This window comes from Camellia sinensis, chromosome 10, assembly GCF_055761805.1.
Source record: "Camellia sinensis isolate YWXY chromosome 10, ASM5576180v1, whole genome shotgun sequence".
Taxonomy (NCBI): domain Eukaryota; kingdom Viridiplantae; phylum Streptophyta; class Magnoliopsida; order Ericales; family Theaceae; genus Camellia; species Camellia sinensis.
Window position 1 is genome coordinate 63,002,801 of NC_138970.1, and position 72,089 is coordinate 63,074,889.

Here is a 72,089-nt window from a genome sequence, read left to right on the forward strand (position 1 = left end):
AGCCTTGTAGGGTCTCGGCATAGTGATTCAGGTCTTCTTCTACCCTTAAAGGCTCATAATTTACCACCTCCTCAATTTCCTTACAATAGGATACCATACAAACATGGGGATATCCTCTGTAGTATTCTTCTCTTCTTTCTCCTAGATCGAAGGGACCTCTAATATGAGCCATAAAGACTCTGCCCTCTTGATCAAGAGCATCTCTATAATAGACTTGCTCACCCTCAGGTTCAAAGGTGCCATTGGGATAGCAATCATCGTCATCAAGATTTGTGATAGCTTCAATCATCAGGCCTTCATATGCTATCATAGCAATATTCTTGCCATTGTCTCGGTGTTGAGGATATGGTTACTCTCGGATGTCTTGAGTTCCTTGCTTTTTGAACCTCAATTTGTCCGCCTTAACTTTGTCCCTGAAAATCTTTCTAAGATTCCAACATTTCTCTGTTGAATGCTTCAATGTGCAATGATAGATGCAATACTCTCACGATCCTTCTTTGATAAGACTTTCTTAACATAAGGTAATTTTAGCTCTCTGTTGGCCACCCATTCTTTGACTAGAGTTTTTACCTCATCGATTCCACATGGATAAGAATCATTGTTTTTCTCACCTCCATATTGCTTTCTCTTCTGGCCTATATGCCCCTCCTTGTGACTTCCAGGTATCAGAGGTAGAGGCTGCAGCAACGATAGGAGCATGAGATTATTTGAAGCTAGTTTTGTAACTAGCCTTAAATTCAGACTCTTGAGCCTGAGGGGTGCTAATGTTCTGAACTGCTTCTACTAGTGCCGAGAAGGTGGGTAGTTTGTGATTAACTAGATATAATTTGTATTGGTTCAATGCCCCTTCTAGACAGATTTGAACTAGATAACTCTCCTCCATAGCTTCATGGTAATCTACAGCCTTGTCTAGGAATCTTTTGACATAGTCGAGGATGTCCTCACTTTTTCATTGCTTTTCTTTACACAAGGTAAGTTTGGTCACTTTCTCGGCCACTTGAAAGAATTTGGCGTGGAATTTGTTGACCATCTCCTCACAACTTCGGATAGAGTTTAGGGCCAAGTTAACGTACCAATTATACCCCTGGTCAGTGAGAGACTTAGAGAATTCTCTCAGCCGAAGGACATGATTTAAACCGAGAATCCCCAATGCTTTGATAAATTGGACAACAAGCTCTCGAGCATTTTTTGGTTTTCTATCAAACTTGATGACCTTCGACACCGTGTACCCCTTCGGGTATGGGTAGCTTAACATTTAGATAAGGTATGGCGGCTTGACATCCGGGTCGGGCAAAGAGAGTAGAGTCCGTTTGCCCTGTTCGAGATCGAACATGGCTTGCACATCGGTGAAGATGAGAAATTGTTGAGGGAGTGAACTTGATGGTGGTACTCCCGAAAGTTGGCTTATAGACTCGAAGATTGAGCCTGAGGCAACTTGGCTATTCAGGTGTTGAGAATTTCCCATCGGTGAAGGCACATAACGATATTGGCCATCGGCACTTATGGACAAGCCATTTGGTGCTGGAACGTTGAATTGAGTCCCATAAATTCCATTGTGCACCACGAATACACCGGGTTGGGCTTGCAATCCCGTTTTCAAAACTAAAGGAGATCCACTCAGTACGTGGGTAGCATGTACCATTGGTGGAACGATATTAGGTATGGGCGGAGCTCCATTTTGTACCAACATGCCTCTAGAATTTGCTTGAATACCAACCGCTGTCGGAGTGCCATTCATTACACCAGAACTTTCCCCGATCACCATTGGATCATGGCTTAGCCTACCATAGAGCTCGGGTGGGAGCAAGCTACTACCGGCTACTACGGCTTGAGCATGTCCCAGATGGCTGCCTGTCATAGCCTAAGCATGTGTTGCTGCTACTGCAGTGTGCAGCGTTGCCGCTACGTTTGTTGTGGCCTAGACATGGCTTGACGTCGCCACTATTGTTGTATGCTGTGAACCACAGCCTAGCTGTGGCCTACTTTTCCTTGGGCTACAACTTGGCTATGGTTGACTCTTCCGTGAGCTTGATTTTGGACCCCGGATAGAACAACTCCACTTCAAATTTGATTTCCATTCGGCACCAGTGCAAATGTAGAACTCATTACCAACATAGTGTGAGTGAGATTTCGAAGGGTAGTAAGGATTTTTGGGTGTTTTGAAGTCCCTGAATGGTTTTGAGTAAGAGTGGTTAATCTTAAGCCAAGGTCCTCTCATCACCACCGTTGGAGGATCCTGGTTGGTGAGCTTCTTCTTCTTTCACCATCTTTACGGAGTTTTGTGGGTTCCGGATCTCATTGAGACCATTAACCAATCTACCTCCCCAGTAGAGTTGTCAAATGTATGAAAGGGTCAGAGGATGTTGATGAAAAATTTGATAGCTCATCAAAAAATTTGAAAATCTTTGAAGACAGCCAAAAAACTCAATTTCTCTAGAAATAATGGAAGGCTTAGATTCTTTAACGGTTGCAACTAGAAACACAATAGCAAAAAGATGATGGAGATAAGAGATTGGGTGAAGAAGAAAACAAAGTAGCTAGAGAGAGAATAATGGCAAGGCTCTCCCATAGATCTTCCACTTTCACTCTCAAGGTAAATAATGGAGAAGGGAAATTAGTTCTCTCCCAAAAATTATCTTTCCAAAATCCCATCCTTGTAAAGCTATGGGTAGGTGTTATTTATAGAAATCTCATGATGTAGTATAAAGCCCATGTGCAAGGTACATAGGGAATATTTCCTCCAACCACTTTGTCCGAGGAGGTGACCTTTTCGAAGATAAGAAAAATCCCGAAAAGGAAATCAACCCCTCAACGAACCCTTCTTCTTAGCCATGCCTAACCAATGATCCCCAATCATCCCAAGGGGCCGGGGTAGTCCTAGGGAACTCCCGCCGCTAGCATTGTCGAGTCTCATGGACCCCCCGACGTTGTGCCATCTCGACGTGAGTATGGGCTAAATTAACCGACGAGTGAATTCATCTCCACTCACCGTCCTCGGGATTCAGGCCCTTTGTTCGGGCTCTAACCTCACTCATGATTTTGGTGGGTTAATCCTAGAGTGCTCCAAGTTTGCAAATGTTCTGGGACTTATCAATGGAGCAGCTTTTAGATTGTGATCGAATTTGTTTGAAGCCCGAGTGTCTCGGATCTCTAGGCTTGCTCAATACCCTTTCGAGTTTAGGCTCGAATGAGCCTCTAGGTTCATGGATCCAAACCCTCTCGAGGCTTAGAGCAATCCGGCCAGTTTGATGGCGATAAATCCAGGCCCTCCAATTTTAGACTTTTCGATTTGGCCTAATTAATTTTAATGGGCCCGACTTGACCCCTCATACAATTTTTAACAAAAATTAGTTTTAGGAGTAAATTGAGAAAAAATTTAGATATAAAAGGTTAAAGTGAGAAAAAAACAAAATTTAAGGGCCAAAGTAAGAAAGTGGCCAAACTTAAAGGGTAAAGTATCATTTATCAATTTTTATTTTTTATTTTTTTGTATCTATCTATTCTATCATATACAGGGAGGTCTTAAAAATATAAAATTGTATTATGAGATGACTAAGGTCTGATGAATATTCTTACCATTTGAACAATATGTTTTTATGCATCTTTTTTGATCATTATTGTTATAATATTACTAAATATAAATCATAATTTAAGATTTTGGATGTGTACCTAACTTTGGGTTGGTTTAGAATGAATTAGAAAAATTCAATTTATTAATTTGTTTATGTCACATTACTTCTCTACATTTTTACATTTTTTTTTTTAATTTTTATAATAAGTAAAAACTTTTTTTTTTTTTTTATAAAAAAAGCCTAAAATTTTTGGAGGCGACAGCCACTGATTGAGACCAATTTCTATTGCACAGAGAAATTTTCGTGCAATGAAGGGTCATTTTGACGTTGTTTTACCTAGGGAGAAATTCCAAAGTGGTTCAACTATCAAAGTAGGGGGTCTTCGACAACTTTTTAGTTGCCTCCACATTGGTTTAACAACAGGTTCTTGGGATTTGCTTACACCGTTGTTGGATTCAAGGAGGCTAAATCTGATTATTGCCATATTAAAATGAGCTTCAAGTTCCACGTTACTCAGAGGATCATCGAAGAATGGGGTAACCACAATCCAGAGGAGGACAATAGTCTGCACTGTTTGCGGCTCGTTCTCAGAGTTAGAGTCAACGAAGAAGGCAGCTGCCTACCTGTTATCAGTGTAGGTAGTTAGGGCACGTGAAGAGGTTTTGCTCTTTGTTGGGTGACACATCTGGTGCGTCTGGTTCGAGGTAAAGACTGAGCCATCAGCTTGCACCATCAGCACAAGCCTCGAGGGCCAATCAGGGAGCCTCTTTAGCTCAATCTGTGCATCGGACTTATGCTCTGAGGGGTGAGCAGGTGGAGCAGAGACCTACAAGGCATGTGTATGCTGTTACCACGCCAGAATTGTTGCCAACACCTTCGGTAGTGAGAGGTAACTTCTTGTTGTATAATTCTATTGCCAATGTGTTGACTGGTACTGGTGCATCACATTCTTTCATTTCGTCCGCATTCACATCAGCATTGGGGTTAGAAGTGGCTCAGTTAGCATCTCCACTCAGGGTAAAGTCACCTATTGGTGGTAAGGTTATTTGACCAGGGGTGTCGAGGTCGTGAGATAGAGGTTGCCAGTTGTCGACTTCTTTTTGCTTTTGTGTTGATTGACATGTCCAGTTTTGATGTTATTTTGGGCCTGGATTGGTTATCATCTTATCGGGCCATTATAGACTATTACTGTTGGAGGGTTACAGTGTGCACCTTGAGTGGTGATTGTTTTTATTTCCCGAGGGACCGAATTGAGAGAGCCTTGTTGCTAGTGTATGATTCACGTGGTCGAGGCGAGCTTAGTCTTCTTCTTGCTACATTCTTGGATGCTGAGAGCGATGTGATCTGAGTTAAGTTGCCAAGGGTAGTTTGTGAATACCCGAACGTTTTTCCCGAGGATCTCACTAGTTTACCACCTCACCATGAGATTGAGTTCTCTATTGACTTAGTGCTTGGCACAACACTGATTTCTATGGCACCATATAGATTTGCACCCACCGAGTTGAGTGAGTTGAAGATTCAACTCCAAGAACTGCTAGATAAGGGCTTTATTTTCCCTAGTACTTCACCTTGGGGAGCATCATCTCTCTTTACCTAGAAGAAGGATGGCACATTGCGACTTTGTGTTGATTACCGGAAGCTGAACTAGGTGACTATTAAGAACAAGTACCCACTGCCTGGTATAGATGACTTGTTTGATCAGTTGAAGGGGTCTTGTTATTTCTTTAAGATAGACTTGAGATCGAGTTATCACCAGTTGAGAGTGACGGAGGAGTGTATCTAGAAAACGTCATTCTGTATGCGGTATGGCCATTATGAGTTCCTAGTGATGCATTTTTGGTTAACCAACGCACCAGCTTTGTTTATGGATTTGATGAATCGGATCTTTCATGAATTCCTAGATTGTTTCGTAGTTGTCTTTGTTGATGACATTTTGATTTGCTCACCCTCTGAGGAGGACCATGAGGAACACTTGCGGGTTGTACTTGAGTTGCTTAGAGCCCAAAAATTGTATGCTAAGTTCGGGAAGTGTGAGTTCTGGTTGAAGAAAGTGAAATTCTTAGGTCATGTGATATCCGAAGAAGGGGTGAATGTATATTCTTCCAAGATAGAGGCATTGGAAGATTGGGAACAACCTAAGAATGCCTTTGAAATCCAAAGTTTCTTGGGGTTAGCCAGTTATTACCGTCGTTTTGTGAAGGATTTCTCTAGATTAGTCTCACCATTGACTAGACTGATGAGGAAGGGAACTAAGTTTGTATAGAGTGAGACTTGTGAGAAATCGTTACGAGAACTTAAGGTTAGACTTACCACTACTCCAATGTTGATTATTCCGGAGAGGGGTTTGGGCTATACAGCATATTGTGATGCGTTTCAGGAAGGTTTGGGTTGTGTCTTGATGCAAGAAGGGAAGGTAGTAGCATATGGCTCACGTCAATTGAAAACACACAAGAAAAACTGCCATACTCATGACTTAGAGCTATCAGTTGTGATCTTTGCCTTGAAGATTTTGAGACATTACTTGTATAATGAGAGGTTTGAGGAATTCTCTGATCACAAGAGTCTGAAGTATCTATTTTCACAGAAATATTTGAATCTGAGGCGAAGAAGGTGGATGGAGTTTATGGAAGATTACGACTTTGAGTTGTATTAGAATCCGGGGAAGCCAATGTAGTGGCCGATGCCTTAAGTAGAAAATTCATTAGTAGTGTAGCTAATATTTCCATCTGGGAATGGGAGATGTTGGGCGCTCTTGGTGAGTCTGTTGAGTCTGTAACTTTGTTTACCATGGTTACACAATCTACACTTGTGAGCCGATTTATAGAAGCACATCGGGGCGACCATGAAGTAGAAACCCTCCGAGAGAAGATATCTAGTGGTAAGGTAGAGAAGGGCTTGAATGTGTATTCTGACTCTAGTATTAGATATCTTGACCATCTTTTCGTGTTAGAGTCTTATAGGGAGGAGATACTTCGAGAGTTCCATCATTCACGCCTTACGGTATATCCGGGAAGTACCAAGATGTATCACGACCCTTGTCGCCAGTTTTAGTGAAGGGAGATGAAGAGAGACGTAGCCTTGTTTGTTTCAAGGTGCCTTACGTGTCAACAAGTGAAGGCCAAGCTTCGGAGACCAACGGGTTTGTTGCAACCCTTGCCTATAGTCGAGTGGATGTGAGAGCATGTCATAATGGATTTTGTTGTGGGCCTTCCAAGGACCCAACGGGGTAATGATGCGTTGTAGGTAATAGTCGACCAGTTAACTAAGTCATCACATTTTGTACCTATGCGCACGACTGACTCAGTAGATTACCTTGGCGACCTTTATGTTAGGGACATAGTGTGACTTCATGGGGTCCTTGTGAGTATTGTTTTGGATAGAGATCCGTGTTTCATGGCTCAGTTATGGCAGAGCCTACAGAATGCTTTGGGCACTAGATTGACATTTAACACCACTTATCATCTTCGGACGGACGGTCAGTCAAAGCATACCATTCAGATACTTGAGGATATGCTTCGGGATTGTGTTCTTGACTTTAAGGGGTCGTAGGAGAGAGACATGCCTTTAGTGGAGTTTGTCTACAACAATGGCTTTTACGCGAGTATTGTCATGGCATTGTTTGAGGCCTTGTATAGCTAATTGTGTAAATTTCCTATGTGTTGGGCTGAGGTGGGTGGCGCACCTATATTAGGTCCTGAATTAGTCCGGGAAACAACAAAGAATGTTGCACTTATCCGTAAGAGGTTGGTTTTGGCTCAGAGTTGTCAAAAGAGCTATGATGACCGTAGGAGGAGACCGTTATCATTTGAGGTAAGAGATCACGTCTTCTTGAAAATATCACCTAGACGGGGTTTGATGAGGTTTGGGAAAAGCGAGAAGTTGTCTCCTAGATTTATTAGGCCTTTTGAGATCTTAGAGCGCATTAGAGAGGTAGCTTATTGTAACAACCCTTACTTTGCTCTAGCCATGCTTGCATATATTACATGATCCTGTCTTGATATGTTGCATTTGTAAAACCTTAATTTTTCTTGCATAAGCGTTACTTGCATGCTTTGTTCCTTGTTTGGTGTGTGTGTGGTTAGCCTAGGTTAATCTAAGCCGAGGTCACCTTATGCTTAGAACCATCTTGGAACCACTTTGGTTGACCTCCACCTTCACCAAGGCATGTTGGCCGAGATGTCATCATCTAGGCCGAGGTGTTCATCACCAAGGCCGAGATGTGTATTATCTAGGCCGAGATGTTATCCTTGCGCCTAAGTGATATTGTTCCTGGATTGGTGCGACCTAGACCGAGGTGTGGCACATCTAGGCCGAGGTATGGCACAACTAGGTCAAGTGTTGTCCTTCCTAGCCGAGATTATTGTTCCCCTACTTGCCGATGCCTTGTTCTTAGCCGAGATCATTACCTGTCGGAGTGCCTATGCCATCTTGCTTGTTGAACACACTTTGTCATAGTCTTGTCTTTTCACTCAGCCACCTTTTTGAGGAGAACCAACCCGGTAGTGCCATGTGTCCCAGCTGAGTGTTAAGTCAGCCAGCAGACCTAGAAATGTATCATTTGCTATATGTCTTTGTTTGTGAGGAGAAAGAAGCTCTAGAAGAAGAAGAAGTTCTTAGAGGAGGAATAGATTTCCAGGCTTGATCCTTAGAGTTCAAACCGTTTGATTTGTGTTTTGAGGTTAGAATCTTAATCTACTCTTGTTGTTCTTATTGATCATCTAGCTGCATTGCATGATCGAACCTGATTTGCAAGCCATGCATCGATTTAAAGTTGGGTTTAGAAAGAGAAAGTGGTATTCATGTGTTCTTGAAGAAAAAGTCTTATTTGATCCGAAAGTTTGCATCAAGATTCATGTTTTTGTGTTTATTTTCATAAAGTCTTCGAGTATGGGTGCCCAGGTCCATGTTTTTGAATTCATAGCATAAAATCTCAGATTTTGTAATGACAAGTTATGATCATTGCATCCATGTTCTTCATGTTCTTCAAAGAATGGGAAACCCAGATTTTCCCGACTTCGTTTTCTTGAATGTGGCCATTGGGACCACACCTCGGCAAGGAGATGTGGGACCTCGGCCAAGACCTGGTTGGTGCCCAGCAAGTTTCCCCGAGATGAGAAACAGTGTTTTGTTTCGGCTCGACTTAGTTTTGAAGGAATACCGAGATCATTTGCATTCATGTAAAGCTTGTTTGAAAATGCATTCAATAGACTTTGCCATGTGTTTGTAGGACTTGGACTCTCGCTTGACCCCGACGTTTGAAGAACTATGTGAGTGGTATTTTTAATAAAGCTATGTTACAATGTTTTGATGAGCTTTACTTTGCTTGTTTTGAAAAGTATTTGTTAAGCATGAATGATTATCCATGTTTTGTGTATCAAGTGTTAGCCTTGTTTTGGACCCCAACCTTTGAAAGTCCGTACGTGCTAGGGGACTATAAGCATTTGTAGCACAACCTTTGAAAGTCCGTACGTGCTAGAGGACTATAAGCATTTGTAGCACAACCTTTGAAAGTCCGTACGTGCTAGGGGACTATAAGCATTTGTAGCACAACCTTTGAAAGTCTGTACGTGCTAGGGGACTATAAGCATTTGTAGCACAACCTTTGTTAATGTCATCCCTTGAAACTTGAAAGCCTTGAAAGACTTGTTAGATGAACTTACTTTGTCTATGACTTTGTGCAAGATATAATATGTGTCGCTTTGATAAAGATCTCAGATATTATTCATGCAAACCCTTTTATTATTTGTACCATTCACTGAGTATCCAAGCTCACCCTCTCTATATATATGTAGGTGATGAGCAGGACGGCGGTGACGCCTAGATGTGCTTTGCAACTTATTTTGAACTCGCATTTTGTAGCATCTTGAAGATCATGCTTCTTAGCTTGTAATTCATTGTGTTTTGTATATGATGGCTTGAGAAGCATTTTGGTCAAGATGTATTTTGTATTTCATTCTATTGTATCCAAGTTGTAAGACTTTGATAAGATATAAGATATTCCATTCGATCTATGCACAGCTCTCATGGACTAATTAGATTTAAAGTTATTGCTTCCGCACATGTTAGCCCCATATGTAATACTTTGATTGTGTGTGAATTTTGGAAGTTGGCCTTCGGTAATCTCAGATTACTGGCCATCACGACACCATTCTACTAGGGATGGAATGGGGTCGTGACACTTATCATTTGGCCTTATCGTCACAGCTTTCCGGGGTTCATGACGTGTTCTGTATCTGTATGCTCCGGATCTGTCACATGTGTTGGATTGGACCAAGTTGGAGGTAAACGATGATGTCTCGTATGAGCAGAGACCAATTAGAGTTTTAGATGCATGAGACCAAGTCTTGCAAGGCAAGATAACTCCATTGGTAAGTGTGTTGTAGAGACACCATGGTATTGAGGAGGCGACTTGGGAACGTGGGGCGGAAGTCTGTGAGAAGTATCTGGATCTTTTTGTCAATGTTTAAAATGTGTAATGAAAATCTTGTTATGTTGATTATATGCGAACATTATATATGTTTTGGAAAAAATGAATTGCATATTCAGTATTGAAAACTTGTTTATCATTATTATCAGAATGAATGACCGGTGGATGGGTCATGGTTATGAGGATGGTTGGATCTTTGTTGTGTTGATTTAAATAGAAGGGTTGTTGTGTTGATTTTAAAATTTTGGGGACAAAATTCCTTAAGGGGGGAGGTTATAGCAATGCTGGTTTAAACCTGACTCGTTCATTGTTTTGGATCCAGGTTTTCTCGTCTTGTTGATTGTTCATGTCTTCTTCCACCTTATTCCTTGCTGAGTTTGGCTATTGGAGTGTCTTGGTTGTGTTTGAAACAAGTTGGGAGTTAGTCATTTAAAAACTGTGCTGCCTAGATTTTGGCTTGTTCGCTCAAGCGAACTTTCTTATGCCTGAGCGAACTTTGAGAACTTCTAGTGCTTTTGCAGGTCTGCAAAACTACTGGGAGTATGGCATTCTTCGCTCGAGCGATATTTCTTGCGCTTGAGCGATCCTTTTTGCACTTGAGCGGACTTTTGGAACTCTCAGTACTTTTGCAGGCTTGCAAAATTACTGGGATGGTGGTGTTCTTCGCTCGAGTGGTCTCTCTTTTTGTATATGGTCACTCGAGCGACCATTCTTGCGCTCAAGCGGTCTGCGTGTATATCAGTCTGTAAAGTCACCTTTTTTAGTCACTTTTTTCATATCTCTCTATATCTAAACAACCCTAAACTCTAAATCTAGACACACTCTCTCTCTAGAACTCATTTTTTACCCTCAAATACACCTTGATCTAGTGGTTTCTCAACCTTGTTCTTTGGAGAAAAAGATAGAGCACGACGAGAGCTTCCATTTAATCGAAACAAAGTTTGTTTTCGGCTTCGTCAAGTTTTTTCTCTCCCCCCCCCCTCTTGCCTTCAATCTTTGAGGGTGAGATTTCTCCACACTTTGTATGCTTTTTAACTTAGTTATTTGATTTCTAAGCTATGTTGTGAAATGGGGATTTTTTTAAACAAAAATCTAAGGTTTTAGTTTAAAAATTCAAATGAGGGATTTTCAAAATGGGTTATTGTATATGATTGTGGCTTTGTAAAAATGGTTGGATTGTGATAAATGGTGGATTTTATCCATGGAGATTGATTTTTTTAAAGAAATTGAGTTTTTTGTCCTAAATTAAGAGAATTTGATTTTTGTAAAGAGGAAATGGAATTGATATTGGTTTTATGGAATTGGAACGACGATGATGATGGTGGATTTGGATATGAATTATCATTCATAATTGGAAATGTTGAAAAGTATATCTATGTTGAAAATTAATTATCTATTTAGTGATATCTCTTTTGGGCTATCGGTGGAGGATAGCTATGATTGTTGTAGAAATTGTATGAGAATTAGGTGAATTAAAACTAATTTCTTATCTATTACATTGAACATTATAACATATTTAACACCTTGAAAATGGTTATTGTTTTGAGAAAAATGGGTGAATACCTTAGTGAATCTGAGTAGAAGCATAGTTGTGGTATTATGTTCGCTCGTGTGTCCTTGGTGAAAGTTCAGAAACCTGTGCGGATAAGTGTCGAGCCTTCCAGTTAGTACTAGTAAAAATGACAAGTGATAGTGCTTGTAGCCTACTTGTAGACACATCCTAAAAATTCCCAGTGTTGTATCCACTGCCTTGTTTTCTATTGTAAAGGAAATGATTTCATGAATTGGGATATAAATTTGGCATTGCATGGTTTTGGAAAGAGATATGAAATGTTTTGACACAAGCATTGCATATGCATTCACCTTATAACTCTGTTAAGATTCATACACTGTGTTGGAGTTCCTTTACTGGACTTTGGCTCACTCTACGTGGAAAACCATTTTCAGGTACTGATGATATGCATCTGCCAAGGCAATGGCTTGGAAGGACTTGGAATCAAAAGCTTCTTTTTTGTTAATGTTGTAATTATTTTGGTACAAGCACAGGGATTTATTTGTATTGAATTTCAAACTCATTTTTGTTGTAACCAAGCATCAACTTGGAAAGTTGTAGCCATTAGGGAATTCATTGATTTGTTTAACTCTTATTTCATATCTTTTGCTATGACACATGCTATAGAGGGTTAGGACTTATGGATGTATTACTGCATGTGTTACACTTTTGTAAAGAGATGAAACCTTATGAATGAGAGAACATTATATTCAAACATCTGTTATTATTTAATATCTGTCATGGGATGATCTTATTGTAATTATTTTGGGGCGTTATATTTTTCAAACTTGGGAACGATTCAAGGCTTTATTAAACTCTTTCCCACATCATGGCTATGAAACTGGATGCATCATTGTTTTCTTTTATGAAGGGTTATGTTTTCAACTATTTCAGTTTGTAGCCAAGATGTGTAATGGTAAATTTTTTTGAAAAATATACAGAAGAGGCTTGGAATTATTTGGATTAATTGGCAAAAAAATCTCAAAATTGGAATCACAGTGAAATTTATGATGATAAAGTGGAGTTTAATGTCATAGAATTTAGGAACTTTGAATCACTCTTAATTAATGAAAAGGTGGACGATAAGTTGCAAATACCAACTAGTGAGACTGTGATATCGAGAAAACCTGAGAAGATATAGTAATTGAAGAGCTTAGTGTTAAAACAAGTGATCTTGGGTGGGATTTTATATTCTAGTTTGATCTTTTTGATCCCCCTCATAGAGTTTGTCTTCACACTTTATTCTTTATGCACATAATTTTCCTATATGCTGATTGTGCCCATATTTTAAGTTAGAATGTTCACTTGATCGTACCAAAAAAGCACAAATTTTTGGGTGGGTCAAGTATTTTTTGTTGGAATGATCCATATCTCATTAATCATAAAAAGAGGAAAAAGTGAGAATGAGAATTGTTGTATCACTTGTATTTCATTTTATTTTATTTTTACACTTTTGATTTTATTTTTTCTTAGTTTTAGATTTTATTTTATTTTATTTTTATTTTTTATTTTACTTCCCCTCTCTTGGATGTTGGGTACTAACTTTTTTTGCAAGTGCACACTATTCTTCAAGTTGGGGGAGTCTCTTTCACCTGCATTTCTATGCATCTGTTTATATATCAATGTGATATCTTTCATTCCCTTTATGTACTTGACTCAATTGTATACTTTGGTGTGTTCCATTGAGGACAATGCGATACAATGATATTTAAGTTGGGGGAATGATTTTGTTTAGATTGAAAGGGGAAAAAAATTAATATAAAAAATTTAGAAAATTTTCACTTTGAGATAGAGATGTGATACTTTTAAATTTTGAATTCTATAACGGTTCTGGTTTAAACCTGATCCATTTCTTGCTCTTGGATCTGGGAATTCATACCCTTAATTGTTGTTCATGCCATTTCTATCTTGTTACTAGTTGAGTTTGATTGTTTGGAAGTTATTGTTGTGTTTGAAACAGGATGGGAGTTAGTTTTCAAGAGTTGTTGTCCAGTTTTCTTCTTGTTCGCTCGAGTGGTGTTTTTGTCGCTCAAGCGGTCTTTGAGATCTCCCAGTATTTTGCAGGTCTGCAAAACTTTTGGGAGTGGTGTGATCTTCGCTTGAGCGGTCTTTCTTGCGCTCGAACGGTCTTCTGCAGTCTACAAAACTTTTGAGAGAGGGTCATTGTGTGCTTGAGCGGTGTTTTTGGTTGCTCAAGTGGTGTCATTTATTGTGTCTTACATTCGAGCGATGTTTCGGGTGCTTAAGTCGTTTGTGCATATCAGATTGAAAAAAAAAAGCATTTTAATCACCTTTTCATTCCCCCCTCTCTCTAAAACATTTCAAACCCTAATTTCTTCACTCTCTCTCTCTCTAGTTCTTGCCTTAAAACCTCAAATACACCCTTACCCATTGATTTCTCCACCATAGCTCTTTAGAGAAAAAGGTAGCGCTCATCTATTCTTCATTCTAATCAGAGAGAATCTTATTTTCCTTTTCTAATCTTGAGGTAGGGATTTCTTCAACCTTTGGTATGATTTTTACCCTAATTATTTGTTCATTGAAAGGATTTAGTAATTTCAGGATATTGGGTTAAACCTAGGGTTTGATTTTGAAATGTAAATGAGGGGTTTTCAAAAGGGTGCTTGAGGAAGCTTGTGGGGATGTGTTTAGGGTTGAGATATGTTGAAATGTTAGAATTTCTTTACTTAAATGTGATTTTGAAAGTAAAGAAGATTTTGTTCTAAAATCATTGACATTTTGTTTATGAAAGAAAAGGTTTCAATAAAAAAATCAAGAAAAAAAAAGGTTTAGAAAGCAGAGAAGCCCAAAAAACATAAAGCCAAATTACCCACATACTTTTGTCTTTGATTTTGAACAAAGACATCATCAGGAAAGAAAGAAAAAAAAGGTTTAGAAAACAGAGAAACCAAAAAAAACAAAGCCAACTACCCATCTACTTTTGTCTTTGATTTTTAACAAAAAAAAATCAAAAAAAAATCAAAAAAATAAACACTTTCCAGATGATTTTGAACCCAAAAAAAGAAAAAAGAAACACTTGGGATTGCAATATGTAGACACCCCATTTTTGACCACCCTCAAGACTTGGGCACCTCACGTTGAACACTCAATGATGAAATAATACGTTGTACAACCGTTCAATTTCTTCAGCAAAAAGGTTTGGTTTTGAGTTTAAGAACCTAAAACCTTGCACTCCTTTTGAACCAAAACCTAATTTTTTTCTAATTTGACTACCCAGAGGCCTGTTGGCCAACAGGTGGCCGGCATGCCAATTTTTATTGGCCGGCCGTCCTTCTCCATGGCCGGCAAGCCATGTTTCCTGGCAGGCAGATATTTTGCCGATATTTCCGACAGGAGAAGGAGTTTTTCTATAAATACTTGACCATCTCTCATGATTTTAGGTTAGAAAATTTTGCCAAGAGCCAAAGACTTGCCAAACACTCTTCCTCTCGCTCTTGTAATATACATACACTATACATACACTTCCTAAACAAAAAATTTAAGGCTTCTTGCTGAGATTGTTGAACTCAAATTTCAGCCCTTGAGAGTGATCACCTTGTGGTTTGTGAACTGAAGAACATCCTCTCTTCAAGGGGTGTAACTTTTTCCATCTTCTCCCTTGTTTAGACTACTCTTTCCTTCTCTTTTTCTTGCTATTTTTACACTGTTTTGGACTAGTTTTAAGTATTGAAACTTGTGATTTAAAAACTACCAAAGGTGGAGGGGTTAACCACCCCTTCTTGAATCTTATCCCATAGCTTATATCATTGTTCTACCCACTTGTTTCTTTGATTTTAGCTACTGATTTTCAGAATTTTCAGAGGCTAAAATATATGATTTAAAGGTCCAAAAAGTAGAGGGGTTGGCCACCCTTCCTTAGGCTTGCTTACTAGCTTTGTTCTCTTCCATTTTTGTTTACTTTTTCTAGCTTTTCAAAATGATTTCAGCACTGTTTTTTTTTTTTTTTTTAGTTTTTTGGGGCTATTTTAATTGTTTATTTAACTTATGCTTTGAAAACTGTGCTTATGTTGTTGTTAGTCCTCATAGATTTGGTTGTTTAGGCCATAGATACCAATCTATTTGAGTTAATAGCTTTCCTTACCCTTTTTTTTTTTAATATTATTTTTTATGTAAAGAGTCTCACTTTTGTAATCACCTTTGCATAATTATCTCTGCAACCTCCCTCCATTCTTTGTTCATTTTGATTAAAGAGTTGAATTTAACAAAAGATTGTTGTCTAAGCATAAGAAAGAGACTTTCCATGCTTAATAGTTTAATCTCTTCAGAGATTCATTACCAAGGCATTACATCTCTCTTATTCTAAGCGCAATCTCTCGCTTGATACCTCTCTTTACCACCGGTGCATTTACTTCTAATGGACTAACTTTCTAGTTAGACACTTGGAAATCACCAAGGAAAGTCTCATTATAGCTTATTATCAAGTTTGGATTTAGAGTCCTTATCGCTCATTTTGGGTTTGGCTATGTTATTATCGCTCTTTTAACTTTGACTAGTCATTATTGCTCATTTTGGGTTTCGCTATGTCATTATCGCTCTTTTAACTTTGACTAGTCATTATTGCTTGTAAATGAGTTTGATTCGTCCTTTATAATTTTTCCCGTAGAAAAGGGCTTGAAAGGTTCATTTCTCGGGTTAAATCAATGCTTGATATTCTTTATTGCGGTTGGACTTAGTGGACGTAATTATCACTTTTGGACAAAAATGATTAAGAAACGAAAAGGTAATGTAAAAAAGGCTAATAAAATTGGAGTAAAAAGAAGTAAAAAGGGTAATAAAATTGAGTTGGGTTCAGTTGAACGTTATATTGAACGTATTGCATCTCGAATCATTACATACTCTTAGTGATGTTCAATGATTCAAGAAGCAATGTCCACCCCTATCATGGAGTTGTTGGTCTTTTATTTCCATTTATTGAGCCTTTGTCTTATCGATCCATATATCATCATGCAATGACAATTGATAGTTTGTGAATCGAATCTACTCCTCCTCTGATCAACTTCATGATAGGGAGAGGCATAAAGGATAAACATCCCTTAGAAACACTCTATTTTTGCTCTGTTTCAATTCTGTAGCAGTAGGGCAGTACCCAAAAATAGTGGCCTATTGGCCACCTTTCTATCCGGTCGACCACTTTTCAAGGCCGGCCGGCCACCATTGTTTATGCAGGCAGTGGCATTTTTATGGAAAAACAGAGTAAAAGCTGGTGCAAAAACAGATTAATTTTCTAACTGCAAACATAACAATTTATGGCAGCAAAACAGAGAGGTTTCCGGGAGGATATTCTCGTTTGTGAATGTGCAAATCTTCACTTCCTGTGGTCCTTTAAATTAATGCTTTGATAGTAGTACAAGTAATTAATTAGATTCATTTGAATTTGTAATAATTAGTTAAATTAACCTATTAATTTAGCGTTGTAATAATTAGTTAAACATTCAGACATTCATTTGGATCCTCTTATGCGAGGGCCAATTTGTAACACTTGTAATATTTTGTATGTTTTTCAATCCCATTTTTTTCTCCCTTTTATTTATATGCTTATGGTGGTAGCATCATTTCTTTTCATTCTCATATCATTGCCATACTTAATATCCATATTCGCATGCATCGGGTTCGGTTCATCATACTAATATCATTGTTGTCATGACCTACTTACTTGAATACGTGCGCTACCGCATGCTTTGAGTTAATCCATATGTTATGTTAAGAAGCCGAATCCGATAGTTGTATTTTATATATGTTGCATTAGTCACTTGCATATTAGATCATGCATTTTTCTAACTATTTTCTTCTATTTTGGCTTGCCTCGGTTGAGTACTAGACGAGCATTTTTGCTTTAGCATATTGCATGGATGTTTGTGTTGTCATATTAAGCATATTACCATGAGGCTACTATAACGACCCCATCACGTATAATGACTAGTACTTGGGTAATTAAGAGGGTTTGAAATTTAAGTGCCGATTATTATAATTTAATCTGGGATTCACGAAAAGTATGGAGATTGATTCATTTAAGGTTCTATTAAGTGCTTATTTTGGGAATTGGAAATTAAGGGTTCAAATGGTTTAAAGAAGTGAAATTAAGAAGTTGAGTCAATTTAATCTTAATTATGGACCCATTTGGGAGTTTAATTAAATATTCGTTCCAGTTTAGTAAAATTAAGGTTCGATTAATTAGATCCAAATTGGAGTTAATTAAGCTAATTAAATTATGAAGATTGAGAATTGTGATTATTGCGAATTAAACTTATTTATGGGGTGTCCTATTTGAATATGTAATTTAATTGACGGAAACTTGGAGTCTGATTAGAAATTGAAGACCTAAATGATTTAAGAAACCAAAATTGAGGATGGAAATAAATTTAATTTAATAATTGGACCATTTTGGGATATGGATTAAAAATCTGATTCGGACTGATAAATTTAAATATATTTAATTAGGCTCTAATGGAAGTCAAATAGATTAATTAAATTATGAGAGATTTATGATTTGTTATAATTAATTTAATTATGTGTTAATCAATATTTATTTAGATTAAGTGTTGCCTAATTAAGTTAATTTTAATCATAAATTGAATGGTGTTAAATTTGAGGGTGTATGTGGGTGTGTGTACTAAGCAATCTGGGTGTGTGTGTGCGTGTGTGTGTGCATGTGAATGATGTGTTGGTATTCAAGGGTGAGTGCACGTGTGCAGTGTAAGGAATGGTGTGTGTGTATATGAGGAGAGAGTAGGCAACTCTTTCTTTTTTATTTATTACTTATTGGAAGCACTCTTGTGCTGGAGTGAGATTGAAATCAAGAGAGTGTAGCTTCATCTTTGTGTGGGCAACCCGTGAGAGAGAACCAAGAGAGAGAAGGGAGAAATTTCAGCTCAAGAAGAGGAGAAACTAAGGGAAGAGAAGCTAGGGAAAAGTAGAGAACTAAAGAAAAGTTCAAGAATTTGCCAAGAAATTCATCAATTTGAAGACTTAAGGTAAGAAATTGAGACTTAAATTTTGTAGATGATTTATTTACAAGCTGAAATTGAGGGGTAATTGGGTTTAATTTCATGACATGAGAAAAGAATGTAGAAGGTTTGGGTTAAGTTTGATAATTAAATAATTGATGTTGTGATTAAATATTTGAGTTTGATTTTCTTCATCCTTCACATATTTGAAGTTTATCATTACATGCATGGTAAGTTTTCAAGATTTTAGAATTTAATTCATATTTTAAAGTTTTTGAGCTTGAGATTAAATTGTGATATAAATTAAGAAGTCAAATTATAAATTGAGCTAGATGGTGTAAAATTGGTTGTATTTGATAAGTGTTTTATACATGCATTATGGATTTTGAGGAATTTAAGGTAAACAATTTCATGTTTTAAAGAGAAGAAGGAAATTTTTTTTTTAAGAAAAATCAAGTTTATGGAAAATTAAACATTGATTTAATTTTGAATATAGAAAATTAATTAGTTTTAATCTTAATGTCATACATGCAAATATTTTCCTAAGGGTCCTATAACTTCAATTTCATGTACATTAAAAGGAATTAGCAAAATGGTGTAGGAATTGAATTAGATTCAAAATCATAGAAGTTAATTTGAAAATAACCATTTTGGGTTTGAATTTATTTGTCTTATATAAAATTGAGTTTCAATCACACATGCATCATGCAATTTCAAGAATTGGAAAGCCTAATTTATATCTTAGAATTGTGGGTTGATATTAATAAGATGAATTAAAACTAAATTTGGGCAATTGGAACATCATTTTGAATGAATGTTTTCTAATTGGAAGTGTTTACTAAATCATACAGTAGTTCTCTATTTTTGTGTACCAAAAATACATGCTTTGAGGCTTTGATTACCAAAATTGAATTTAAATTGCAATTCTGGAATTTTTAAAATTTACGTTGTCCGCTCGAGCGACCAAAGTGGCGCTCGAGCGGAGACCCATTTTCAGCATATTTTGGAAAGTTGCATTTAGTTCACATTTTTATTCTCATCTCTTTCCAAAGCATTCTAGACATGATTTATGACTCAATAAAGATTAATAAGCTACCAATCAACATAAATTAGTTAGTTAAAGAATAAATCATTGATCTAGTGGTAATTATTTAAGAAGCCAAGTAAAAGATCAGTCTATTTGGAAAAGAAGGGCTTAGTAATGAAAGGATATATGAAATAAGAACCCGGTTTATTTGAATGAGAAAGAATGAGCGTAGTAGAACTTCTGACTATTTAGACGGAAAAAGACTAGAAAAGTCAAGTTTGATCAAAGGAGTAATATTGTATTTCAATGTGTATATGTTATGTACTTGTGTAGGTTACGCACCATTGTCTGCCTGATTTATCTGATATGTCCAGTCCATCTGATTTGCTTCTGCAGCTATCTATGAGTAATAACTTCGTAAAGTTATGTTCAATATTAAATATTTTCTGAACATTATGATATGAAATGATTAGTTTCTGAAATGCTACACTATGTTTGAAATGAATGAATGATTGTCCAAGATTCTAAAATGCATTCGTGGCATCCTTAGCATCATATGATATGCGTCCTTTTATGGGTCATCAAGTCTTTTTATGGGTCATCAGGTCCCTTCATGGGTCATCAGGTCCCCTTTTGGGTCATCAAGTCCCTTTATGGGTCATCAGAAACGTCTCTGTGCACATGAGTCATCGGAATGCCTTCAAGGCCGTCCCTTCATGGGCCATCGGATTTGTTAACGCTAATGGATGTACCACATATGATTATATGCAAAATCTAAATATGGAAATGATTATGAATATGTATATGAATCTGTTTCTGATTTGGAATCTAAATATGCATAAGAATCTGATTTCTGACTCTGTGATGGACATTATTCATTAAAACCCTTTACTCTGTTATTATTTACTGGGCTCTAGCTCACTGTATTATTTATGTATATAGGTGATCAAGCACGTGACCAAGCTTAGAGGCATCTTCCCAGAATCTGTTTTTTGTCAACCAGCATATGTGCCTCCCGTGGAGGTTCCAAATATGTCAAGTGATTATGGCCATATGATTTAAAGTTTAAGTTTTGTTTTCGTGTTTGGTTGAACAAGTCTTGTGTATTTTGTAAATAGGACTAAATCCTTTTTGTCTAATCTGTATATATATAATGACTTAAAGATGATGTGTGTATATATATATAAGTAGTTTAAAATTTTTCTGTCTCATATAAGTCTGCACAGCTCAACGGACGTTGTATATTGTTATTTGCTTCCGCTAGCCCCTAATATTATGTTAATCTGTCTCAGAGGCCTTCGGTAATCCCAGGATTACTGGTCGGTTACAATACTAAACCTATAGGGGCGGGTTTGGGTCGTGACAGCTACGTGCTTATTTGATATAACTCTTTGAAAGCCGGTGGGTGAAGGTTAATTTGCTTAAATTGGAATGCTTTTGATCAATGTATGTATGAGCTCACTTTTTCAAGTGACACATATTCAAAACACTTTTCAAACAAACATGAAATCAAAACGTTTCAAAGTGGATGAAATAGTCTATATTTGTGTGCCTCACATAGTAAAGTTAACATAATAATCAGAACATGAGTATATATTGTACATAAGATTCACATCATGATTAGTAAAGGTCAATCTTTGATCAAGTGAATGGGGTGCTCAATTCATGACTTTCCCCTTTCATACCTAAGTTCTCGAGCCAAGACACTTTGGTTATGACCGACAAGTGGCCTTTGGAACGAGTCACGGGTTTCCTAAATTTTTCAAAAATATTTAGATGGTGACTTTGAAATCTGGCAATGCAGTCCATTTGCGGCATCTCAGATGATAAATGGATTTTCTAAAAGATTTGCCGAATTCGAACTCATTTGTGTTTTTCTATTTTACATTGCATTTGTGAAATCAGATTCAGAACTACGGGAGCCCGAACTGTAAGGCTATCGTATCCGAGGAGACTAAACCCCTCCGAGTAGCACGAAAAGCAAGCTACACAATAATACAGTTCAATGTTAAAGTTGATACACAACATATATGTATGTACGTATACAATCTATGTATGTAGGTATAAGAATATTATTATATTGGACTAGGCAAACCAGTCTAAAAATATGCATATTCACTCCAAGAGCCGTGAACAAGTTGAAGGAAGCCATTGAACAGAAGAAAACCAGTCTAAAGGTTCAGAAAAGAAAAAATAAAAAATAAATTAGAAAGCAAACCCTTTTCTTCTTATTCCTATCAGAGGAAGCCATTGAACAAAGCTTCTGGTCTTGTTGAGGATCTTCAAGGCGAATGAGTGGCTAGAATCAAGGCGGGGGTTGCGCCAGTGGTGGTGGAACAATGGGATCGAGGCGACGAGAGGCCGGTCGGGTGTGAGAGAGAAGGGTTTGTAGAAACCCTCAAACAATAGAGAGAGAGAAAAGTGTACAGAGACAAGCAAGAAACACTACCAGTAGAGAGAGAGTTTACTGACTGATGGTAACCGGTTATTTTTTTTAAAAAAAAATTTAACTTGTTTTAGTTTTGGATGGCTGAGATTTAAAGATTCCAATCTAATTGTTCAAAATTATTTTCATGTATAGTACCCAAATACAACTTTTGTGTACCATAGTCGGACCTCTCTACCGTATTCACAGTTTTATTCTTGCTTAGCCATTAAATTAGTTCAACATTTCAGTTTCCTAGCCTATGCTTTACAAACACAAGGGCACTTTGCTCGACGCATTCAATTGGTTTATATAATTATTTCTAGTGATTGTGATAGATCAGTTCTTTTCAGTATAGTACAGTGGTAACATGTCATCAATTTGTAGCAATTCTAGGATACTGACATGGTTTTCAATATGCAAAGTTCTGTAACCTCTTTTATTGACTACTTTATTTGATTTCCACCAGATGTAATGCTAAAAATCTATATTGGTAGGTTGATTTATTGACATTTATGGGATTATTCTGTCCCTGGGGGTGTTGACCCTTCAGTAATTAACATCTTTTTCCTTCATTCTTTTCCACATATCGTTTTCTTCTTTCTCACAAAAGCTGAAGAACTCTAGAAGGCAATTGTTGTTCTTGTGCTGAACCTTCACATCATTCAAGGCTTAGATCTCAGATCTCCGATCTCCACTGAGGTTTGAAACTCATTCTATCTTTGATTTTATTTTCAGTTTATTTTTTATTTCGGTTTTGCTGTTCTGATATGAGGAATTTAGAAATTTCTTGTATGATATTGTTTCTCTTTCTCTATCATTATTTTTTTTCATTGTGATATATCTAAAATATTGATTTGATTGTAGTTAATTTGATCCAAATCTTTAGATTTTGGAGGTGTTTTGTCTATCCTCTTTTCTTTTCTTTTCTTTTTCTTTTTTTTTTCATTCGTTTTTTTTAATGGGTTCAAGTAAGATACTGAAAGTTTATGTTGTAAACTGTGCTAATTATTTTTTATATAAATAAGGGCGTAATAATGGCCCAGCCCAGCCCATTCGGGCTTTATGGGCTCACGTTTTTTTAGCTGGTCGGGCCGGGCCGGCCCATGGCCAAAAAGTGGAGCCCAAGCCCACTCATAATAGGGCCTAGGGTTTCGGCTCAGGCATTGGGCCACGGGCGGGGCCTAGTCGGGCTTTTTTTTTTTAAATATTAGAAATAAAAAAAAATTATACTAAAGTATTTTAATTACGATTAATGAGATATTTTGTTTGGTTATGTAATGTTTTATGGTGATATTTAAATTTAATTATATATGACTTATGTTTTTTTAATTATGAACTTATAACTAAACAAGTATGCAATTATGTAATTTTTTTTCTTTCGAAATGAATAATTTTATATATATGAAATTGAAACTTTCAATATTACAATATTAAATTATTTCTATAGCATTTATTGAATGAATAATTTTTATTTCAAAATGAAATAAAATATTACAAAAATTGATATTATTAAATAAATTAGGTGTAGATTACTGATGATGGTACAGCAATTGCATCACTATAAGTCAAGTACATCCCAACTAGGTTGGCACCTACTATCCTACCAATCATTTGCATTATACTCCACCTCAATAATCTAATACAAAAAAACAAAAACAAAAACCAAGAAAAAAACGAAATGAAATGAAATAGTAAAAAATAAATTGTTGATCAATCATTGAAGGAGACAGACATTTCAGTCGCGTTGCCCGATGATATGTCATCCAAATCATATTAAATTCGCTTCTTTTCACTAAAATTGTCTTCTTGTAAGCGCGTGCATATGATCTCTAGATATCATCAGTGCCTCAACCATTTCGGGTGAAAGCCTGCCCCTGTAGTCACTCAGCACCCGTCCACCTGCACTAAAAGCTATTTCCGAAGCAACTGTAGAAATAGGAACGGTTAATATATCACGGGTCATCTGTGAAACCACGGGCCACATAGATTCATTTTGTTTCCACCATTCCAAAATGTCAAAATTATCGAAATCATCCACTGACAGGCTTTCCAAATAACGTTGTAGTTTAGAATTACTTATACTTGTATGTTGAGATATTCTTCTACTTTTTATTGCTGTGAAAATACTTAATCTCCTGCCTCGAGATTGGACTGCTAGTGTAGTGTGTGTCGGTGCATTTACAGATGCAGCTGTCTTGTATTCTTGAAATAATCTGTTGCATGTTTGCATAATAGGAGCAAACTATATTTGATCAGTGAAAATACGGTCTAAAAATTCTTGTAAACCAACTTCTTTACACCTATGATCAATTATTATAGCTAAACCTAATAGATGAGGCAAAGGATGAAAATATTTATCAAATTTTTCTTTCATTGAAGTAATAATGGTTACATAAAGTTCATTACCTATATATTTTATGAAAACTTTAATTATTTATGCTAGCATATGTAAAACAAATGGTGAAGTAGGAATATATATATATATATATATAAGAAAATAATTTTGTTGAAGTATCGAAAACTTTTTAAAAATCTTTATACAAGGCTACTTGGCGCCAATTAAGTTCAGTGGGTGTCAGTACTCCTCCTATTGATGTTGTTGCAAAAAATAAATCTATTATTCTTCTTTATTTATAAGCTATTTTTAACATATTATATGTTGAATTCCACCTACTATCTACATCTAAAATTAATTTTCTAAATGACATATTTTCTTGTTGACAAATTTTTTTATATTTTGAAATTCGATTACCAAAAAACATAATAGTAACAATTGCATTTTTTATTACAAGTACAGAAGTTTCATATATATATATATATATACATAGTTTCTTTAACAATCAAATTTAAAATATGGATATAACAACAAACATGAAATAAATCACCATCAACAAGTAATTGTAAAGTTGATTTTAAATGGGTTACAGTTTGATTATAATATGATGCATTATTTAAACTAATCATAAATATTTTATTTGTAAAGCCTACTCATATAATACATTTCTTATTTGTACACCAAGCGAATGACCAGTGTATGGAAAGTCAACTAATTTAAATGAAATAATTCTTTTATTTAATTTTCAATCATTATCAATAAAATGTACAATGATACATTGATATTCAAAACCATTATTTGACCACAGATCAGATGTTAAACAAACTCTTCCATTCAAATTTTTACAGATATCAAATAATTCATTTTTAATACCTCAAATTTCTTTAAAATCCTGTTTCTAGTAGTATTTCTTGAAAAACTTTGATATTGCGGTGCAAAACTTTCGTAAATCATTTCGGTAAAATCAGGACATTCACTAGTACTAAAAGGTTGTTCTTTTTTAATAATATAATAAACTACAGAATTTTGTGCACGTATAGGATCCACTACAACAAAACTAACTATTCACGGCATCATGTTTACGACATGCATTAAATACATGTCGTAGTTAGTACATTCTATGGCATTTTTTTTTTTTACGAGCCGTTAATGTTTTGTCAATAACAGCATACATGCCATGTAAGTCGTTGATTCATATATTTATAGCATGCAAAAGTATGCCGTAAAAAATGTATGTTTTTACGACTTACAAAAATATGCCATAAAATATTTGCACTTAAGACGACATACATTTCATGTTATAAAATATTATAACTTTACACGGCATGCATTAACATGTTGTGAAAACTTTTGCAAAAAAAAAATCAATCTGAATTTTTTTTATGGCATGCAAAAGCATGCCATAAAAAATGTATATTTTCACGGCATATAAAAATATGTCATAAAATATTTGTACTTAAGATGACATATATTTCATGTTGTAAAATATTATAATTTTACACGGTATGCATTAGCATGTCGTGAAAACTTTTATTAAAAAAATTTCAATCCGATTTTTTTTTTAATTTAAAAAAGCTAACAATTTCCAACCAAGCTTCTCACCTTAAATTTTCCTAATTGAGAACAACATAAAAAATAATTTATACATTATTTTATAATTTAATGTCTCTTTTAAGGGATAATTGCACCCAGTGAGATTTTGGAAAAAAAAAAAATTACACATTCATGAAAACGTTTATAATTTTAATGATTAATATTTATATGGCTTCTCACTAATTTGTAATTATTATTTTTTTAAATTACCTTGATTTGATATTTTTCCTTCTTTTAATAATTTATTTTTTTTTTATTTTTTAGATGTGCCTAATCTGAACACAACTAAAAAATAAAATATTTGTAAAAAAAATTAAAATAAAATATATATAAAATGTATTAAATTTTATATTTTTTTGAATTTAGTGAATTTTTTTAAAAAAATTAAAAGTAAAACATTATTAAAATTAAAATTAAATATTTCTTTTAAGTATATATAAATTATTTGAATTTAAAAAGTAAAAAAAAATTATTTAAAATATTACAATAACTAAAACAAAAAAACTGAAAAACAATAAACATCTATCTCACTCTCTGGTCTCGATCTCTCTCTCTCTCTCTCTCTCTCAACCCTCTCTAAACCCTAATCTCTCTCAACCGATCGAATCAGCTTTCTTCAGCCCCGTTTGATCTAATCTCAGAGCGATTGGTGATTCATCTCAGATCCAATCTCAGAGCGATTGGCAATTTCGATTTTGAGGTTTCGAAGCTCCACTGCCTCCACCATCTGCACCGGCGAGGGAAGCAAGGACCATCGTCTACTAAGGTGAGCACCACCGTCTCTCTCTCTCTCTCTCTCTCTCTCTCTCTCTCTCTCTCTCTCAGTTTCATATTCTCTTTCTCTCTCCCTCAAGCTGTTCCCGTCGAGTTTGAGCAATTTGCTGTATAATAATTTGTTGATGGAATCTCAATTTGTATAGTAATGTATAATTTGTTTTTGTTTTGAGCAATTTGCTCTTTGATTTGATCAATTGTTTTTCAACTTGATTCAGATAGTCAGGCCTTGAACATAAATTTTAGGCCAATAATGCTATATACTTGTTATCTATTTATACCACATTTCAAATTACATAGTTTTCAACTTGATTCAACTCATAATATAATATTAGGAATACGATAGCAATCAATAAGAGTCTTTCAAATTCAGACATACATGAACATTCCCACCCAGAGGGCAGAACATATAACAGATAAATGGCTTTCCATATTTGCTTTCTGTAACCCTTGCAATTATACTCAAACCTTGTGATACTTGTACTTCTGCTCCAGATTAAATCTAGTAGTACTGTCGTTGAATCCATTGAGTACCAGATTCCTCACTGTATTTAATTTTGACATTAAGGGGATGAGGCAATGGGGGTGTCCATGTCCACATAACTAAGATAAGGAATGTTGTTCATTTCATATTTTTTTTCCCTCAATAACTGGTCAAAATAGATGAAGCAAAATTCTTTGAACTGATCAACTTTGACCTTTGATTTAGGCCTTCTTGATGACATGTAATATTGCAATAACAAATAAATTTGCAATATGCATGCTTATAGAATTTTGTTTCACATTGAAAATGTAAAATTATTTTCCATTAACCTAGTCCAAGTAAGATATGAATTTGCACAGGGACAAGACCACATAAATTATCTAAATCCCATAAGAAAAACAACTGAGAAATTATGTGTTTAATTCACATTCACATTCCATTCCAAGTTCATATATTTGCATCTCCTATTGTGGAAATGACTATTTAAAGACACGGATAAGTGTTGTGTGTTGAATGGATGCTTCAGAATGTTAACTTCAGCATTGCGAACATAATCATTATGATTTATCATTTGTAATAGAGGTATAAGTCAAGACTAGGAACCTGATAGTCATAATTAAATAAGGATTAAAACATAATGCAAACAAATTATAATAACAATAAAAGTACCTTTGTAGATTATGCCAATAGATCTGTGCGGTCACATATGTAGAAATACACCAGAATTGACCCAAACTCAGCCCTATAAAAGATATTGTCACTGCATATAAGAAGGAATAAACATTAGACAAGTATTTCTCATCATGACCAACACTATAAAACAGTATGACTTACATTGCTCTGAAAGTCGATCGGTTTTCTAGCAAAAAAGAGTCTTCCAAGGTTAAAAACCTAGATAATAAAGCGGTATGAAGGTAAGAAAGACTACAATACAAGCAACTACAGTGGGATGTCTACTGAAAGATTGTATACAAACATCAAGCTTGCCTAATTAAGTTTGCTTTAATGGAGGAAATATAAAACTTCGCTGAAGCTGATTTTGTGAGCCCTCCTTCCAGCAAAACAGCTCGATCATCTTCCTTGACAGTCTCATTTCCCAATTCAACCAAATTATTGTCTGAATGACTGCTGGCCAGAATAGTCAAGAAATCAGCATTGAGATATACAACATTTCTTTCCTTACTAATAAAAAAAACAAATCTTCACTTATCCCCATAAAAAAAAAAAAAAAAATCTTCAACTCTACTGAAAAATATATAGATTGTAACGCCCTCAAAATAATACAAGATAAACCCACATTCTTGACATGCATAGACATAAGAGGATAAAGCATATTTCTATTTATCAGAGTATTCATTACAAAAGTATGATATGTTGACATCAAAAGTAAATTGCCCTACGGGCTTACACCTTTCAAAGCCAACACTTGGTTACAAAGAAGAGAGTACTAACTCAAAACGCAAAATAAGCCCCTGGCTTGATTTACACACAAAATAATCACAAAAAGGAAGCCTTCAGCTTCGACAACCTCCCAAGCTACATCCTTGGAGGTGGCATATCACCTGGACCTGAAAATGATGTCCCATATAGGGTGAGCCAACGCCCAGTAAATATATGCTAAACATAATATGAGCAATAACTAAAACATTGGCATGTTGATAAATGTTTAACTCATATAAACCAACATACAGCACAATCCAAATCCATGACAAGTATGTCCATGATCCTTTCCAATATCAACAATTTAAATGAGATTATAACTCATAATAAAACACTTCCATACTTCACAATTCTCATGAGATAACAATTCATATTAAAACACTTCATACTTCATAAATGATACACAGATTTGCTGTATCAATGGAGTCCATCCCCTATCTCCTCCCAAATAAAATCCGATTTAGGAGTCCATCCCCTATCTCCTCCCAAACCGTGGAGTACATCACCTATCTTCTCCCACACAATACAATGCATATAAACAATTATCATATACACGATCAATCAATACACAAATTCGATGTATTATTCCAACCGTCATATTCAATGACATATTCAACCGATTAGTTTTATTTCACCTAATCATCATGCAGTGTCTACAACAATCAATAAGCTCATTTTAAGACCCAAGATATACATATATTGGTCAAAATAGCAAAACCTCTCTTTATTCAAGTTGAAACCCTAACACCCAAAATCACCAAACTTCAACATTAAATCAAAGTGACCAAAAGTTTATGTCAAAGATCATAAAAATGATTAGTTATCCCTACCTCAAATGGAGAGACCAAATGGAGAAGATTAAGGATTTCGAAGCCAATAATTTTCGAATCAAAATGAAGAGCAAGCCATCCCTTCCTCTTCCTTTCAAGATTTCTCTTTTGTTCTCCTTCCTCTCCTTTAGTCGAATGTGTGTGTGTGAGAGTGTTACTAGTGTTTGCCATGCTAGGGAATGGTGATATTTATAGGCAAACCTGGTGTAACATGGCATAGAAGCCCACCAGTTAGAATTGAAAAGTCAAGTTAGGATTTATTGGTTCATTAAAGCCCACTAATAAATACTAGTTGGATAATGGAAAGACACTAGTTGGATTATGAAAAGACACTAGTTGTCATTAAATAAATACTAGTTGGATTATGAAAAGACACTAGTTGTCATTAAATGAACATTAATAAGGATATTAAATGAACCACTAATAAGGATATTAAATGAACAAGTTTGTCATAAAAGCCTACTAATTGGAATTTGAAAGGACAAGTTTGAATATGAATGGACCATTATGAAAATTTAATGGACACTAACCCTTGGTTTCCAACCACAATCAACTTGTTTTCCCAAACACACCCAACCTATTCCAAACCTGCCCAACACGACCCAAGACTCATATACAAAGAGTAAAGGATGAAAACAGGCATACGACAACAACACATCCACGGAACCGAGTCCGAAATACAATTAAACAATGAAGGGAAAACTGGGATCGCTATAACCTCCCCCCCTTAAAGAATTTCGTCCCTGAAATTAGGTACAAGCTGTTTTTCAAAAACAAGTTTTCCTCAATTTTCAACAATGTTACATTTCAATATACAATAACTTGACCCATTACTGGTCATTCCATCTCTTTTCAAGAGGCATTTCACAATCTATAACAACATGCATTTCCTTGAAATTCAACAATTCCAATATACAAAATTCCCAATTCCATATCATACGTTCATGATACATTTCCATTTCTACAACACATCCAGCATTTATAATGTTATAATAAACGTCCATTTTAAGGCAAGTTCTACAATACTTCCATAAACCAAAACATATTCAATGTTTTACAACTTAAGACACGTTCAATGCTCTTAAAGTTTAACAATATAATAAAATATACAACATATGCTCAAACATCCACAAATAGATCCGGATATTTCTCTCGGACCTCCAACTCACGTTCCCAAGTGGCTTCCTCCACCCCGTGATATTTCCACAAAATTTTTACCAAGGGAATGGTCTTGCCTCGCAAGACTTGATCCCGCCTATCCAAAACCCGAACCGGTCTCTTCTCATATGAGGCATCCTCATCTACCTTTAAGTCGGTCCAATCCAATACATGCGATGGATCCGGCTCATACTTCCGAAGCATACTAACATGAAACATGTCATGTATCCCGAACAACTGCGGCGGTAAAGCTAAATGATAGGCAACCTCACCAATCCTCTCAAGGATCTCAAAAGGGCCTATAAACCGAGGGGACAACTTCCCTCTCTTACCAAATCTCATCAACCCCCGCCTAGGTGATATTTTCAGAAAAACGTGATCACCCACTTCAAATGCCAAAGGCCTCCTCCTACGGTCGGCATAACTCTTTTGGCGACTCTGGGCTGTAACAAGCCTCCTACGGATAAGCTCAACTTTCTCCGTCGTTTCCCTCACCAACTCCGGGCCCAACAAAGGTGTATCACCCACCTCGGCCCAACAAACTGGAGACCTACAAGGTTGGCCATACAAGGCCTTAAACGGTGCCATACCGATACTCGACTAAAAACTGTTGTTGTAGGCAAACTCCACAAAGGGAAAGTGCCTCTCCCACGACCCACTAAAGTCAAGAACACAACTTCGAAGCATATCCACTAGGATCTGAATAGTACGCTCGGACTGCCCGTCAGTCCGAGGATGATAAGCCGTACTAAAAGTCAACTTAGTCCCCAAGGCACTCTGCAAACTCTGCCACAACCTAGCAGTAAAACGAGGATCTCTATCTAAGACGATCGACACTGGGACTCCGTGCAACCTCACTATGTCCCGAATATACAAGTCGGCAAAATGATCGACTGAATCTCTCACGCGCATAGGAATGAAGTGCGCCGACTTAGTCAACCAGTCTACAACCACCCAAATAGCATCACTACCCTGCTGAGTCCTCGGAAGACCTACAACGAAGTCCATAGTGACATGCTCTCACTTCCACTCGGCAATAGGCAAAGGTTGCAACAAACCCGCTGGCCTCTGATGTTCGGCTTTCACTTGTTGACAAGGCACTTAGACACGAAAACTGCTACATCCTTCTTCATACCCCGCCACCAAAACTAGCGACCTAAATCACGATACATCTTGGTGCCTCCCGGATGCACCGCAAGGCGTGAATGGTGAAACTCTCGGAGTACTTCCTCTCGACAAGACTCCGGCACAAACAGATGGTCTCAGTATCTCACACTCAGGTCGGGATACACAATCAAACCCTTCTCAACCTTTCCACTAGAGATCTTCTTTCGGAGGCATTCTACCTCAAGGTCACCTCTCTGTGCCTCTAACACGCGACTCACAAGTGTAGGTTGCGCAACAACAGAAAACAAGGTCGCGGCCTCAATAGATTCGCCCAGAAGCAAATCAAACTTGCCAAGTGCACCCAACATCTCCCACTCCCGGATGGCTATACAAGCTACATCACTAATGGATTTCCTGCTAAGGGCATCGACCACAACATTGGCCTTCCCTGGATAGTAATGTAATTCAAAGTCGTAGTCCTCAAAAAACTCCATCCATCTCCTCTGCCTCAAGTTCAAGTCTTTCTGTGTAAACAGGTACTTTAGGCTCTTGTGATCTGAGAACACCTCAAATCTCTCACCATAAAGGTAGTGCCTCCAAATCTTCAAGGCAAAAATCACAGCTGCTAACTCTAGGTCATGTGTAGGGTAATTCTTCTCGTGTATTTTCAACTGACGTGAGCCATAGGCTACCACTTTCCCTTCTTGCATCAACACACAACCCAAACCCTCTTGTGAGGCATCACAATACACTGCATAACCCAAACCTCTCTCCGGAATAATCAAAATCGGAGCGATGGTAAGTCTAACTTTCAACTCTTGGAACGACTTTTCACAAGTCTCACTCCATACAAATTTGACCCCTTCCCGTGTCAATCTAGTCAAAGGTGAAGCTAGCCTGGAGAAATCCTTCACAAACTGGCGGTAATACCCAGCTAATCCCAGAAAACTGCGAATCTCAAAAACGCTCTTAGGTTGTGCCCAATCCTGCACTGCCTCAATCTTGGATGTATCAACAGACACCCCTTTCCCGGAGACTACATGGCCTAAAAACTTGACCTCTGCTAGCCAAAACTCACACTTTCCAAACTTAGCATATAGCTTGTGGGCTCTAAGCAACTCAAGCACCACTCTCAAGTGTTCCTCGTGCTCCTCCTCAGAAGGTGAATAAATCAGAATGTCATCCACGAAAACGACTACAAAACGATCTAAGAATTCCTGGAATATCCGGTTCATCAAATCCATAAACACTGCCGGTGTATTGGTGAGCCCAAAATGCATCACCAGAAACTCATAGTGGCCATACCGCGTACGGAATGCCGTCTTTGGAATATCCTCCTCCCTGACCCTCAACTGATGGTAACCCGATCTCAAGTCTATCTTAGAGAAACAACGAGACCCTTTCAACTGGTCAAATAAATCATCTATACGGGGCATAAGGTACTTGTTCTTAACCGTAGCCCAATGCAATTTTCAGTAATCTATACAAAGTCTCAAAGCACCATCTTTCTTTTTAGCAAAAAGGGCCGGTGCTCCCCACGGCGAAACACTAGGACGAATAAAGCCCTTATCTAGCAACTCTTGGAGTTGAATCTTCAACTCACTCAACTCGGCTGGGGCAAAACGGTAAGGTGCCATGGAAATTGGTGTCGTGCCAGGCACTAAGTCAATAAAGAACTTGATCTCTCGATGGCGTGGCAAACTAACAAGATCCTTGGGAAAGACGTCCGAGTACTCACAAACCACTCTCAGCAACTCAATCTGGATCTCATCACATTCACTACTCCTAAGGCTAGCGAGAAGACCACTAAGCTCACTCCGCCCTCGCGGATCATACACCGATGGCAATACACTACCAACCCGATCCCCCAAGAAATGGAAACAATCCCCGCTCAAGGTACATACTGTGACCCTCTAGCGGTAACAATCAATAACAGCCCGGTATGACGATAACCAGTCCATACCCGAAATTACATCAAAACCCGACATAGCCATAACTACAAAAGAAAATGGAAGCCTACGGTCGGTGACCTTTATATCACAGCCCCGACACCCCTGTTTCAAAATCAATTCACCCCCAACAGATCAGACAACACATATAGGAGATGCTAACTGTGCCAACTCCAACCCCAAAACAGATGCAAATGCAGCAGATAAAAAGGAATGAGATGCACCCATATCAATCAACACATTAGCAACCGAGTTGCAAAACAAGAAGGTACCTCTCAAAACAGACGGAGCCGATATAAGATCCTGCGCAGTAACAGCATACATACGCCCTGAAGGCCCCTGATCTACCTGCTCATCTCTCAGAGCAAAAGACTGCTACACCGACTGAGATGATGAGGCGCCCTGATTGGCCCTCGAGGCTTGAACTGACTATGCTTGGTTAAAACTTTGCGTCTGTCTCGAACCAGACGCACCCGATGTAACACTCAACTGCGGGCAGAACCTCTTCAGGTGCCCCGCCTGACCACACTGATAACATGAGGACTGGCCTCTGATCTGACTCTGGCTCTAAGGTCAAGCCAAAAATGAAGCTGTTCTCTGCCCTCCTCCCTTCTGCGAGCAAGCTGGAGACTTGTGGCCTAGTTGACCACGCTTGTAACATGTAACATCTCCCTGGCTGCCTTTCCCGGAGCCTGCACTCGGCACTGGAAAGGTCAATCTAAAAATGCCACCCTGAGACTACTGAGGATTAGGATCCCTCTATCTCCTGCCATCACCTTGGCCATCCTGACTCCTCTTGGAGCCCCTCAACCTCTCTTCCTCCTCACACATCATAATCTCTATATGGGCTGTAGCATCTACAAGATGCCCATACTCTCGGATCATAGAACCCCCAACTCTCATCTTGAGCCCATGCCTCAGCTTCTTCTCAAACTCGAGACAACGGCGTTCCTCAGACGCCACAAGCTCAGGTGCAAACCTGGACAAACTAGTAAACGCGGCCTCAAACTCGGCCACTGAAGAATTCAGCTGCAAAAGTTGGGAAAACTAATCTCTCAACTTCTCCCTAACAGCGGGAGACAGAAACTTCTCCTGGAAAGCATCCACAAAGGCCTCCCAAGTACCACCAATATGACCCCTCGTGAATTTCTACCACTGACCTGTATCTCCCTTAAGCTGGAAAGCTACCAAGGTCACCTTCAATACCCCGTCTTCGATGCCTAGCATCTCGAACGTCTTTGTCATCTGTTCCAGCCACTCATCAGCCTTAAGAGGCTCCTTCGGATCCCCCAGAAACTCGTCCAAGTTAGACCGGAAAAACTCCCTCTTCAGAAAAGAAGGCCCTGCATCAATAACCGGAGCTTGGACTTGATTCTCAGCTCTGAGAATGTCCATAGATGCTCTCAAAGCTCCTGCCATCTCGCGGGCTAAGGCACCTATGGCCTGCTGTCCTACTGGCTCGGCCATATTGGCCTGACCAACACCCTCCTGCTGCGCCAGAATTTCATCCGGTATAGGCATTTCCTGCCTACCACGCCTACCTGGCCTACCTCCACGTCCTCTTCCTGACATCCTAATAAAGGTAACAAAGAACGTTAGCACTTTCATAAATGTGCTAAAGCTATAACACTCACGTCCTAATACATGGACAATTGTAATTCACTCCACGTAAGCACATAATCACATAAGCACTTACGAATTTCATTTCTGGATAATGATAGTCCTGAGGCGTTGCTAGAGTTCCAGTTAGAAACAGCATTGATCAAGTGCTTTTCCAACAAGACTCATAGAAACCCAAAGATTCAATCAGCATCCTAGAAATCAAATCCCATACCCATATAGTCACATAAGCATGTTATCACATAAGCACATAACATCATACATCTAAGTCTATAACAAGCGAGACAAACCCATTGTGATACTAATCACTTCCCACGAACCCAAAGTATTCAAACCCGGTACGCTCTGATACCAAGTTGTAATGCCCTCAAAATAATACAAGATAAACCCACATTCTTGACATGCATAGACATAAGAGGATAAAGCATATTTCTATTTATCAGAGTATTCATTACAAAAGTATGATATGTTGACATCAAAAGTAAATTGCCCTACGGCCTTATACCTTTCCAAGCTAACACTTGGTTACAAAGAAGAGAGTACAAACTCAAAACGCAAATAAGCCCCTGACTTGATTTACACAGAAAATAATCACAAAAAGGAAGCCTTCAGCTTCAACAACCTCCCAAGCTACGTCCTTGGAGGTGGCATATCACCTGGACCTGAAAATGATGTCCCATATAGGGTGAGCCAACGCCCAGTAGAGATATGCTAAACATAATATGAGCAATAACTAAAACATTGGCATGTTGATAAATGTTTAACTCATATAAACCAACATACAGCACAATCCAAATCCATGACAAGTATGTCCATGATCCTTTCCAATATCAACAATTTAAATGAGATTATAACTCATAATAAAACACTTCCATACTTCACAATTCTCATAAGATAACAATTCATATTAAAACACTTCATACTTCATAAATGATACACAGATTTGCTGTATCAATGGAGTCCATCCCCTATCTCCTCCCAAATAAAAGCCGGTTTAGAAGTCCATCCCCTATCTCCTCCCAAACCGTGGAGTACATCCCCTATCTCCTCTCATACAATACAATGTATATAAACAATTATCATATACACGATCAATCAATACACAAATTCGATGTATTATTCCAACCGTCATATTCAATGACATATTCAACCGATTAGTTTTATTTCACCTAATCATCATGCAGTGTCTACAACAATCAATAAGCTCATTTTAAAACCCAAGATATACATATATTGGTCAAAATTGCAAAACCTCTCTTTATTCAAGTTGAAACCCTAACACCCAAAATCACCCAACTTCAACATTAAATCAAAATGACCAAAAGTTTATGTCAAAGATCATAAAAATGATTAGTTATCCCTACCTCAAATGGAGAGACCAAATGGAGAAGATGAAGGATTTCGAAGCCAATAATTTTCGAATCAAAATGAAGAGCAAGCCATCCATTCCTCTTCCTCTCAAGATTTCTCTTTTGTTCTCCTTCCTCTCCTTTAGTCGAATGTGTGTGTGTGTGAGTGTTACTAGTGTTTGCCATGCTAGGGAATGGTGATATTTATAGGCAAACCTGGTGTAACATGGCATAGAAGCCCACTAGTTAGAATTGAAAAGTCAAGTTAGGATTTATTGGTTCATTAAAGCCCACTAATAAATACTAGTTTGATTATGGAAAGACACTAGTTGGATTATGAAAAGACACTAGTTGTCATTAAATAAATACTAGTTGGATTATGAAAAGACACTAGTTGTCATTAAATGAACATTAATAAGGATATTAAATGAACTACTAATAAGGATATTAAATGAACAAGTTTGTCATAAAAGCCTACTAATTGGAATTTGAAAGGACAAGTTTGAATATGAATGGACCATTATGAAAATTTAATGGACACTAACCCTTGGTTTCCAACCACAATCAACTTGTTTTCCCAAACACACCCAACCTGTTTCAAACCTGCCCAACACGACCCAAGACTCATATACAAAGAGTAAAGGATGAAAACAGTAATAAAACAACAACACATCCATGGAACCGAGTCTGAAATACAATTAAACAATGAAGGGAAAACCGGGATCGCTATATAGATTGGACAAGAATGATTGGAAAAACAAGAAATGATAATATATTTTATCAAATAAGATTTAATAGAGAAAATTATTTAGATGGTGCTTTCTGTAACCCTTGCAATTATACCCATATTTGCTTTCTGTAACCCTTGCAATTATACTCAAACCTTGTGATACTTGTACTTCTGCTCCAGATTAAATCTAGTAGTACTGCCGTTGAATCCATTGAGTACCAGATTCCTCACTGCATCAACCCCTTGTCAAAATTAAAGACACAGTATGGTATAAAAGCATAAACTCTTATGAACTAAATTGGTATGCCCAACCAATAGTAGTGACTAACATCAATTCCTATTAACATAAACTCCTAGTAGACATATGTATGGTTTATATAATTTAATTTATTTGTTTGGTTGACAAGAAATAGAATTGTAGTGCCCTTACTTTAAATTTTTGCTTCCCTCTTCTTTCATTAGAAATGGACTCATTTACTTGGGTTTGGATCCAGAGATTACATGTAGCTTTAAGCACAATCGTATCCAAGAGATTACCTGGGTCTACATGGATAAATCTTGGGTGCATCTTTCAAGGTTTTTTTTCTCAAACACAATAACTTTTAAGCTTTTATATGGTCATTTTATTGGAATAATAAAGTTTGATGTAAAATTATCAGAGTGTCGAAGGATTATCTGGATGGAGCACGCAAATTCGTAGATATAGCTAAGGCGAATGTAAGGAATCCCGAAATGATCATTTGCCCTTGTAGAAATTGTCGAAATCTATCTCACCAATTTTGCGAGATTGTGTACGAGCACTTGGTCATGGAAGGGATGGATCCTAAGTATACTTCTTGGTTCCTTCACGGGGAACAACTAATTGCATCATCACATCAGGAAGATATTGAAATTTCAGATACATATAAGATGTTCAGAGACGTGCATTTTAAAGATGATGATTTTGCAGAGTCTACAAGTGAAAGTAGAGAGAGAGAATTAACACAATCATTAGAAGATATTGACACTCCTTTATATCCAGGGTGTACAAAGTACACTAAATTCTCAGCAATTGTTGCTTTATACAAGCATAAAGCTGCACATGATCTTTCTGATGAAAGCTTTGATGAACTTCTTCGAATAGTGTCTGATATGCTACCAGAAGATAACAAGCTTGTCAAATCTATATATTCAACAAAAAAGATGCTCAAAGCCTTTGATCTAGGATATAAGAAAATCCATGCTTGTGTGAATGATTGCTGTTTGTTTAGAAAAGATTTAGAGCTTAAGGAGACGTGTCCGAAATGCAATTATTCATGTTGGAAAGTGGATAAACGCACTAAGATGATTAAAAAGGGGGTTCCTGCGAAGGTGTTGCGATTTTTTCCAATAATACCAAGATTTAAAAGGATGTTCAAGTCGTCACAAGAGAGGGCAAAGCAATTAACGTGGCACTCCTCTCACAAAAGCCAAGATGGCAAGATAAGACATCCAGTTGACTCATTGGCATGGGAATCAATCAATCAAAAGTGGCCTTCTTTTGCATCAGATCCACGAAACCTTAGACTTGGTCTTTCAACAGATGGGTTTAATCCTTTTGCCAATCTTAGCTCAAAGTATAGTTGCTGGCCAGTGATATTAGTTACATATAACCTTCCCCCATGGTTATGCATGGCAAAGGAAAATATCATGTTGACATTACTAATTCCAGGGCCAAAGCAACCAGGCAACAACATAGATGTTTATCTAGAGCTGCTTGTGGAAGACCTAATAGAATTATGGACTAATGGTGTCAGGGCTTATGATGCAGCCAACAACTCCATGTTTAATTTGAAGATTATTTTGATGTGGACAATAAATGATTTTCCAGCTTATGGAAACTTAGCTGGATACACCATAAAGGGAAAAGTTTCTTGTCCAATATGTAGTACTGACACATGTTCACAATGGTTGATTAATAGTAAAAAGACTGTGTACATGGGCCACAGGCGATTTCTTGCACCTGACCATCCATTTCGGATGAAAAGAAGTTGGTTTGATGGAAAGCAAGAACTTCGAGGGAAGCCTAAACCATTAAATAGTTCTGATGTTTTCAGTGTAGTTAAAGACATTGAAAATAATTAGGGAAAAGCAACAAAGGAGAGAAAAAGGAAAAAGTCCCAGACCATCAAAGAAAAAGAGCCAGTTTGTGTTCAACCATGGAAGAAGAAGTCCATATTTTTCAATTTACCATATTGGGATGTAAGTCTAAAGAAAGTAGAATTCCTATTTTCAAAATTAGTTGAATTTGTTATTCTTATTTTTTATAGAATGAATATTTGATTGATGTTACAGGCATTACTTTTGCGTCATAACTTGGATGTAATGCACATTGAGAAGAATGTTTGCGAAAGTATCATTGGCACACTATTGAATGTGAAGGGGAAATCAAAGAATGGCCTTAAAGCTCGTAAAGATTTGGAAGAAATGGGCATTAGACAAAAATTGCATGTGGAGAACAGAGGGACTCATTTTTATTTGCCACCGGCATCACATACACTTTCAAAAGTCGAGAAGCAGATCTTTTGTTCTAGGTTACTTGATTTAAAGTTGCCTGATGGTTATAGCTCCAATATTGCTAATTGTGTTTCATTAGAAGAGTGCAAGCTGATAGGCCTCAAGTCACATGATTGTCACGTCTTGATGCAACAGTTGTTGTCAGTAGCATTGAGAGGACTTTTACCAGAGGGACCAAGGAATGCAATATTTCGATTGTGCACTTTTTTCAATCAAATATGTCAAAGAGTGATTGATAGGAATAAATTAGAACTACTCGAAGAAGATGTTGCTGAGACTTTATGTATGTTGGAAAGGTTCTTCCCTCCATCATTTTTTGATATTATGGTTCACTTGACAATCCATCTAGGACGAGAAGCTCACATATGTGGACCAGGGCAATTTCGTTAGATGTACTCATTTGAAATGTGAGGTGTATATCACTTTTTATTATGTATATATCTATTGATGTATTTGTCAAAAAAGCTATTAACCTGAATATTAATTATATTATGGTCTAGATATATGAAGATACTTAAGGGATATGTTAGGAATCGTGCAAGACCCGAGGGATGCATAGCAGAATGCTATATAGCTGAAGAGTGCATGCAATTTTGTAGTGGGTACATGAAGCAAGCAACTGAAATAGGTGCTCGACATAACCGCAATGAAGAATTTGAAAATGAAACAATACTAGAAGGACGTCCGATTACGTTGGGGAATTCAATCATGATACCTGATGATATGTTACAAATTGCTCATTGTTGTGTGTTGATAAACAGTTCTGAAGTCCAACCATATTTAGAGTAAGTATGATAACATAAACATCTATTACTAATTGAGTGTTTATATGATATATTTATCTCACAATTTGCCTTCCTTATTAGAATGCATGCAGAGGAGCTTAAGCTTTTGGACAGACATTTCTTGAGGGATGCCGCTCTACTACATTCTAGACAAATGGACACTTTTTCTAAGTGGTTGAAAGCAAAGATTGAATCATGTGGTAATGAGGTTTCAGATAGATTGAAATGGCTTGCAGCTGGCCCAAGAAAACATGTAATGTCTTATTTGGGCTATGTCATTAATGGGCATCGCTTTCATACAAGTGATGTCCAAAGGTCCACACAAAATAGTGGTGTTTCCATTGAAACAGAAACTATTTGTCGATCTAGTAAAAAAGACATTGCACAAGTTATTGAAAAAATCTGTTTCTATGGGGTTATCAGAGACATAATTTTGTTGGATTACTACAAATTTCAAGTTCCTCTATTTAAATGTGACTGGGCAACTACTGGAAACAATGTCAAAGTTGAAGATGGATTTACTTTGGTCAACATCCAACAAGGACGAAATCCATTTGAGAGAGATCCATTCATTCTAGCATCACATGCAAAACAAGTGTTCTATTTGAGGGATAATGATACATCTAGTTGGGAAGTTGTACTTAAAGCACCTTCAAGAGGCTTTCATGATTTGGATATGTATGATGAAGATGCCTATATGCCATCTGCACCTTTAGATGCATCTAGACTTGGTGCAAATACTAATGATGACGATGAGCACTACGTGAGGATGGATTGTGAGGGTGTGGAAGTGTTGCATGATTAATGAGAAGTAGGAACATTTGATTTTCATATAACTGAATGCTTATTGGGCTTGACTATATGCCATCTACACCTTTAGATGCACCTTTAGATGCATTTATTTTTTCAATATTATAAAGAATTTATTGTTTGGCTTATAAAGAATTATTGTTTGGCTTGTAAAGTTGTATGTATTGATGTTTGATTTGAAATTTATGGTTTTTTTAAATTTTATATTGGCCATACCGTTTGTGACCTGTGGACGGATTGTCTTGTGCTTATCATTAGGAAATGTGTCTCTTATAATTTCTCGTAATGTTTTAATTTTAATGTCTACTAAGCTTTCAGTATGCTATTTAGGGAAATGAGAATGAGACACATGAGTATATAATTAGATCTTATATTTTTGATAAATGAAATGGTATTACCATGAGCTGATACATTTATATTCTTAGGTTGAACCATCTGCCCAAGAGAAAAAATTCCCATTTTTGGTTCACAAACATTGTGTTTAGATTTTGTATTTAGCTTTTGTTCACAAATAGAAATCAAAGTTCAGAGGTGGCTGATATTGATTATTATTTTGTTTGCATGTTTTGGCAACTTCTGTTTTGGATAATCAGGATGTAGCCTTTCTATCACCTGCCCTGTTGTCTTGCAGATTATCTCCATTGTTGTGTGTTGTGAGTGTTTAAATGCCAAAAAACAAGTTTTATGTGCCAAGGGTCTGGTTGATTCACTGTTGGAAAAGGAAAAGAAAAAAGAGGCACCAAAAAAGCATTGCTGGTGCAATTTTTCAGAAAAATAAATTGAAATTAAAGGTCGCAAAAAACCACAGGAAAAAAAAAAGAAAAATTCTTACAAAAAAATGGAAGAGATTAATATCTTCTTTGTATATATGCTTTTGAGGCCATTAAAGGAAAAGGTAGCATTTTGGCATTTGAGAGGATATGTTACTTAATATATAATTGTCAGTTTATTTGTGTCTATATTTTTATATTTGGTGATTTAATTTTAATTTCATTTATATAGGAAGGTGTTGTAGAGGGAAAGACTGATGATGCAGATATCAAGTCTGAAAAGGTAACCGAGAATGCAAAAGATAAAGAACAAGCATTCATTTTACCTTATTTATTTATATAGTAAATATAGTAAGACTAAAACACTAAATTATTACACCAAACATTCATTTTACCTTATTTATTTATCATTGTCTTTAACTATCATTTATAAAACATTATCCATAATATATCAAATCATATTGCATTTTTATTAATACCATTATTCCAAAAGTTCAAAATTAACCAAAACTTGGCCCACCCGGCCCCATCCTGTTGAACTAATTTATTGTTGTTGATCTAATCGTTATTGTGAATGCCCATGTTCTTATTAACAGTTGAATCTTGAAATTGTCAACTAGCAAGATGATTGGAGAGGTATTTTATTTCTCATTTAACATAAAATTGAATTTATAATCAATTGTTGTCCACATTATTTCTTATTTTTCCTTATGTATTGCACAGAGTTCAAAAAAAGCTGAGAAAAGAATTAGAAAGGAGCGTGAAGCTATAATTGCTGCGACAATGGATGAAAGAAGAAGTGCATCATTCAGAATTTTAGATGAATGTTCTACTTCTCCACATGTTGAATCACATGATATGGAAGGAGTTGTAGACTCCACTCAAGTACCAAAGAAGAAAACTAGGGGGGCATCAAAGTTAAAGATGCATGACAAAGGAAAACAAAAGTGTGATGAAATTGACTTCAATGAAAGGAATCAGCCTGTGGGACCTGAGTCAGTTAAACTATCGACTTTAGAAGGGATCTTGGCACGAGAGATGGTGCCAATAACCATAGAGAGATGTCCTGATATTCCAGAAGAGGTTAAAGACAAGCTATGGGCTTGTGTGAAGGTAACATATATTTATTTAATTCATTATTATACTATCAACTCAAGTGTTTTTCCTAATCACTAAATTTTTGTTTAAATGCAAATGCAGCTTAGATTCAAAATACATGATTGCAATAGGAAACACATCATGCAAAAGTTTGGCAGATTATGGCGCTCACACAAATCTAAACTATCACGAAAAATAAAACCTCTTGGTAATAGTGCTAAGCTAGCACACAAAATTGTCCTCACCAAACCTGATAATGTAGAAATGGTTGAATGGAAAGCATTTGTGAAACAACGAACTTCCAAAGAATTTAAGGTAAGTTTCCTCATAGAAATTTTCTAACTTTATGAACTAATTAGACCAACAAATTTTCTCATAGTGATTCAATTATGAATTATTAATCATATAAATTATGACATTCTTCTTTTGTATATGTAGGCAAAGAGTAAAAGATTTAGGGCAATGAGAAAAAAGCAAACCCTCTTTCACACCATGAGTCATAAAGGTTATGCACGATTAATTAGAGGATGAAATGGTAAATTTAAGAGTGATTCAAGTAATTTTGTAAATTGGGTATGAAGTATGGTTACTTTGAGATTGTTTTAATCATGTTGATTTTCATTTTCTATTTTATTTTCTAGAGAAGAGAAAGTCGAGCACCATCATCCATATCAAGAGTTGATTTTTGGATTAAAGGGCATACGAGGAAGGAAGGAAAATCCATGAATGAAGTGCTTGATGCAAATGTGGTACCAATATCACTTCATTTTTTATTTTTATTTTTTGGTATTATAATTTGCATTCACATCAATTTATTAAGACATGCTTTATATTTTTAGAAAAATGTTCAAGAACTTCATAAGGCTTCTACTGATGAGGGTCCAAAATCTATAAAAGATGATGCGTTTTTTCATACTTTTGGTCCCGAGCATCGTGGGAGTGTACGAGGGCTGGGATTTGGGGCATTACCATCTAAGGTTGATGCACAAGTACACCAAAATGAGCACGTGAGAAAACTTGAAAGCAAGGTGCTGGACTTAGAACAACAACTCGATGAGATAAGAGCCATGCTTATCAAAGAAAGAAGGCAAAATGATGTAAGAGGAAAAGCTAAACATGATAATATAATGTCATGGCACATAATTTGTTTGTCTTTAATTGGTTATTTTATATTTAAATCACTTGCATGTTTATCTTTGATTGTAGGGTACCAATCCCTCCCAAAGAGGCTCCAATCTACTCCAATCTACTCCTCATGACAACCTTCCAACTTCAGTGAGTGAAAATGATATTTTCAAAACATTTTTATCTACTTTTCATGTCTTTAATTGTTGGAATTATGTGGTAGCTATATGCTTAATGAAGTGTTTTTTTATGGTTTTTTAGATGAATGAAGTTGGTTCTATTACTGAAAGCATTGAAGCTATGAAATTATCTAAACGTGGTGGTTCTTCAATTGCAAACCTTCCAATTGGTTTAGATATGGTAAGTTATGCTGTTTTTAGAAGTGCCTTTTCTTTCTTTCTTCAAAGTCCATTTGCAGTTTACTACTGGTCTTGTAGTGCAGTCTTTCCTGAACTAATCAAAATTATGGGTCCTATGTTACTTGGCTCAAGGCTTGCAAGGGCTTGATCCTGATGTTAACCCCAAGGATTTAATGACACACTAGTTAACAACTCATATAGTCTGTAGATAAAGGTTAGGCATTGGAAATTTAAATATATTCTAGCCAGATGATGCTTGACCAGAATTAGATTTTGGAGCACAAGTTTTTACTACTCACACTCAAAGCCAACATGCTGACACTCTGAATGTAATACTCCCTAAGCCTATTTTTTTTAGGGTATTCAATGCATTCAATGACATTGACATTTATTTATCGACACTTTCCATGAGAAACAAATATAGAATGAACTCACTTTGTGGGACAGATAGAGTATGATGAATGGTTGTACTTCAAAAAGAAGAAAAAAAGATCACAATGGACTGAACTGTTTTCCCCTCTTCAAAAAGGTCACATTGTATTTGGCTTGACTAGCTTCTTCGTCTTTTCTTTTGTTACGAGACAAAGAGGAGTTAAGATATGTTTGTTGCATTAACATACCAAGCCAATATTATTAATCTAGTGGGTGTATGTTCTGTGTTGTAGATAATTTATTCACAGAACAAGAACCTCATGCCTTCTGGTGTTATTTAGATGAATTTGTTACGAATATAGATCCATTGCTCTCGAGTAAGGATACACATGTGTGTTTACTGGTTAACAACAGCCATGCACCTTCCATAGCCAACCAAGGTTTTAAATGGGATAATTTCCCACAATTTCTTTTACAAAAACACATCAGAGATGTGTCTAACCTTAACTGTTTTGGGGTAGTTAACTAAAATCAAGGATTAGAAAGTATCCGCATTTTTCACTTGGGCTAAGTTTGTTTAGGATGAAAGTGAGGGAAAGAGAAAAAAAATTTAGCTTTTTATGAGTTTGCTTAGCATGAATGTGGTGGAAATTAGAAGAAGGTTAATTTTATTATACAACCCGTATTAGCATTGTTACTACCTTTTTAATTTCCTGCACAAAACACAATAAAATTTGAATGTGTCTATATAAAAAGTTATCTATAACTAATATTTCAAAGTTCTCTATATTTTTCTTGCAAAATTTTCATCATAATCAAATGCTTGCAAGAAAATATATTTTCTATCTTTTCTTTCACTTCATTTTCTCACTTTCACATTGCACAAATTTTTCTATATAGTTGTATTACACTACACTTTTGTTTCATACAAATTTTACATCAATAAAGATGAGACCAACAAGAAAGAGGGAGGGTGCTATATGATGGTGGGCTTCTATATAGTTGTATGAATATCTATGATGTCTCATACACAGACAAATGAATGGATTTTATTTCCATCATCTTCTTTGCATCAGTGACTTGGCAACCCCTTCTTTCCATCCTCTCTAACGAGTCCTTGATTCCCACATCGCAGTCAGTCTCTTTTGTGCCAACAAAACTGCTTCTGCTTTTTCCCTTGCCTCTTCACAAGTTTCCATCCCTGAATTGCACTTGTCTGCCTCCTTTTGATATTGGAATGTAATCTTCGTGGCCTCAAGCAGTGCCATGTCGGCACGCTGCTGACTTTCCAAAGCTTCAGTTTCCCGTAGCTTCAGCTCCTCGGACAAAAGCTTTGCAAAGTTCTTTTCTATGTCTTCACTCACTTCAGGATCATGCTTCGCACAATCTGTATGAAAATATGGCCAAACATAACAAAGAAATGACGAAATTCTTAAAAGTCAAACACCTGTATTACACTGCACTTTTGTTTCATACACAGATTCATGATAGTTGTGAGTCCTAGATCTCAGAACAAGCAAGTTGGAAAATTGGGCAGAGATGTAACTGAAGAAATTGATATGATCTAGGATTACTCACATCAAATTGTAAAAGCATAACATAATGTAAACCTTGTAAGAGCTAGGTATGCATAATGATGAAGAAACCACATTCTTAAATAGGGAAAGCCATGTCCCAAATGTCCCCAACTTTTTGCACATTGTTTGCCAGTAATTCTACATTTAAAAGAAATGAACTAATTTAAATTCTCACAAAGAAAGTAAATTAATCAATTTTTTAATTGTCATCTTTACAGTGCAACACATGTACTTATCTAATTTGTTAATGAGCTAATCCTAAAGTGATCCACTGAAGATTGTGTTGTGGTTGAGGTGACAATAACGTTGTGATCCACTGAAGATTACACAGTTGAGATTTAGAATTTAAAAGCAAGAGAAATTGGTTGGGTTGAGAAATAGAGAAGATTAAATTTGATTAGTAGAGATGCATAGAAAAGTATAGCGATCCCGGGTTTACCCTTGTTGAACAGTGATCCGGACATGTGTCCGTGGATGTTGGTAGTTGTTTATTATCTTGTTTGCATCCTTTTTACTTCGTATTTGAGTTATAGGATGTGTTGGGCAGGTTTATTACAGGTTGGTTGTGTTTGGGAGCCTAGTGTTGCTGCCCAGATTTTTGGACCTTCGCTCGAGCTAGGAGATGGTCGCTCGAGCGAGAGTTGAGTTTGTGTCTGGTGGGTCGAGCCAGAGTGGCTTCGCTCGAGCGAGCGATGGCGTCTGGTTCTGGACCTGAGAGTTGCGTTTCTTGGCTCGAGCGAGATTTTCTTGGCTCGAGCGGTCTGGTTTGTTCTTCGCTCGAGCGAGAGGTCGGTCGCTCGAGCGTGTTTCTGGTTGCAGACCTGAGGGTTTGAGTTGTTGGCTCGAGCGAGGACTTCTTGGCTCGAGCGAGAGTTTTCTGTGTCTGGTCGCTCGAGCGACCAAGTCTTCGCTCGAGCGAGCGTGTTTTATATCAGCGGACAGTAGCGTTTTGAACATCACTTTTTCACTTTCTTTTTTTGATCAAACCCTAGATCCGAGACCCTCTCTCTCTAAACTTATATTCTCTCTAAGAATTGATCTCCCTAGAGTGTGAATCTAGCCTAGGGCCTTTGTTAAAAAGATAGAGGGCGTTGAGAGCTTTGTTTTAATCTGAAAAAGTTGGGATTTGGAACACGTTGATCTTCGAGTCTTCATCTCCTTTTTGGCTCAAACTTCGAGGTAGGGATATCCTACTCCTCTCTATGGATTTTGTCTTTAAATTTTGGTATTTTGAGACGTTGGGGTTGGTTTGGTAATTTTGTGAAAGTTTGGGACTTTTGTGCAATTTTACAAAAGTTGGGGTTTTATTCATAATAAGCCTAGATGCATGTTTGGCATAGAGAAATGGAATAAATGTTGAATCATTGATGAAAATGGGACCTAAGGGTTAAAATGTTAATTATGGAAATTGGCCTAATTACATTGTTTAATTAATTGGGATAATTAATTGAGAAGAATGAGGAAATGAAATGTTGATTGAATATCCATTGTGCATTTATTTTCTGTTTAGAAATAACTGCTTTGGGCTATCGGTGGAGGATAGTCGTGATTGTTGTAGACAATGCATGATGATTAGGCAAACGGAAACTAATCAATGGAATGTATCATGGAATTTGACGGTTGATAGAATACATTAACTGTATGTATTGAGTGATTGTATATAGAACCAATGTGTTTGTATACATTATGTGTAGAGGAGAAGATGGGGGATGTACTCCGCGGTTTAGGGGAAGATAGGGGATGTACCTCTAAACCGGATAGTGTTGGGAGAAGATAGGGGATGAACTCCGTAGATACAGCTCATATGCTTGTCTAGAGAAGTGAAGATAGAGCTCATATGCTTATCTTTGTGAAGTGTGGATATAGCTTATATGCTTATCTGTGGATATTGTTGTTATACATATCTGTTGTAGAATGTGGATATAGCTTAATTGCTTATCTGAGAATGTGGATATTGTTGTTATACATATCTGTTGAGAATGTGGGTAGTGCTTATATGCCTATCTGTCGAAAAAGGGAAAATGAAAAGTAATTTGGACTCATAAGTCGTATGACATAAATATGTGATTTATGTGATTGTATCAGTGTTGGCCATCTATCAATTGCTAATCTTTTAGTCATTGTTCATGGTTGGTTTAGTATATTTCTACTGGGCTGTGGCTCACCCTATATGGGAATATCATTTTCAGGTACAGGAAGCATGCCACCTCCAAGGACATAGCTTGGGAGGCTAGAGGCGGACATACTTTTTGTCGTTTTACCTTTTTGATGTATTACATGTAAATTCAAGCCAAGGGCTTAATGTGTATGAGTTAGTACTCTTTTTGTTGTAACCAAGTGTTAACTTGGAAAGTTGTAAGCCCGTAGGGCATTTGCTTTTGTTGTTAACATGTAATACTTATGTAATGGAATTCTGATAAATGTAAGAATGTGGAACTTTTACATATCAACGCATGTCTTATTTGTTGGGTTTAATGTTATTATTTTGAGGGCGTTACAACTTGGTATCAGAGCGTACCGGGTTCGAATACTTTGGGTACGTGGGAAGTGATTAGGATCACAATGGGTTTGTCTCGCTTGATAGAGACTTAGCTGTAGTATCATATGCTATGTGCTTAATTAATAACATGTTTATGTGACTATGTGGGTATGGGATTTAGTTTCTAGAATGTTGATTGGATCCTTGGGTTTCTGGGAGTCTTGTTGGAAAAGCACTTGATCAATGCTATTTCTAACCGGAACTCTAGTAACGACTCGGGACTATCATTATCCGGAAATGAAATTCGTAAGTGCTTATGTGTTTATGTGCTTATGTGGAGTGAATTACAGTTGTCCATGCATTAGGACGTGAGTGTTTAGTTTCGGCACATTTATGAATGTGCTAATGTTCTGTGTTACCTTTATTAGGATGTCAGGACGAGGAAAAGGTGCTAGGCGTGGTAGACCTGTGAGGCAGGAAGTACCGTTACAGGGTGAGATTCCGGCAGTGCAGGAGGGAGTTGGCCAGGCCAATGTGGCCGAGCCAGTGGGTCAGCAGGCTATGGGTGCCTTGGCCAGAGAGATAGCAGGAGCTTTGGGTATTCTTAGAGCTGGGAATCAGGCCGCTGAGGCAGGGCCTTCTTTCTTGAAGAGGGAGTTCTTCCGGTCTAATCCGGATGAGTTTATCGGGGATCCAAAGGAGCCACTGAAGGCTGATGAGTGGCTAGAGCAAATGAGTAAGACGTTTGAGATGCTTGGCATCGAAGACGGAGCACTGAAAGTGACCTTGGCATCCTTCCAACTGAAGGGAGATGCGGGTCAATGGTGGAAGTACGAGAAGGCTCGTGTTGGTGGTACTTGGGAGGCATTTGTGAATGCTTTTCAGGAGAGGTTTTTGTCTGCAGCAGCTAGGGAGAAGCTGAGGGATCAGTTTAGCCGGCTTAATCAGCAGGGCTTGTCAGTGGCCGAGTTTGAGGCTACCTTTACTAGTCTGTCCAGGTTTGCACCTGAACTGGTGGCGTCTGAGGAACGCCGTTGCTATGAGTTTGAGCGGAAGTTAAGGCGGGGCCTCAAGTTGAGGGTTGGTGGGTCTTACATCCGAGAGTATAGACACCTAGTGGACGCTGCAACTCATATGGAGCTCATGATACAGGAGGAGGATGAGGGGCAGAGAGGCTCCAAGAGGAGCCAAGATGGCCAGGGTGATGGCAAGAGGCAGAGGGGTTCTAACCCTCAGCAGTCGCAGGGTGGTGTTGCTAGATCGACCTTCCCAGTGCCGAGTGCAGGCTCCGGGAGAGGTGGTCAGAGGGAATTCACCTGTTACAAGTGTGGCCAGCTGGGTCACAAGGTTTCTGTTTGCCCGCAGAAGGGTGGGGGTCAGAGAGCTGCTTCTTCTTCAGCTAGACCGTAGAGTCAGAGTTTGGGCAGGGGGCAGCCCTTGTCTTGTTATCAGTGTGGACAGCCTGGGCACCTGAAGAGGTTTTGCCCGCAGTTGAGTGCCACTTCGGGGGCGTCTGGTTCTAGGCAGACGCAGGGTTTTCAGCCAGCTCAGTCTGTGCAGGCCTCGAGGGCCAATCCGGGAGCTTCGTCATCCCAGTCTGTGCAGCAGTCTTTTGCTCCGAGAGGTGAGCAGGTAGACCAGGGGCCTACGGGGCGCGTGTATGCTGTTACCGCGCAAGATTTAGTACCAGCTCCATCAGTAGTGAGAGGTACTTTTCTGTTTTGCAACTCGGTTGCTAATGTGTTGATAGACACGGGTGCATCTCATTCTTTTGTATCTGCTGCAATTGCATCTGTTTTGGAATTGGAGTTAGCACAGTTAGCATCTCCTATTTGTGTGGTATCGCCTTTGGGTGGTGAGTTGATCCTGAAACAGGGTGTTAGAGGATGTGATATAGAGGTCGCCGACTATAGGCTTCCTTTTCCGTTTGTTGTCATGCCTATGAAGGGTTTTGATGTTATTTTGGGTATGGACTGGCTATCGTCATACCGGGCTGTTATCGATTGCTACCGCCAGAGGGTCACGTTATGTACCTTGAGCGGGGAGTGGTTCCATTTCTTGGGAGACCGGGTTGGTAGTGTTTTGCCACCGGGGTATGATTCGCGAGGGCGAAGTGAGCTTAGTGGTCTACTTGCTAGCTTTGAGAGTAGTGAGTGTGATGAGACCCAGGTTGTGTTGCCGAGGGTGCTTTGTGAGTATTCGGATGTCTTTCCCGAAGATCTTGTTAGTTTGCCACCTCACCGAGAGATAGAGTTCTCTATTGATTTAGTGCCCGGCACGGCGCCGATTTCTATGGCACCTTATCGTTTTGCTCCAGCAGAGTTGGTTGAGTTGAAAGTTCAGCTCCAGGAATTGCTAGATAAGGGTTTTGTTCGCCCTTGTGCTTCGCCGTGGGGAGCACCGACCTTCTTTGTTAAAAAGAAAGATGGTGCCTTAAGATTGTGTATTGATTACCGGAAGTTGAATCGGGCTACGGTTAAGAATAAGTATCCTATGCCCCGTATAGATGATTTGTTTGACCAGTTGAAGGGTTCCCGTTGTTTCTCTAAGATAGACTTGAGATCGGGTTACCACCAGTTGAGGGTCAGGGAGGAGGATATTCCGAAAACGGCTTTCCGTACGCGGTATGGCCATTATGAGTTTCTGGTAATGCCATTTGGGCTTACCAATGCACCGGCAGTCTTTATGGACTTGATGAACCGGATTTTCCGGGAGTTCTTAGACCGATTTGTGGTCGTCTTCGTGGACGACATCCTTATCTATTCGCCTTCAGAGGAGGAGCACGAGGAACACTTGAGAGTGGTGCTTGAGTTGCTTAGAGCCCATAGGCTGTATGCCAAGTTTGGGAAGTGTGAGTTCTGGCTGAGAGAAGTCAAATTCTTAGGCCATGTGGTATCCGGAAAAGAGGTGTCTGTTGATACAGCCAAGGTTGAGGCAGTGCAAGATTGGGCACAGCCTAAGAGTGTGTTCGAGATCCGCAGTTTTCTGGGATTAGCTGGGTATTACCGTCGGTTTGTGAAAGATTTCTCCAGGTTAGCGTCACCGTTGACTAGACTGACTCGGAAGGGAGTCAAGTTTGTGTGGAGTGAGACTTGTGAAAAGTCGTTCCAAGAGCTGAAAGTTAGATTGACCACCGCTCCGGTGTTGATTATTCCGGAGAGAGGGTTAGGTTATGCGGTTTATTGTGATGCCTCACGAGAGGGTTTGGGTTGTGTGTTGATGCAAGAAGGAAAAGTGGTAGCTTATGGCTCACGTCAGTTGAAAATACACGAGAAGAATTACCCCACACACGACCTAGAGTTAGCAGCAGTGATCTTTGCCTTGAAAATCTGGAGGCACTACCTTTATGGTGAGAGGTTCGAGGTGTTCTCGGACCACAAGAGTTTGAAGTATCTGTTTACCCAGAGAGACTTGAATCTGAGGCAGAGGAGGTGGATGGAGTTCATCGAGGATTATGATTTTGAATTGCATTATCATCCGGGAAAGGCCAATGTTGTGGCCGATGCCCTTAGTAGGAAATCCATTAGTGATGTAGCTTGTATAGCCATCCGGGAATGGGAGATGTTGGGTGCACTTGGCGAGTTTGATTTGCTATTGGGCGAATCTGTTGAGGCTGCGGCCTTGTTTTCGGTTGTTGCGCAACCTACACTTGTGACTAGAGTGTTAGAGGCACAGAGAGGTGACCTAGAGGTAGAATCCCTCCGTGAGAAGATCTCCAGTGGGAAGGTTGAGAAGGGTTTGACGGTGTATCCCGACCTGAGTGTGAGATACCGAGACCGTTTGTTTGTGCCGGAGTCTTTCCGTGAGGAAGTACTCCGAGAGTTTCACCATTCGCGCCTTGCGGTGCATCCAGGAGGTACTAAGATGTATCAGGATTTGGGTCGCCAGTTTTGGTGGCGGGGTATGAAGAGAGATGTGGCTATTTTCGTATCGAAGTGCCTTACTTGCCAGCAAGTGAAGGCCGAACATCAGAGGCCAGCGGGTTTGTTGCAACCCTTGCCTATTGCCGAGTAGAAGTGGGAGCATGTCACTATGGACTTCGTTGTAGGTCTTCCGAGGACTCAGCGGGGTAGTGATGCTATTTGGGTGGTTGTAGACAGGTTGACTAAGTCGGCGCACTTCATTTCTATGCGCGTGAGAGATTCGGTGGATCATCTTGCCGACTTGTATATTCGGGACATAGTGAGATTGCACGGGGTCCCAGTGACGATCGTCTCAGATAGAGATCCTCGTTTTACTGCTAGGTTGTGGCAGAGTTTGCAGAGTGCCTTGGGCACTAAGTTGACCTTTAGTACGGCTTATCATCCTCAGACTGACGGGCAGTCCGAGCGTACTATCCAGATCCTCGAGGATATGCTTCGGGGTTGTGTCCTGGACTTCAGTGGGACGTGGGAGAGGCACTTGCCCTTGGTAGAATTTGCCTACAACAACAGTTTTCAGTCTAGCATCGGTATGGCACCGTTTGAGGCCTTGTATGGCCGACCGTGTAGGTCTCCAGTTTGTTGGGCCGAGGTGGGTGATGCACCTTTGTTGGGTCCGGAGTTGGTTAGGGAGACGACGGAGAAAGTTGAGCTTATCCGTAGGAGGCTTGTTACAGCCCAGAGTCGACAAAAGAGTTATGCCAACCGTAGGAGGAGACCTTTGGCGTTTGAGATAGGTGATCATGTCTTTTTGAAGATATCACCTAGGCAAGGTCTGATGAGGTTTGGGAAGAGTGGGAAGTTATCCCCTCGGTTTATTGGTCCTTTTGAGATCCTTGAGAGGATTGGCGAGGTTGCTTATCGGTTAGCCTTACCGCCGTAGTTGTCCGGAGTGCATGACGTGTTTCATGTGAGTATGCTTCGGAAATATGAGCCAGATCCATCACATGTGTTGGATTGGACCGATTTAGAGGTAGATGAGGATGCCTCGTATGAGGAGAGACCGGTTCGGGTCTTGGATAGGCGGGATCAGGTCCTGCGTGGCAAGACCATTCCTTTGGTGAAAGTCTTGTGGAAACATCACGGAGTGGAGGAGGCCACTTGGGAACGTGAGTTGGAAGTCCGTGAAAAATATCCGGACTTGTTTGTAGATATGTAATCTTGTATTTAAATTTTGAACAATTGTTGAACTTAAGAGCTTTCATATATGTCTTAAGTTGTGAAACATTTAAAATGTTTTGGTTATTTGGAAGTATGTTTTGGAACTTGCCTCATATGGAAGTTGAATGTGACACTATATGTGTTGAATGTATTGTTGAAATTGGAAAGATAATGCGTAATGTTAATGCATGTTGAAAGTACATATGTTGTTTACATATTGTGAGATACCTCTTGTTAAATGGAGGGGATGACCGGTAATGGGTCGAATTAATTGAATGTTAAAATGTAACATTGTTTAAAATGGAGGAAAACTTGTTTTTGAAAACTTGTGCTTAATTTCGGGGACGAAATTCTTTAAGGGAGGGAGGTTATAGCGATCCCGGGTTTACCTTTGTTGAACAGTGATCCGGACATGTGTCCATGGATGTTGGTAGTTGTTTATTATCTTATTTGCATCCTTTTTACTTCGTATTTGAGTTATAGGATGTGTTGGGCAGGTTTATTACAAGTTGGTTGTGTTTGGGAGCCTAGTGTTGCTGCCCAGATTTTTGGACCTTCGCTCGAGCTAGGAGATGGTCGCTCGAGCGAGAGTTGAGTTTGTGTCTGGTGGGTCGAGCCAGAGTGGCTTCGCTCGAGCGAGCGATGGCGTCTGGTTCTGGACTTGAGAGTTGCGTTTCTTGGCTCGAGCGAGATTTTCTTGGCTCGAGCGGTCTGGTTTGTTCTTCGCTCGAGCGAGAGGTCTGTCGCTCGAGCGTGTTTCTGGTTGCAGACCTGAGGGTTTGAGTTGTTGGCTCGAGCGAGCATTCTTTCGCTCGAGCGCACTTTTGAGTTTTTGGCTCGAGCGAGGACTTCTTGGCTCGAGCGAGAGTTTTCTGTGTCTGGTCGCTCGAGCGACCAAGTCTTCGCTCGAGCGAGCGTGTTTTATATCAGCGGACAGTAGCGTTTTGAACATCACTTTTTCACTTTCTTTTTTTGATCAAACCCTAGATCCGAGACCCTCTCTCTCTAAACTTATATTCTCTCTAAGAATTGATCTCCCTAGAGTGTGAATCTAGCCTAGGGCCTTTGTTAAAAAGATAGAGGGCGTTGAGAGCTTTGTTTTAATCTGAAAAAGTTGGGATTTGGAACACGTTGATCTTTGAGTCTTCATCTCATTTTTGGCTCAAACTTCGAGGTAGGGATATCCTACTCCTCTCTATGGATTTTGTCTTTAAATTTTGGTATTTTGAGACGTTGGGGTTGGTTTGGTAATTTTGTGAAAGTTTGGGACTTTTGTGCAATTTTACAAAAGTTGGGGTTTTATTCATAATAAGCCTAGATGCATGTTTGGCATAGAGAAATGGAATAAATGTTGAATCATTGATGAAAATGGGACCTAAGGGTTGAAATGTTAATTATGGAAATTGGCCTAATTACATTGTTTAATTAATTGGGATAATTAATTGAGAAGAATGAGGAAATGAAATGTTGATTGAATATCCATTGTGCATTTATTTTCTGTTTAGAAATAACTGCTTTGGGCTATCGGTGGAGGATAGTCGTGATTGTTGTAGACAATGCATGATGATTAGGCAAACGGAAACTAATCAATGGAATGTGTCATGGAATTTGACGGTTGATAGAATACATTAACTGTATGTATTGAGTGATTGTATATAGAACCAATGTGTTTGTATACGTTATGTGTAGAGGAGAAGATGGGGGATGTACTCCGCGGTTTAGGGGAAGATAGGGGATGTACCTCTAAACCGGATAGTGTTGGGAGAAGATAGGGGATGAACTCCGTAGATACAGCTCATATGCTTGTCTAGAGAAGTGAAGATAGAGCTCATATGCTTATCTTTGTGAAGTGTGGATATAGCTTATATGCTTATCTGTGGATATTGTTGTTATACATATCTGTTGTAGAATGTGGATATAGCTTATTTGCTTATCTGAGAATGTGGATATTGTTGTTATACATATCTGTTGAGAATGTGGGTAGTGCTTATATGCCTATCTGTCGAAAAAGGGAAAATGAAAAGTAATTTGGACTCATAAGTCGTATGACATAAATATGTGATTTATGTGATTGTATCAGTGTTGGCCATCTATCAATTGCTAATCTTTTAGTCATTGTTTATGGTTGGTTTAGTATATTTCTACTGGGCTGTGGCTCACCCTATATGGGAAAATCATTTTCAGGTACAGGAAGCATGCCACCTCCAAGGACATAGCGTGGGAGGCTAGAGGCGGACATACTTTTTGTCGTTTTACCTTTTTGATGTATTACATGTAAATTCAAGCCAAGGGCTTAATGTGTATGAGTTAGTACTCTTTTTGTTGTAACCAAGTGTTAACTTGGAAAGCTGTAAGCCCGTAGGGCATTTGCTTTTGTTGTTAACATGTAATACTTATGTAATGGAATTCTGATAAATGTAAGAATGTGGAACTTTTACATATCAACGCATGTCTTATTTGTTGGGTTTAATGTTATTATTTTGAGGGCGTTACAAAAAGAGAGTCTAATTCCCAAACTTGTATTTGTATTGGGTAGCAAGATGGTTAAGAACCGGAGCTTCATTTGATTTGCCAATTCACAATTTGAATGATATGATAGTTCCGATAGAATAGAAACCCCCAAAAGAAAAATAATAAAGGAAGAAAAATTCAGTTGGAGTGTGAAAAAGGAAGAAATGAAGACATTATTATTGTGAGAGTGAAGATAATCCATAGAATAAAATAGAGCAGAGCAGAGCAAAGCAGAGCATAGCAATGAAACCCAGACAGACAGAAGCGATGATCAGAAGAGAAGAAGCCAATAATAAGTAGGTAAATTAAACAAAACCAATAACATGAACAGGGGCGGTCTACTTGAAGGAATCAAATCAATCATGAAAGAAAGAAAGTCCTATTGGGTTGGGTTGGGTTGGGGTTGCAGATGTAGCCTGGAAGAGGAAGGTGAATAGTTTTTGAGAGAGAAAGAGAGAGAGAGAGAGAAAGAGATGAGAAGGTTAATTTATTATTAATTTTAAAATATATTTGGGGTATTTGGTTGTTGTTGGGTAGGTTGTAAAGTCAGTATAAGAGAGGGAGTGGAAGAGAGGAGAGAGAGAGATGTTGTCTGTTAGTGCAACTTGGAGCGTAATATGTATGTATGTATGTATGTATATGTGTATGTCTGTTAGTGTAACTTGGAGTGTAGTATGTATGAGATTGTTAATGAGCCAATCATAAAGTGATCCAATTCATATTTTTTCAGACATTCAAATGTGTCTTAATAATACCTCGGATTGCAATCAGAGCTCGTTTCTTGCCAAATCTCACTACTTTTGGTGAGAAATGAAACCTATAAAATAAAATTAAAGTTCTCTTTCTTTTCATTTCTCACTGTTTCCAACTTATTAGAGATCCACTTGAATTAGAATGTCCATTTAGTTTTTATATATTCATCAGGTTGAATAGACTCATAAGTGTGACCATCTCAAAATATGTATTCATCAGGTTGAAATTTTCTTTTTTGACATTGATGACATATGTAAGTTCGTTCTCGTTGAAGCTTTTTGACACTTTCATTTCCTTTGTTGAACAAATACTTCGTAAATGGGATGAATGTTATGCAGTATGCTTATATACTCTTAATTTTTGTAGGATCAAAGTAATGGTGTGTCGAGCTTAGCAAATGTCAAATGCAAGTTGTTGCATTGGGAGGGGTCAAACTTGGTGGTTGCAGAAGGCCAAATTGCATCAAGGGATCCCAAGTCAAAGGCGCATCATGCAATTCTTGGACCTTTGTGTTGAAAAGTATAGGTGAACCACGTAACAGTCAACGTGCCGTTGTTTCGTTCTACTCATGAGATGTATGATCTTCAAGATGCAATAGGAAGTACAGTTGCATGGCCTAGTCAATTCATTCTTTTGGACGAAATATTGGACTAATTGATTTACAATTTGTAGTTATACTTTTTGGATGTTTAAAGTCCTATTTTGGAGATTAGTGAATCTTATGATTTGGATATTTTTTTTGATTTGTATGTTTGAGATTGTTATCAGCTTGATATGATAGAAGTTGAGGATAAAAATTAGTATACAGGTTATTTGGTGTATGGATATTAGGTTTTTTTGCTTACCTCATAGTTGTTGCTTATGCTTGGTTTATAACAGGTTGCATTTTATAAGCTATTGTCTACATACGGTTAGGCAAGGTCATGTTCCTATATATATATATATATATATTATATTAAAAATAACTTTCTACGGCATGCAAAATTATGCCGTGAAAAGTGTAATGATTTATGGCATGTAAGAAAATGTCATAGAAGATTATATACAGCATACAAGGCATGTCATAAATATATTAAAAATGACCTTCTACAGCATATAAAATTATGTCATGAAAAGTGTGATGGCTTATGACATGCAAGAAAATGTCGTAAAATACTATATACGGCATACAAAGTATGCCATAAATATATTAAAAACAATCTTCTACGACATGCAAAATTATGTCATGGAAAGTATGATGATTTATGACATGATAAAAATGTCGTAAAAAGTTATATGCGACATACAAAGTATGTCATTAATGTTTAATTTAGTACTTTTTACAACTTTACCTGCATGCCGTAAATGACGCTCAACTTTCCACGGCATGTCATATAACAGCATTTGTGTGCATGCCGTGAAAGAGTTTTCACGGCATGCATTGCAAGCCGTAAAAAGTCAATTTTGTTGTAGTGATCATATGAAAATGTTTGCTAATTACCAGTTGATGAAACCCCTAATTACATTTGACTTCGAATATCAGGTTGTTTACTTTGTAAATGTTTGTCAGGATGCCTTTTTAAATGACTAGTACCCTCTGCAGATGCAGCACTAAGTAAACGTGCACAATATTTACATTTTGCTTTAAATGTAATTGTGTCATCAGGATTATTTATAGATATTTATTTAAAATGTTCCCAAATACTACTACTTCTGCTCCTAGATGATGATCCAACTGTTGGAAGAGAGATATTACAAGGAGAATCAACAGATTCATGTGGTGTAGTATATGTATCAACATTGACATAAACATTAGGTATATTAGGATCCATAGTAATGCAAGTAAAACAATATATAAGAATTAACAATTAATTTAAATAATGTGTAAATTCAATCAGTAAAAAATAATAATTAATATATGTGCATAAATAATTAATGAAAAAAATGAGTAGTTAATAAATTTAATTAAACTAATTAATGTTATCGACTGGCGAATGCGATATAGAAATTTTCTTCTTCTGCTAAAAGTATCTTGTTGCACAATTGCAATTGTCACTTAGGGATGACACTTTAAAATTAATTGAGAGTTCAGAGAGATTGAGAGTTTAAGAGAGATTGAGAGAGTTTAAGAGAGAGAGAGAGAGAATGATTTGTTGTGAAATTTATTTTGAAAAATGAAATATATTTATAGTAGTTTGAATTATAACTGTTTGAATTATGACCGTTTGTATATTTATATATATCCGTTTGAGTTGCATTTAAGTAGGAGATGAATGCAATGGCTCAATTTTGATTAGGTTAGGCTAGTACTATAGTAGGTAGGGGGGCTGGCAGTGGCAGCAAAGTTTTAGGAAACGGTTGCCTCCTTTTTGGGTAACTATTTGGACGGTGCTCTTTGGCCAGTAGGAGCCATCACGAGTCCCATTTTGCTAATCAAAATCGTACAATGTATACAACTCATCGAGTATTATATGTTTGTAAAAAATCACGTTGATCGAATACCTATAACTATCTGATCGAATTAATTTTTTTTGTCAATCATTAACTATAACACCATGCATTTTTATACAAAATTAATTTGATCATGTAGTTAACGATATCCGATTAATGTGATTTTTTTACAGACATATAGTAATAGACGAGTTCTACAAATTGAACGGTTCGGATTATCAAAATGGGATTCATGATGAGCCTACACGGGCCCAATATTAGCATCCAACTTAGTATATATATATATATATAATTTTTTCTTTTTTTCTTTCACAGTAGGTACTTTCCCATCAAACAATGATGTAAAAAATTAAAGAAAAAAAAAATGAAAGCCGTCATAGACTGTGCACTGCCAATCAATCTGTCTGAATCACTCTCAATCCGTATTTTAGAAACCAAACAAAATATAATCAATCACAGCCTAATTAAATTCTTACACCAAATACGTGAAAGGTAACTCCCCGACCCTACATTTCAATGATTCAGTAACTTCCTTCGCAAAATTAGCCTCAATTCTTATCCCCACAATAACACTTTTATGAAAATTTACCTTCAATCCCAACATGAGCTCAAAAATTCTGAGAATTCTCTTTACATTTAAAACTTCCTCCAGATTGCTATTACAAAAAATAATCAAGTCGTTCGCAAATTGAAGGTGTGTAAAATTCAGTCCCCCTGATCCCACTTCCACACTCTTTTAATAATTAACGAATATCACTTTATCTTTTTTATTTATGAATTCATATATTTTAGACCCTTTCAAATGTAAAATGTATTACTTTCTCTTCAGCAAACCCCTTTCCAAGCCACCTCTAAAGGAAACGTATTTATATGATTTTCATAATTAAGGAAGTCAATATGTATACATGCATAGATAACCAAACCAAATCAAGTCCCATCAAATGGGGTCGGCTACATGAATCATTTTTCTCTATTCGACTCCATCAAATATCATTTGGTTAGTCAAATTAAGAAGATTTATGTATCTATTTACTATACTAGCCCACGTCAGTTTAGGTCTGCCCCTTCTCCTAACATTTCCCTTTACTGTCACTGTATCGCATCTCTTCACTACTGCCTCTGTTGGTCTCCGTTGTATATTACCAAACCATCTCAATCTATTCTCTCTCAACTTATCTTCTATCAGTGTTACTCCTACTCATTCATGAATACACTTATTACTAACTCTGTCTTTTCTAGTCTTACCACACATCCAACTTAGCATCATCATCTCAGAAACACTTATCTTATCTACATGTCGTTTCTTAGTTACCCAACATCCCGTCCTATACAACATCGCTGGTTTAATAGCCGTTCTATAAAAAAATTTATTTTAATCTAATAGGTACTCGTTTATCGCACAGTATCCCAAACGTACTCCTTCACTTAAGCCATCCTGCCTTAATTCTATGGATCACACCTGCTCCAATCTCCCCAACCGTTGTCATAATTGATCCTAAATAACAAAAAAGTTCATTCTTAAGTAGTTTTTGATTCTCAATCTTCACTTCTCCTTTGTTTACATTGTTACTATTACTAAAATTGCACTATATGTACTATGTCTTTGTTCTACTTATCCTAAGTCCTTTAAATTCAAGTATTTCTCTCCAAATCTCCAACTTAGTGTTAACTTCTTATCTAGTCTCATTTACTAATTAATAGTGTATGATTGCAATTTTAAATTGTAACTTATTTTACATTTTCATATTACTTGTCTCAAAAAACAATAAAATTTAAGGAGATTTTAGATAGAGCACCCTGCTTATAAAATTTTGATAATCTATGGACAACAAAAGAATACCTAGTAGTTCGAGTCTTCTTCTATGTTTTTTTGGAGCTTTATTTTAGACCCAAAAAATTACCCTTTCTAGCTATTAATGAATCAAAAAATACGAATAAAACAAGTTCTTTTAATTTTGGATGATTTTAAAACTTAAAAACTTAAAACATTTTATCTACGACTCCGTTTTCAATCACATTTGTATTTTTGAAATTAATTTCTCGACAATTATCAAACAAGATCTATGATTAATATGAAACTATGAAGGAAAAAAATATATATTAATGAAATTTCACTTAATATCGTATTCTCAAAAAGTGAAATTTCATTAACTCAAGTCAGTCGAAGTAGTCAATGAAATTTTTGATCCATCAAAAAGTTAAACATGTCATAAACAATTGAACCGCGATTAAACCATCTCAAAATTTTAGTGTCTACTTCTCCAATTTTTATCTTCTTTTTTGAGAGTATGATGTCATATTGCTGCACTAGACAATAAATTTACTTACGCTGTGTTTGGTTGGGGGATTTAGAGAGGGATTTGGAAAGAGAAATGGAAAAGGTAGGTGAAATGTGAATAAAACATGCTTATATTTCACATAGTTTCACACACCTTTTCCATTTCCCTTTCCAAATCCCTTCTCAAATCCCCCAACCAAACACAGCATTAGCAAACTTGCATGCATCTCAAAGTTCGGTGGTCACTAGACTTTCATGTTACACTAGACCTTCTGGTGGTTGTGTGCTTTTGCATGTTCTCTCATTCATGTAAATTGTTTGCCATTGGAAATGAATGTCAAGTAACATCTTACAAGGCTTTATAATCATGACATGGTGATTCATTTTTTTTGTATGAGAGACTAACAATTAATGACCTAGTTATAAAGTTGAAGACTTGAAAAAATTGAAGGAATTGTGGCAAATTTGCATACGCAAGTTCTACATTATTCACACTCTGTGCATTTTTAACTCATAATATGCTAAAAACATGAGATATTGGAGGTAAACTTAGTTATATATCTATAAATTTATTTATGATAGCGGCGTGTTAATTTCTCAAAATCTACCATTAATCTTCTCATGGTTTCTTCTAAGGCCGTGTTTAGTTGGACCTATTAATCTTCTCATGGCTTCTTCTAAGGCTATGTTTGGCTATGTTTGGTTGGATGACTTAATGAGAGAAATAAAAAGAGGAATGGAAAGGAAAAGAGAAAGGGAAATAGAAAGAAAAGGAGAAAAAATTGATAGAATTCGAATTTCAAATTATATTTGGTTAAATTAAGAAGTAGAAAAAGAAAAGAGTCTAATTAAACCCAAAAAATAAAAGTGGGATAATGGATAAAGAAAATTGAGTTACCCTACCAATCTTAACTTGTAATTCAATGAATGATTTACATTGGCTTATAAGAGCTATACTCTTCAACAATTGAATCACTAACTCTACAACTTATGATTTACATTGGCTTATAAGGGCTATACTCTTCAACAATTGAATCACTAACTAACTCTACAACTTGCTTACGTGTTTATTGCCACGCCTTTCTAACTAACTCAATAACAGACTATTGAGAAATGATAGAGTGTTTGTTGCCACGCCTTTCTAACTAACTCAATAACAGACTATTGAGAAATGATAGAGTGTTTGTTGGTAAATCTTTACATGTTTATTGCCACGGCTTTCTAACTAACTCAATAGCAGACTATTGAGAAATGATAGAGTGTTTGTTGGTAAATCTCTACATGTATGCCACAGTTAAGCCTTGTGTTCACACTTAATGAAGTATTTTCAATTATAACTGAACAAAAAGTGTGATTGCATTTTCTTTTTTTCTTCTCTCATCAAACCCTTCAATTAAATACCGACTAAATGTGTGTTTGGATTAGAATCAATTGTCTTTAATTATGCATATGCACAATTTAAAAAACTTCTCATATTTAAGCAATCTTTGTCGTATCAATTTTGTGCTTCAAAACCACAATATTTTTGTTAATTTCACAATTTCTCTATTTAGTAATTTAATTTTTGTTTTGGTTTTTTCTTTGTTCATTTCCAGTCATATTTTTCACCATTAAAAAAAATGTTTTTTCATAAATTTTGGGTCAAAAATATGATCTAGCAACAAAGAGAATGACTTACAGAATGACTGAAGTATTAAAAAAAATTCGGGAAGATATTTGCTAGTCAATTTATAGCAGAAATATAATTGTCACTAAAATATCTTTTTTTGTTTGCCTTGCACTAATTTTTATTATTTCTAATGTGAATTGAGTGGATTGTATAGAATAGTTTATTATAATTTGGACGAATTACACTAACAGTCGCTATAGTTTGGGACCCGTATCACTTTGATCTCTGACTTTTCAATTGTGATATATTTGACCCTGAATTTTGAATCTTATTCTAAATAAGGACAATTGAAGATACTATTGCTCAATTTCAAAGGTAAAGTTATTAATTTGATCAAATATAAACTAATTTAACAAAAATAAATGTAAAAAAATGTTTTGAATTTTTAAAAATTGTTTCTACTCACCAAAGATAAAATTATGTAAAATTAATAAGTCTTTTACACATTTATTTATTTATTTATTTATTTATTTTATCAAATTAATTTTTATTATGTGTTTGGATGATGATCATGTAATTTGTGGTTGTTAGGTTTTTAATGTGTAATCAATATATTTAATTATGAAATATTTTTATTTTTGCATTTTTTGATTTAATAGATTGGTTTAATAATGATATCAAAGATGTTGCCATATTTGTGTTTTGAAAAAATAGAAACTAATTTAATGAAAATAAAAATAATCATCTATTACATGATCATCATCCAAACACATAATAAAAATTAATTTGGTAAAAAAAAATAAATGTGTAAAAGATTTATCAATTTTACATAATTTTATCTTTGGAGGGTAGAAATAATTTTTTAAAAATTCAAAAAAAAAATTTGACATTTATTTTTGTTAAATTAGTTTATATTTTTATCAAATTGATGACTTTGCCATTGAAATTGAGTAATGATATCTTTAATTGTCTTTATTTGGAATAAGATTCAAAATTTAAAGTCAAATGTGTCACTATTGAAAAGTTAATGATCAAAATGACGAGTGTCTCTATTTACACACCACATTTCATCTCAAGACACACCAATACTTAATTCACGCCTTTAATAATTTAATAATAATAAATTTATTCAATACAAACCGCAATGTTCCGTTTTTACCCTTAATCACACACTCTACCACTGCCACCACCACCTGCAACCCAGCTCCGTCGTCAGCGCCGATGTAGCCCCTTTCCCTTTCCTTCTCTTCTTCAAGCCACCATTGTGATTTACCCTTCAGCCTCTCCTACTTCAGATCTAGGGTTTCGGAGGATAGAGATTTAGGGTTTTAGAGGCGAAGGGAAGAAGAAGAAGAAGAAGAAAGGAAAGAATGATAGGGGAAGGGTATCAAAGGAATGGGGTTGGAGAGGAAAACTGACGGGAGAGGTGCTGCAAGGGTGGCGCAGAGGGGCGGAGAGGATAGCATGAAGCTGGTGGGATGGCGCCGTCATCACCGGCGCCAACTAGGGTTTGCAGTGGCACCATAGATCTTCCACCCCCTTCCCATCGCCACCAAAACCACTTTCTACAAAAGCATAAGAGAGAGAGAGAGGTGCAATTTACTAGAAGGAAAAATCATGAAATCTAAGTTGTGGGGGAGTGCTTGCGACAGAGAGAGAAGGTGAGAGGCACTAGAAGCTGCGGAACGATACGGGAGAGGGGTTGATAGCGGCAGGAGGTGGGGAAGTCACTAGCGACAACGGCGGTGGGAGGAGGAGCCGTTGGTTAGGGTTTCGAAGGAGAGAGAAAAGAGAGAAAGTAGAAGAGGATATTTTGGTAATTCTTTTTTATGGACAGAATAGTAATTAAAAAATTTTAAAAAAAAATTGTGTGGGATAAGTAAATTAGTGGTGTGTAAGTAGAGACACTCCAAAATGACACAAGTTTCAAATTATAGATACCGTTAGTATAATTTGCCCATATAATTTTTTTCAATAATTTTTTTTTTAGTTTAGTTTCTTCAAATGATAATCCTTGTGAATAATCTATTTTCATACACTATTTGTGCATATCATATTTTAGTTAATACATTTATCAATTTGATTATATTTTATTTTTCTCATTCCATAATCCAGATATTTTAAATATAGTTCTAAATCCTAATTGATTAGTTGTACACACCATACAAAAATACATTTACACACACCACACCCTTCACACCCCTAATTCTGGCCTATACACACCATACCTCGAGCACCAAATTGACTATTACAATCCATCAAGGCCAGCCCTGGCTCTTTCTGGGGGCCCATAACAGGTTTTTAACATGGGGCTTTTATACAAGAAATTTTTTTCCAAATTAAGCTTGTAACATGCTCTGATTTTTTAAGGGAAAATTAGTCTAAAGTCCCTCTTCCATTTTTTGTGGTAGAAGAGATCCACAATATTATTTTGTGATGTCTAAGGTCCCTTAACCCAACATCCATATATCACAGAGAAAATTCCCTTAACCCTACACAGATCCATCACACCTTTCGTCGACCTCCCGTATATCATTTCATCAATTTATATCACCAACCATGGCACTCACTAGATTCATCTCTCTCTCTCTCTCTTTCTCTCTCTCTCTCTCTCTCTCATCATCGATTGTAATTTGCAGACGAACGCTTTTAACCACACATCTACTTGGTTACTTGTACGTATAAAGCATCAAAATGTAAGCTCTCATTTCTCAATATTATTATTCTGGACTACATACTTGATATATATATATATATATATGTATATATACATACGTATTGCGTAATAACACTGTGTTTTGATATATAAAAATGCAGAGAGCTGTGAAGAGATTGAAAAGTAGCGGTTGAGATCGTCGGAGTAGAAATGGTGGAGAAGGCCATAGAAATTTGATGGATGGTGGATATGTAATTCAAGTCATTACTGCCAATGGAAAATCTCTCTTGTTGCTACTATATTGAATAGGAGTAAAATAAGGGTATAAAGATGTCAAAACTTGTATTGCATTTTATATGACAAAGATGTCAAATTTCTCTGCATTTTCTCTGATTGTGATAATTGTTCGTGAATTTTCTCTGGCTGGAGAGAATTTCTCTGGTTTGAACTCAGAGAAATTTCAATTTTCTCTAGTTTAAACCTAGAGAAATTCTCTGTTCAAATTTCTCTGGTAGGTCTTTCATTGTTGAAATTTCTCTGGTATTGGATTTTCTCTGCATTAGCGATTTTTTTAACAAAATCGAAATTTCTCTAGAGAGAAGCAGAGAATTTCTCTGGGTTTGAAATCTACTTTTCAACTCCAAATTGATTGTTCTTATTGCATTTATGGTTCTGACTTTGAATTTTCTCTGCATTAGCGGTTTTTTCAACAAAATCGAAATTTTTCCCTCTTGAGCCAATGTGTGAACCATGGAACACATTTAGCCTGAGGTTTATGATTTTCAACCAGAAAAGATTGTGAAGGGGAATTTCTCTGGGTTGAAGAGTGAGATTTTCTCTGGTTTGAGTGATTTTCTCTGGGTGGAGGTGAGATTTTCTCTGGTTTTGAAGAATTTCTTTGGGGTGATGTGAATTTCTCTGGAAAGTCCAGAGATGAGATTTTCTCTGTGAATTTTGTTCAAGTTAGAGTTTCAAAAATTAACAATTTTGTTCAAGTTTGGAGATGATAAGAGTAGTGATTGTTTACTCAAAGATTCTAAAGGTTTATGTAGATTATATGTGAATTTTCTATGGATTTAGTCACTGTGTGAATTTTCTCTAGATTTAGTCACTGTGCGAGTTTTCTCTTGAAAACTCGGGATGTGTTGGTTTTTTTTTTTTTTTTTTTTGACATTTGGTAGCTTTAGTTTCTCTATTAATTTGTTTACTTGCTCAGATATTGGAAGGGGGAAAAAATGAAAAATGTGATTTTGAATGGATTTTCTCTAGTTTGATAATGATTAGGTATATATTGATCTTGAGGTTCCTTTTTGATCAATTTTCTCTAGTTGAGTTAAAACACAAATTTCTCTGGAGAGAAAATCTCTAGGAGGTCCAGAGAAATTCTCTAGGAAGTGCAGAGAAAATCTCTGGAAAGTGTAAAGAAATTCCCAGAATTTCTCTGCAGAGAAAATCTTGGGAAAGTCCATAGAAATTTCCAGAATTTCTCTGAAGAGAATTTCTATGAGAAGTCCAGAAAAATTCTCTGGGTTGAATTTTCTCTGGATTGATGTTAAGGGACCTTAGACATTATGAAAATATTGGATGTCCTTTATGCTATAAAATCTTAATACCAAGGACCTTAAAAAAATCCCATTTTTTAACCATGTTTTTTCATATATATAATAAAAAATAAAAAATAAATATTTCTTTTTTCTTTTTCTTTCACAAAAAGTTTACTCTTATATATAATTATTAAAATTTTATTTAAACATATAACAAAATTTATAATAAAATTAAAGTACCAAAATAATCTAAGTTAGAGTACCCGAAAAAGAAAAAAAAAATTGTACAAACTATAACAAAGTATTACTTAAACATCAACATTCTTGCTAGGGCTGAGTAAGAAATTCGTAAAATTCGTAATCCGATTCGGTCCAATTCAATTCGGTAGGTTTAGATTAGTTTTTTGAATCCGTGGTTCGGTTCCAGATTAAAAAAATTAAAAATCTGCAGTCTACGGATCGGTTCCAGATTAAACCCCACGGCTCCGAATTAGAACCGATTTAGACCGTATACAAATAGCCTATATTTATATTATACACCCTCCCACATAATATCTTCTCTTATTCCATATAAAACCTAAACCCAAACCTAAACCCGCATAGTATCTTCTTTTATTGCTTTTGTTTGTTAGTTTTTAGTTTTAATTTGTAATGGTCTAAATACTTATGGTGTAATCAGTTTTTTTATGATTGTTTAAATTCTAAAACAGTATGTCACTATAGTAGAAAGACATGTTGCTATTGTGAAACTAATATGATATTATGTTTATATTTTTATGAAATTAAAATGTTCTATATTTTTTTTTGTTATTTAATTATGTGAATTCGTGATCCTAAACATATCCAATCCGTATTTAAATGGATTGGTTCAGATTAGTTCCACGAATTAAACGGATTTGTTAGGACCCTTTGTTGTCAAAATCCATGAATCAAAACCAAGGTTGTTACAAGTTTCAGTTTTCCTGTTTTTCAAAATCTGGTCTCCCCGCTCGAGCGGGGATTGGTAGCTCTCAGCATCTCTACAGTCGCCTGACAAAGTACTGGATGGTGTGATTCGACGCTCGAGCATGGAAACTGCCGCTCGAGCGTGGAGCCTGTATGAAATCACCGAAGTTGAAGTCTCCGCTCGAGCGGGAAGACCCACGCTCGAGCGGACCGCGCGATCCCAGATTTTATAAATTCGCTGGTTGGGTCTGTTTCAGATTTACTTTTCCTAGATCTTATTCAAGAGTCCTAGGGTTTTGTTCATAGGTTTATTCTGGGTTGTTTTATGAGTTTTTCTTTGATGTTTTGAGAAGAGTCTTCACTCATGATCTAAAATACATACATCAAGGAGTTGGTTACTTTATCTTCAAGAGAGAGTTCTCTTCGGTGGATTCCGAAGATTCAAGCATATAGTTTCAAAAGGCGTTTGATTCTATACGTAAGTGAGGTTGTGGAATCAACTTCAGGATTGATCAGTTCCGAGACGAAGTCGTGGAAAAAGAGTTACAGAAGATTCGAAGACAAATTGACTGAGTTGGGTAATTTGTATGATCTCTTTGTAATCCTTTTACTTCAGTAGTGGATTGATTAGTGGCGTTTCGCCCGTGGTTTTTTTTAATCACAGTTAGAGGTGTCCAATTGTGGTTTTTTCCACGTAAAAATCGTTTGTGTCGATTTATTAATTATTCTGAAAAACAAACAATCTAAATCACTTTCGTAAGTGCTTGTTGATTTAGATTGTGTGTTTTGGATTTCTGGGATTTGGAATATTTTTATCTTGATCTAATCACGAATCACTTAGGATTTTCAGGATTGAATTGGTTCTAATTTTTCAAAAATTGTAAATAATGAATTGGTCTTGGTTTTACCTCAATTTGGACCAATTCGAACCATACTCACTCCTAATTCTTGCATTTTTAATTGCAAGATTACTAACTAAGCTTGTATAATTAAACTTATCAACAAAATTCATTTAGTTTTTCTTATGACATATTTGACTGATGGTAAGATTTAATCAATTTCAACTTAAAAAAAAACTTCCTTTTGCAAAAGCAATTGTCATAACTATAGTCAGTAGTATTTTGTACACAATTTATACATTTGATAAACGACCATCCATCAAATAATTTACCACCTCAATCAAGTTTTTTGGTTTCTTTTTGTGCGCCTTTTTTTATGAGCAAGTATAATAGTTGACGTGCTTTTGGTGCCTTTTTCTCAACCATTTTTCTAGGGCCCAAAGCGGCCACTTGCTCTGCTTTCTCTCAAAGCCAACACTATAATCCATCACCATATCAGATTGAACCTAACTTCCTTGAGTATTTTTGTAAAAAAAAAATAGTTTGAAACTTCAGACCAAAATAGATTCAAAGAGTTCGGCAGTTGAAATCAAATTATTATAAATATTTTGACAGTTGAAAAATTGAATTAAGTTGTAGTTTTCAAAAGTTAATTTCTAAATAAAGAAATTTATTTTGGCTATTGATTTCCAAATATTCTGAAAATATTCGGCACTGGTTTGCCAAATGAAAATTGCGAATAAGAAGAAAAAAAAAATCAACTTCTACACATAAAAATTCACATTTTCATCTTTGCATTAGTTGTAGGCAGTTATATTCTTCTTTGAATCTGAATTTTCATTGATTTGTAAATCTTTTATCACACAAATTAAGAATGATCATGGGTTCTAATAGAAGAATGGTAGGAGCAATGGATGGACTTACACAAACCTAGAGAGTAAAGAGTGAATAATGGAGCAATATCAAAGGATTTCATGACAAACAATGGAGGACAATAAAGGGTAGATTGGAGGGAGTGAGAAACAATAGAGGAATAATATAAGTCTTCTTTTTTTTCTTTCTTTTTTTAATGTGCACTAAGCATTATTATTTTGAAAAAATTGTACAAAGAAAATTTAGGATTAAGATTTAGTGTGTGTATTGATGTCTATAGTGATCATTTTGTTTTAGGGTAAAATTGTAATAAAAATCTTTTATTAAGTACATGCACAAAGACTAAAATGATATGTGTAAATAAAATTATCCAACCGTGACTGAGTGCAAAAGTGAGTTAGAGTCAAGTGATTTTACTAAAATATTACTTCCGTTAGTTACTAAGGGTTGGTTTGGGGTGTCCTAAAAATGTGCATTTTTTGTCTTTTTACAAAAAGATGTGCAGAAAAGTAAAGAGGTGATGTGATAAAAAAAAGATAAAAAGATGGATTATATAGTAGATGCCAAACCAAGCCTAAATTATTGCTTCATATTATATTAGAATTTCACTAAATAATCTAGATCACGGCTAATTTACCATTCTAGGACATAGTACCCGAGTGATGAATCAGATCGTCATCTACACGTTTAAAAAGTAACTCAAGTAAAGTTGTGAGAGTTTGTTTTGTAGTTCCTCAGTGTACTGTAAAAGCTTTTAATGATACAAAAAATTTTCAATTTTCGTATCGCTTGCTAGTTTGTTTAATGTGTTGTCTTGTCGCACTGATTAGAGAGTTGCTGCTGTAGTGGGTAACAACTACACTGCTGGAGACCCCGGTGGGGGTGACCCAGCACCCCCACCTCCATGTGGAGGCAGTAAGTGGGAGATAAGAAAAAAAACAAAATATGGATCAATTAAAAAAGGACTTTTCTTAAGTGTGCAACTTACACCTTACACTTACGTCTTTCTATTTGCTGTCCTGTTTTATGTTTATACCTTCCACTTACACCTTTTGTGTTGGTTGCATATGGTGTGCAACCATAACAGCACCCATCAAAAAATAATGGGGTTGTGGGGGTCACTCCACTGAGGGTCTAAGGCATTAATCGGCTAACAATTAAACAGACTTATGTGGCAAGATGCAATTGGCCTATGCTTAGGGCCCACAAACTTGGACTAGCTACAAAGATTGGTTTTAGTCAGCTTAGACATCATTTTTCTGTATTGGGTAGCAATTAAACAAACATATGCTGTGTTTGGTTGGAGAATTTGAGTAGGAA

The 72,089-nt window shown here is 36.8% G+C and overlaps 2 protein-coding genes across 3 annotated transcripts; both read left to right on the forward strand.

Annotated features, from left to right (window-relative positions):
• Positions 1-26,433: 26,433 nt before the first annotated feature.
• Positions 26,434-58,439, forward strand: LOC114269673 (uncharacterized). Of its 2 annotated transcripts, XM_082891528.1 has the most exons (11): positions 26,434-26,665; positions 42,473-42,523; positions 42,837-42,876; positions 42,964-43,353; positions 43,441-43,653; positions 43,777-43,873; positions 43,980-44,087; positions 44,178-44,435; positions 44,545-44,613; positions 44,725-44,823; positions 57,962-58,439. In XM_082891528.1, exons 6-11 carry the CDS (start codon positions 43,871-43,873, stop codon positions 58,109-58,111), a joined length of 687 nt encoding a protein of 228 aa, XP_082747654.1. In that variant the 5' UTR covers positions 26,434-26,665; positions 42,473-42,523; positions 42,837-42,876; positions 42,964-43,353; positions 43,441-43,653; positions 43,777-43,870; the 3' UTR covers positions 58,112-58,439. The 2 variants fall into 2 exon arrangements, with proteins under 2 accessions (XP_082747654.1, XP_082747653.1); XM_082891527.1 differs by lacking the exons at positions 44,178-44,435; positions 44,545-44,613; positions 44,725-44,823; positions 57,962-58,439.
• Positions 37,423-41,465, forward strand: LOC114278890 (uncharacterized). Its single transcript, XM_082890114.1, has 7 exons — positions 37,423-37,434; positions 37,521-37,603; positions 37,803-37,916; positions 38,000-39,416; positions 39,654-40,171; positions 40,376-40,660; positions 40,742-41,465. Exons 1-7 carry the CDS (start codon positions 37,423-37,425, stop codon positions 41,463-41,465), a joined length of 3,153 nt encoding a protein of 1,050 aa, XP_082746240.1.
• Positions 58,440-72,089: the final 13,650 nt, after the last annotated feature.

Coding starts and splice junctions, on each gene's coding strand:
- LOC114278890 (XM_082890114.1), top strand. Junction 37,917..37,999: donor TCTTGGGTGCATCTTTCAAG/GTTTTTTTTCTC, acceptor TAAAATTATCAG/AGTGTCGAAGGATTATCTGG. Junction 40,172..40,375: donor ACTTTATGTATGTTGGAAAG/GTTCTTCCCTCC, acceptor ATTATGGTCTAG/ATATATGAAGATACTTAAGG.
- LOC114269673 (XM_082891527.1), top strand. Junction 43,354..43,440: donor AGCTATGGGCTTGTGTGAAG/GTAACATATATT, acceptor ATGCAAATGCAG/CTTAGATTCAAAATACATGA. Junction 43,654..43,776: donor GAACTTCCAAAGAATTTAAG/GTAAGTTTCCTC, acceptor TTGTATATGTAG/GCAAAGAGTAAAAGATTTAG.